Source organism: Carcharhinus amblyrhynchos, chromosome 12 (genome assembly GCF_965287045.1).
Source record: "Carcharhinus amblyrhynchos chromosome 12, sCarAmb.v2.hapA, whole genome shotgun sequence".
In the NCBI taxonomy this organism is placed as follows: Eukaryota; Metazoa; Chordata; class Chondrichthyes; order Carcharhiniformes; family Carcharhinidae; genus Carcharhinus; species Carcharhinus amblyrhynchos.
The window spans coordinates 9,464,687-9,536,775 of NC_137335.1; the positions used below are offsets into that span (position 1 = coordinate 9,464,687).

General features: G+C 46.2%; 1 long non-coding RNA gene across 1 annotated transcript; it reads left to right on the forward strand.

The window, feature by feature from the left end:
* The first annotated feature begins 14,066 nt into the window (after positions 1-14,066).
* Positions 14,067-28,135, forward strand: LOC145350530 (uncharacterized). The gene is made up of 3 exons (XR_013888219.1): positions 14,067-14,319; positions 21,139-21,223; positions 27,479-28,135. It is a non-coding gene; the product is annotated as an uncharacterized LOC145350530 (long non-coding RNA).
* Positions 28,136-72,089: the final 43,954 nt, after the last annotated feature.

A 72,089-nucleotide genomic window follows, 5' to 3' on the forward strand; every position in this document is an offset into this window, starting at 1 on the left:
GGAGGGAAAATCTGCCATTGCAGACTCAACACCGCTTTTCCTTCCCCCCCCGCTGCCAATTTTTGGGAAAACCTCTCCCAAACAGTTAATGGGGCGATGGCTATAGTGCGATCACGCAGCAGGGAAGCTTTTCATTGGCCGTCTACTGTCAGCTGACAATGCAGAGATACAAGAAGGCTGTAAAGAACTTCCTGGATCATCAGGGAGCCTCGTAAGAAGGCGACAAATTTCCTGATTAACCGCACTGCCTCAGTAATCTCTTCATTTTCTTGTTTCAACAGATCGTGACCCTCAGCCCCTCCCTAAACTGCTCCTCCCCTCCCCTCCATACCACAATGACTCTCTACTTTATTATTTACTGTCACTCACCCGCGATCCCACACCACCCAGCCCAGAGTGCTAAACCCTTCCCACTTCACTCCTCCAATCCCACTCTCCGTCCTCCCTTCCATCCCTCTTCCACTCCTCCATTAAATCATAGAATCCCAATGGTGCAGCAGGAGGCCATTTAGCCCATCGAGCCTGCGACACTCTTACATAGTGTCTTACCTAGGCCCTCTCCCCTACCCTATCTCCATAACCCCACACATTTACCATGGCCAATCCACCTAACCTGCACATCTTTGGACACTAAGGGGGCAACTTGCCATGGCCAATTTAGCCTGGCCAACCAACCTAACCCACACAAATTTGGACTATGGAAGGAAACAAGAGCACCCGGAGGAAACCCACGCAGACATGGGGAGAATGTGCACACTCCACACAGGCAGTGACCCAAGGCCGGAATTGAACCCTGGTCCCTGGCACTGTGAGGGACTGTGTCACTGTGTTAGAATGCGAGAGCACTAAGCTTCTGCTAAGCTTTTGTGTGAAAAGTGTTCAAGATTTTATCTCTGAATGTTTCAACTCTAGTCTAAAGATATTTATCCCTTGTCCTTGATTCCCTCACCAGAGGAAATAATTTTTCCCCATCTATCTTACTAATCCCCATTTAACATTTTACACGCCTCAATCAAATCTCACTTACAACCTTCTATATGTCTAGGGAATTCAAGCCAAGTGTCCACAACTAATCCAGCTAATTTGCACATCTTTGGACACTAAGGGGCAATTTAGCACGGCCAATCCACCTAACCTGTACACCTTTGGACACCAAGGGGCAATTTAGCATGGCCAATCCACCTAACCTGTACATCTTTGGACATAATGAGTACAATTTATCATGTCTATTCCACGTAGCCTGCACATTTTTGGACTGTGGAAAGAAATCAGAGTGCCCGGAGGAAACCCATGCAGACTTTGTGGGGAGAATGTGTGAACTCCACACAGGCAGTCACCCAAGGCTGGAATTGAACCCACGTCCTTGGCAGTGTGAGACAGCAGTGCTAACCATTGTGCTACCATGCCTCTCCGACACCACTCCCCATCCCAACCACCACGTGGCGCTGACTCGCCCAGTGGGCTTTGTGCAGTCAGCAGTTTGGTAGCACAAGGGAGGTATGCGGGAGAACGACAGCTTGCAGGAAGTCTCGGGATTGCTGAGGGTGCTTACACAACCTCTGTATCCCCACCAGCCATCGGGAAAGTAAACTTTTGCCTCTGGCCGCACTCCCTGATCTTATAGGTCCAATAAAATACTGCTTAAAGACAATGACCACCTGAGAAGAGAAATTTATTGATAAAAGTGTGGTTTCCCCTCCAATTCTGCTTACACTACCATCAGAGGGTGACACTCCTCATATCAGGAGGTGCCATTGACAGCAACACAATAAAATTAAACATATTGTTTCAGTTTATTTATTAGTGTCACAAGTGAGCTTGCATTAAAACTGCAGTGAAGTTACTGTGAAAATCCCCTCATCGTCACACTCCGGAGCCCGTTCAGGTTACACTGAGGGAGAATTTAGCGCCTAACCAGTAAGTCTTCCGGACACTGGGAGGAAACCGGAGCACCCAGAGGAAACCCACGCAGACATGGGGAGAACATGCAGACTCCGCACATACAGTGACACGAGGCTGGGAGTCGAAGCCAGATCCCTGGCTCTGTGAGACTGCAATGCTAATCACTGTGGCACCGTGCCAGCCTTCAGCTGATTGTTTTTAAAACAATTTTGCATTCAACCTGATTGGATCAATCATTTACATCAATTAGTGACTTTAATTCTTCAAGTAGCATCGATATTAAACTCGCATTTACATCGGAAGCATTTTTAAGAGGAAATTGTGCAAGATTCAATTTGATATTCAATTCTGTCACACATTGTCAAATAAAGGTTACGCTTTAGGAGAAAGAATCTAATCAATGGCATTTGCTGTAATGTTACACCAACTTGGCGAGAATGTCGATCCAGCATCGGGAGACAGTTGGGATGGAGTCTGGAATTTGTACGGATAGAACTGGTTGATGGAAATAGACAGCCAGAAGATCACAAGACCTGAACAAGGGGATGGGGAGATCAAAGTCAGGAGATAAAGCAGAGCAGAAGCATTGAGATCAAAGGGAGGATAATAAAAATGCGGTGGTGAGCACGGGAGCACATTTTAAGATCAGAGGCCAAAAAAAAGAACCAACATTTTTGTTATTTATTCAGAGGATATGGGTGTTGCTGGCTGGCCAGCATTTATTGCCCATCCCTAGCTACCCTTGGAGGGCAGTTGAGAGTCAACCGCATTGTTGTGACTCTGGGGTCACATGTAGGCCAGATCAGGTAAAGACGGCAGATTTCCTCCCCTGAAGGACATTAGTGAACCAGATGGGTTTTTCTGACAATGGCTTCATGGTCATCAGTAGATTCTTAATTCTGGATAATTTTTTATTGAATTCAAATTCTACCACCTACTGTGGCGGGATTCGAACCTGGGTTCCCAGAACAGTGTTTGAGTTTCTAGATTAATAGTCTGGTGATAATACCACCAGGCCATTGCCTCCCCCTAACATGTTGCAGAAAAAAAACCTTGGAAAAAGAGAAAGGGGGGCAAATAAATGGGATCCCGCATTTATTTCTGCTCATTTTCCCTTTGTGGAGCCGATAGGGTTTGGCTTCACAGACACCAGCAACACGCTGAGAGATCCCATATATGGTTAGGCTTGTTTGTTTCAGTCTATGCAAGGACTTCATTTTAAGATATCTCTGCCTATGCAACAAACTGTACTGGGCTTAAAAATGTGGCTGCTAACTTGACTACATTTTAAAACTCAGAAGGCATGCTGGGTTAGCTAAATATTGACTGCATTCCCGAAGGGTACACAATTCAGGCAAACAACCGCAGCTGGAAGACTTGTTTTTTGCAGAGAGAGGGAGAATGTGAAAAAACACTTCCAATAACGAGATAAGAATTGAAATATAGTTTGAAACAGCGTGTTCAGTTTTTGAGTTTGGTTTTCGAGGTCGAGTTCAGTGCGATCAGCGCAGGGACTGTCTTGCTTAGAAGCCAGTCTCCAAGTGAGCTTTGCTTTTTCTTTCTACTGTTTCAGTCATGATTTAACTTTCTTTAAGTTCTGTTCAATAAAAGAATTTAGTTTTAAAAATCATACCAAGTTTGATTGGCCATGATCATACTGAAAGGTGCAGCACACTTGACAGGTTGAATCTGTATGTTCGTTGCCAAAAACAATACTCATTTCATCCTGTACTGTTGTCCGCCAGACTGTCCATAATGTGTGGTAGCAGAGCGGCACGGTGGTTAGCACTGCTGCCTCACAGCGCCAAGGACTCGGGTTCAATTCCCGGCTTGGCTCACTGTCTGTGTGGAGTTTGCACATTCTCCCTGTGTCTGCGTGGGTTTCCTCCAGGTGCTCTGGTTTCCTCCCACAGTCCAAAGACGTGCTGGATAGGGTGCAGTGACCAAGCTAAATTCTCCCTCCATGTACCTGAACAGGCACCGGAATGTGGCGACTAGGGGATTTTCACAGTAACTTCATTTCAGTGTCAATGTAAGCCTATGTGTGGCAATAATAAATAAACTTTAATTTTATGTGACCCCGACGCACTACTTCCCTCTCCTTCTTAAAATCCACTTTTTTGACCGAGGCTCCTAACCAGTCCTATTTACATCTTGGCATTCACTTTAGAATCCCTACAGCGCAGAAGGAGACCATTCATAAGAACATAAGAACATAAGAAATAGGAGCAGGAGTAGGCCATCTAGCCCTTCGAGCCTGCCCCGCCATTCAATAAGGTCATGGCTGATCTGTCGTGGCTCAGTTCCACATTCCCACCCTCTCCCCATAACCCTTAATCCCCTCTCTTATCAAAAACCCATCAACCCGCGTCTTAAAAATATTTAGCGAGGCAGCCTCCACTACTTCAACGGGCAGAGAATTCCAGAGATTCACCACCCTTTCAGTGAAGAAGTTCCTCCTCAACTCCGATCTAAACCGCCCCCCCTTTATCTTGAGGCTGTGCCCCCTAGTCCTACTGTCCTTTCTGAGCGGGAAGAGCCTCTCCACCTCTATCCTATGCATCCCATTCATCATCTTATACGTCTCAATGAGATCTCCCCTCATTCTTCTAAACTCTAACGAGTACAAGCCTAGTTTATTCAGCCTCTCCTCATAGTTTAACCCCCTCAACTCCGGTATCAGCCTAGTAAACCTCCTCTGCACTCCCTCCAAGGCCAAAATAGAGTCTGTACTGACCACAATCCCACCCAGGCCCTATTCTCGTGACCCCACATATTTAACCTGCTAATCCCCCTGATACGATGGTCAATTTAGCATGGCCAATCAGCCAAACCTGCACATCTTTGGAATGTGTGAGGAAACCGAAGCACCCGGAGGAAGCCCATGCAGACATGGGGAGAACGTGCAAACTCCACACAGGCAGTGACCCGAGACCAGAATTGAACCCGAGTCCCTGGCACTGTGAGGCAGCAGTGCTAACCACTGTGCCACAGTACCACCCTCGTCTATCTTCTCCTTGGCCTTCTGAAGCACACTGGGGCATTTTTCTTCACGTAAAAGCAACGATAAAGCGCTGTTGTTGACTGTTAGAAAAGTGACGCGGAATTCTTTGACTCACTCCAGAAATTGTCACAATTTGCGAGGTGCTTCTGACTGATGGAAAGGTGGTGGCTACAACCGGTGGGAGCTGGGGGGTGGGGAGGTGGGGGGGGGTGGTGGTGGTGGGTGGGGGGGAGGGGCGGATGTGTGTGGGGAGGGGAGGGCAGTTTGGGTGAGTATCATTAGGGGGTTGAGCTACGAGTTGTCAATCCACCCACCTCCCCCTTATTCCTCTGAATAATCGATTGACATTTGACATTCCATCAACTCTAATTGAATATCATAGCTACTAACCTCGCAACATGAATGCCCGACACAGTGGCACAGCGGTTAGCACAGCAGCAAGGACCCAAGTTCAATCCTGGCCTCAGGTCACTGTCTGTGCGGAGTTTGCACATTCTCCCCACGTCTGCGTGGATTTCCTCCGGATGCCCCGGTCCTTCCACAGTCCTGTTAGGTGGGATGGCTGTGCTAAAATGGCGGTGCGGGCTTGTTGGGCCGAAGGGCCTGTTTCCTGTGCTGTGCTGTGTTGTTCTTTGTTCTTTAAATTCACCCAAATGTCAGGGGGATTAACTAGAGTAAACGAGAGTTACGGGAATAAGGCTTGAGTGGGATTGTGGTAGGTACAGACACGATGGGCCAAATGGCCTCCTTCTGCGCTGTAGGGATTCGATGCTGATGATCGCAGTTTAAGATTCTAAATACCACAGGGCCAGTGACTGTCTGCCAAGCTCCGCATACTTCACACGCTATGGAATGAATGGACTTGTGTCGATGGTTTGGCAACTTGTGTGATTGCCACAGTTGGTGTTACAAATATTGGTTTAGCACTTTTGGAAAATGGTTTTTGAAAATTTCAGTTCATTTGGTCTTATGGCACCTGTTGCGAATTCAAAACCAGAAGCAGATGTTTCACAGCTTTCACAGAATCACAGAGCATTGCAGCGCTGAAGAGGCCCTTCGGCCCATCGAGTCTACACCGATGCCTGAAAGGCCTTGACCTGCCCACTTAATCCCACTTGCCAACACTTGGCCCACAGCCTCGAATGTTATGGTGTGCTTTTTAAAGGATGTGAGGCATCCCGCCTCCCCCACCCTCCCAGGCAGCGCATTCCAGACCATCTCCACCCTCTGGGAAAAAAGGTTTTTCCTCAAATCCAACTTAACTACAAGGGGATACAATTAACTTGTGTCACCCTCGTAACTAATCCTTCAACTAAGGGGAACAGCTGCTCCCTGTTCACCCTGTCCATGCCCCGACCCTGTGTTTCAGCTGACAACTTGACCTAAATCTGAAATGAATTGAAAGCCATTCCTCATGTGTGAAGTTTGGTGGCCTCCTTCAGAGTTCACACACTGCATACATGCATGGCGGCACAGTGGTTAGCACTGCTGCCTCACAGTGACAGGGACCCGGCTTCAACTCTGACCTTGGGTGATATCTGTGTGGAGTCTGCACATTCTCCCCATGTCTCCCCAGGTGCCCAGGTTTCCTCCCACAGCCCAAAGACGTGTAGTTTGGGTGGATTGGCTATGCTAAATTGCCCCTTAGTGACCCAAGATGTGTAGGTTAGGTGGATTGGCCACACTAAATTGCCCCTTAGTGATCCAAGGTGTGCAGGTTAAGTGGAATGGCTGTGTTAAATTGCTCCTTCCTGTCCCAGGATGTGCAAGTTAGGTGAATTGGCCATGCTAAATTGCCCCTTAGTGTCCCAAGATATGTAGGGATTAGCAGGGTAAATATTTGAGGTTTCAGGAATGGGGTGATGGGGAGGGGAGGAAGGCTGGAGGTGGGGAGGGGGGAGGGTGGGGAGGCTGGGTAAGGTGTTCTGTCAGAGAGAGTGTGCAGACTCGATGGGCCGAATAGCCTCTTTCTGCATTGTAGGGGTTCTATGATTCAGACACACGCAGAAAGCTCCGAATTCTCTCCCTGCATCCCCACACCAACCTTGACCTATGTTAAAAGATCGCTGGTTCAAAAACACTTGTGCATCTTTATACAGTAGACAGCCTACTTTCGATAAATAGGCCAACAAAACAGACTATAACACCATACGACGTCAGGGCAGAAGTAAGCCATTCAGTTCATCCAGTCTGTTCGGCCATTCAATGGGATCATGATTGGTCTAATATAATCCTAAACTCCACTTTCCCGTCTTATCCCAATGAACCTCAATTCTGTCACAGAAGCAGAAAATGCTGGAAAATCTCAGCAGGTCTGACAGCATCTCTGGAGAGCGAATACAGCCAAAGGTGCGTCTATCTCCACAGACGGTGTCAGACCTGCTGAGATTTTCCAGCATTTTCTGTTTTTATTTCAGGTTCCAGTATCTGCAGTATTTTGCCATCACCCTTGATTCCCTTACCAACTACAGATCTGTCCATCTCAGCCTTGAACATGCTTAATAACCCCACCTCTACAACCCTCTGCGGTAAAGAATTCCACTGGTTCACTCCCCTCTGAGAGAAGAAATCCCTCCTCATTTCTGTCTTCAATGGACGACTCCTAACCCTGAGATGATGGCGAAAGGAATGAGAATTTGAGATCATGGATTCAACTTCCCATTTGGATTTGAGTTGTCCATTCCACTTCTCACCTTTGACCCATGGCATCAGCGCCGGTCTCTCCCATGACCATCGGCTTAACCCATCTCTGGCTCCTAGGGTTGGGTCAATGTCACATCATTGGCTCTCGTCTTGGTGTTGGGTTTCCTGGGCTTTTCCAACTCCGCTGACAAATGAATAACTTATTTCTGGAATTCAGTGAGAGGCTGAAGGAGTTATTAAATTGCCCAACATCCCTGTCACAGACAACAGAGATAAATGGTTCAGCTAACCACTTTTGTTTTTGTTCCAAAAGAAAATGGACTGCTTTTCCCACACTCCCAGTTGTATCACGATGAGTGCTGCAGTTACCTCGTAGAGGCTTGTACCTTGCTGCCCAAGTTTAAAGTTCATGTATTAGTGTCACAAGGGTGGCATGGTGACACAATGGTTAGCCTCACAGTACCAGGGACCTGGGTTCAATTCCCGCCTCGGGTCACTGTCTGTGTGGAGCTTGCATGTTCTCCCCATGTCTGCATGGGTTTTGTCTGGGTGCTCCGGATTCCTCCCACATTCCAAAGATGTGCAGGCTAGGTTAATTGGACGTGCTAAATTGATCATTAGTGTCCTGGGATGTGTACGTTAAAGGGATTAGCAGGATAAATATGTGGGGTTATGGGGATAGGGCCTGGGTAGGATTATTGTCAGTGCAGACTCGATGGGCCAAATGGCCTTCTTCCGCACTGTAAGGTTTCTATGATTCTAGGTAGGCATACGTTAACACTGCGATGAAGTTACTGTGAAAATCCCCGAGTTGCCAAACTTCGGTGCCTATTCAGGTACACCGAGGGAGAATTTAGCATGGCCAATGCACCTAACCAGCACGTCTTTCGGATTGTGGGACGAAACCGGAGCACCCGGAGGAAACACCCGCAAACACAGGGCAGAGCTTTAAGATGAGAGGGGAAAGATTTAAAAGGGACCTGAGGGGCAACTTTTTCACACAGAGGGTGATACGTGTTTGGGATGGACTACCAGAGGAGGTGGTAGAGGCGGGTACAATTACAACACTGAAAAGACATTTGAACAGATACACGGATGGGAAAGGTTTAGAGGGATATTGGCCCAAACACAGGCAAATGGGACTAGTTCAGTTTGGGAAGCTTGGTCTGCATGGACAAGTTGGGCTGAAGGGCCTGCTTCTGTGCTGTATATCTCCATGATTCTATGGGGGAAGTTTCTTCATCCACCACAGCAAGCGTAGCGGGCAAAGGGTGCAGGCCAGGCAAAGGTCCCTTAACCTCGGGCAGGATTTTCCGGTTTTGGGGCGAGTGTGGCCAGAAAATCCCGGCCGGTGACTCTAAGACAAAAAGGATGAGAAATTGAGAACATGATTTCGAAACTTCAAGGAAACCACAGCAATCACGATGATACATCTGGGAGTGTGGGAAAAAACAGCTCATTCTTATTTTGGAATAAAAATGAATAATAGTTAACTGAAACATTTATCTCCATTAGTCTGTGACAGAAACGTTGGCATTTCAATAACTTTTTTAGTCTATCACTGAATTTGTCTATTTGACAAAAAACAAATGAAAATCAGCTTTATAAGACATTTTGGGGAGATGACTTATGTGTAATTTGTATCACTGAGGAAAGAACAGATCAGAAATTTCCAAAACGTAAAGCAAAAAATTATTTTCTCTCTCCCAATTTCAAATTTTCTTCACATTTTTGTCTCCTCATCTCTTTTTCTCCTGAGTGGAATTATTTATTATGCATTACTTATTAGTGTCACAAGTAGGCTTAGATTAGCACTGCAATGAAGTTACTGTGAAAATTCCCTAATTACCATACTCCAGCATCTGTTCAGGTACATTGAGGGAGAATTTAGCATGGCCAATGCACCTAACCAACATTACCACCCTCTGTGTAAAAAATCTTCTCCCTCACATTTATTTTGGACTTTCCCCCCCTCTCACCTTAAGTGCATGACCCCTAGTTTGAGTCATTTCTGATGAAATGTGAGAGGAAACCGGAGCACCTGGAAGAAGCCCACACAGACACGGGGAGAGCATGTAGACTCCACAAAGACAGTGACCCAAGCCAGGAATCGAACTCAGTTCTCTATTGTTGTGAGGCAGCAGTGCTAACCACTGTGCCACCATGGGACATCTTCACACATTCTCCCAGCCAGTCATTTTCTTCTCAAAGTGTAGCCACTTGGGCAGAGTTGAGCCAGGGGTTATGGGTTGAACTAACTGCATGTTGGGATGTCTGGTTGAAGTTGTACAAGACATTGCAACTGTACAGCGTCCTTGCATCTGTATAAGGTACTGGTGAGGCCGCAGCTGGAGTACTGTGTGCAGTTTTGGTCGCCACACTTGCGGAAGGATACATTGGCCTTGAAGGGAGTGCAGAGAAGGTTCACCAGGCTGATACCGGAGATGAGGGGGCTAGCCTATGAAGAGAGATTGAATAGATTGGGTCTGTACTCGTCGGAGTTTAGAAGGCTGAGGGGGGATCTTATAGAGACGTATAAGATAATGATTGGGATGGATAGGGCAGAGGTAGAGAGATTCTTCCCGCTCAGAAAGGACAGCAGGACTAGAGGGCACAGCCTCAAGATAAGGGGGGGGGGGCAGTTTAGATTGGAGTTGAGGAGGAACTTCTTCACTCAAAGGGTGGTGAATCTCTGGAATTCTCTGCCCGTTGAAGTGGTGGAGGCTGCCTCGCTAAATATATTTAAGTCATGGGTAGATAGGTTTCTGATAGACAAGGGAATTAAGGGTTATGGGGAGAAAGCGGGAAAGTGGAACTGATCCACTTCAGATCAGCCATGATCTCATTGAATGGCGGGGCAGGCTCGAAGGGCTAGATGGCCTACTCCTGCTCCTATTTCTTATGTTCTTATTAGTAAGACCACATCTGGAATACTGTGCACAATTCTGGTCACTCTATTATAGAAAGGATGTTATTAAACTAGAAAGAGTGCAGAAAAGATTTACTAGGATGCTACCGGGACTTGTTGGCTTGAGTTATAAGGAGAGGCTGGATAGACTAGAACTTTTTTCTTTGAAGTGCAGGAGGCTTAGGAGTGACCTTACAGAGACCTATAAAATAATGAGGAACACAGATCAGCTAGATAGTCACATTTTCCTAAAGGTAGGGGAATCTTAAACTAGAGGGCACCGGTTTAAGATGAGAGGGGAGAGATACAAAAGGGTCCAGAGGGACGATTTTTTCACACAGAGGGTGGTGAGTGTCTGGAACAAGCTGCCAGAGATCGTAATAGATGCGGGTACAATTTTGTCTTTCAAGAAACATTTGGAAGGTTGCATGGGTAAGATGGGTATAGGGGGATATGGGCCAAATGCGGGTGATTGGGATTAGATTAGTGGTAAAAAATGGGTGGCATTGACTAGTTGGGCCAAAGGGCCTGTTTCTATTCTGTAAACCTCTCTGACCCTATGTGCTTGCAAAGCCACAATCTCACAATGGGAAACCTGCCTGGTCATTTTGCATTACATAAAATGCAGCGCATATTTTTCACTTTCCTTCATCGTCTAATGAGAAAAGGTGATCTTGCGACTCAACTCCACCTTTCTGCACAATTCCCAGGCATGTCCCTTCATTCTCATGACATTCAAAGTCTTTTCGATCTCTTTATGGGTGGGATATCCCCACCCCCCTCCGTGGTGCGTTTTGTGGAGGCTGAAGCGACTCACCACTGGCTCGCGATGAGATCTTCCAGTCCCGCCCCTGTCAACAGGTTTTCCCGTAGTCAGCACCCTTTGCCGTTGAGGGACCCGCGCTGGGGTGTCACCATCAGCAGTACCGCAAGACCCCTCCCCCCACCCCTCTCCCACTGCCGCTGGAGTTTCCTATTTTTGTTTCAAATTCCAGCATCTGCAATATTTTGTCTTTATCTGCACTTTTTTTGGGAGGAAACCGGAGCACCCGGAGGAAACCCACGCAGTCACAGGTAGAAGGTGCAACCTCCACACCTCCAGACAGTGACCCAAGGCCAGGAATTGAACCCGGATCCCTGGAGCTGGGAGGCAGCAGTGCTAACCCACTGCGTCACCCTGCCACCATGAATCACACCCACACAGCCACTCACTCTTCCACTCTGTTCCTTCATTCATCTCCACCATCACCCCCACCTCCATCCAGTTCCCAGCTCAGCTTAACCCCCTTCCCTGTGCCCACAGGCAGCCAATATCACCCAGTGACCTCTAAAAAAGGAGGGCGGAAAGAGCACCTGTTGACCTGGAAATATAGGGACGGGTGAGTTTGATTCCCAACTTGGGTGACAGTGCAGAATCTGCATGTTCTCCCCATGTCTGCATGGGTGTCCTCTGGGTGCTCCAGTTTCATCCCACAGTCTGAAAGACGTGCTGGTTAGATGCTAAATTCTCCCTCAGTGTACCCAAACAGGTATCAGAGTTTGTGGTGACTAGGAGATTTTCACAGTAACTTCATTGCAGTGTTAATCATGGAATAGAACCTTTACAGTACAGAGGGAGTTTATTTGGGTCTACATCTAACACAATCCCACCCAGGCCCTACTCCCGTAACCTCACATATTTATCCTGCTAATCCCCCTGCCACTTGGGTCAATTTAGCATGGCCAATCAACCTAGCCCACACATTTGGACTGTGGGAGGAAACCGGAGGAAACCCACACAGACACGGGGAGAACATACAAACTCCACACAGTCAGTGACCCGAGGCCGGAATTGAACCTGGGTCCCTGGCACTGTGAGGCAGCAGTGCTAACCACTGTGCTACCCGTGTAAGCCTACTTGTGACACTAATAAATAAAACTTTTAAAAACTTTATAGTCTATCTCACCGAGTCTTACTTACGTACAGTTGTGAAACAGAACGTACTAAATTCTCGCTGACAGGACGTGAAGTTTGGAGGGGAGACAAAATCCTGGTGTGTTGGGGCTTTTGATGAACATTGGTGAGATGTAAATGGGGTTCCCTAAATAGCATCACAGGACCTTCGAAATGTGTGTAAGCCACCAGGAGAACAACATTCCTAACTAAATTTCCCTCGTCAACTCCTGGGTTGTTCCACCCGTCATGATTCCCTGCTGCTCGCACGGGGCAGGGGGGGTGAAATCCCACCCTCCAAGTACCAAGTAACACATAGAACATGGAATATTACAGCGCAGTACAGTCCCTCGGTGTTGCACCGACCAGTGGAACCAATCTAATGACCCCCTAACCTAAACTATTCCAAAGTTATCCATATGCCTATCCACTGACCATTTGAACGCCCTTAAAGTTGGCGAGTCCACACCTGCTGCGGGCAGGACGTTCCACGTTTAAGCATCGTTCAGTTCAAGATAAAGCCAATGGTTTGGGCCCAATCTGAGATTTTCAAAGAAAATATCACTTTAAATCCTGGATCAGCCGCTCCTCCCAATTTGCATTTGTGTTTGCAGCCCTGTCATTGCTGCCAGCCAACAGTGAACCGTTCAAAGGCTCCCGCTCAGAAACATCCAGGCTGGGGTTACATTATTAACCTGGTGCTCAAAGTCGCGATCTGGCTGATTTCACCAGCCAGTGCACAGGTTTCCTGTGCGCCAGCAGCCTCAGATGAAGTCAGTCATAATGTTTTCGTGCAATTTTTTTATTAGATGATTAACAAGTGACATAGTTCCTCCACCCTTTTTTTACCCAAGTGTGTTCCTGCGCTGTGCCCAATCCACACGCTTTGATGTGCATCTGAACCGTGTGACAGCTTAAAACGCTCCCCTCCCATCACTCCAGTAAAAAGCATTTAAACTGACGTTACTGCCAAGCATCACAAACAGTAGAAACTCCCTCAACATATTGCAACCTGGTACATTACACATTAAAAAGTAAAGTAAAAGTGAAGTTGATTTATTAGTGTGGCACGTAGATTTATATTAACGCTGCAGTGAAGTTGCTGTGAAAATCCCTTAGTTGCCACACCCTGGCGCCTGTTCGGGTACAACTGAGGGAGAATTTAGCACGGCCCAATGCACCTAACCAGCATGACAATGCCCTGGGAGCATGGCACCAACAACAATCCCACCCTGACCCTACCCCCACATACTAGCCCTGCCAATCCCCCTGACGCCAAGGAGTAATTTGGCATTACACCTAACCAGCACGTCTTTGGGACTGTGGGAGGGAACCCCGCGCAGACGCGGGGGAGAACGTGCAGACTCTGCGCAGGCAGTGAGCCGAGCCGGGAATCGAGCCCGGCCCCCTGGCACTGTGAGGCAACAGCGCGAGCCACTGTGCCAGCACGGAGGCCGGCATAATCTCACGGCAACGGCGTTCCTGCAAACGAAACAAAATGTAATTCTGCTGCTCCTTCTTTAAACTTCACCCCCCGCCACCACCTCCCCCAGCCCCCCACCCACACCACCCTGCGGGATATTCTGGAACATTCTCGTTTGGCACAGGTGACTCAGTTGGCAGGCGTGGTATTTTTTTTTAAACGCAGAAAAGCTGCAGGTGTCGGGCATGTTCGTAAAAGCTGCTGGCATCATTTCCACCGTGGAAGCCAAAACAAAACAAGTTGTAAATTGATCAGCTGACGGTCTATTTAAAGGCATTTCCCCTTCACTCCGTGAGGGGTGCCGCTCCGTAATCCTTCGGCACACACTCCAGTTTGGCCTGATTCAAGCGAGACGTTGCTGGCAGGCAACCAGGTTCATCACTGCCAAGGTTTACCGGGCCGATCCCGGGGATGACGGGACTGATGTATGAGGAGAGCTGGACGAGGTTCGGACTGTTTTCGCTGGAATTCAGACGAATGGGGGGGGTGAAATCTCACAGAGGTTTATAAAATTCTAACAGGACTAGACAGGGTAGATGCAGGGAGGATGTTACCGATGGTGGGGGGAGTCCAGAACCAGGGGTCACAGTCTGAGGATTTGGGGTAGACCATTTAGGATGGAGGCGAGGAGAGATTTCTTCACCCAAAGAGTGGTGAGCCTGTGGAATTCATTACCACAGGAAGTAGTTGATGCCAAAACATTGAATGTATTCAAGAGCTTGAGGTGAATGGAATCAAAGGTTATGGGGAGGATTGAGTTGGCTGATTGGCCATGATCATAATGAATCGCAGAGCAGGCTCGAAGGGCCAAATGGCCTCCTCCTGTTCTTATCTTCTATGTTCCTATGTTTCTAAGCTTGATTCTGTCCCCATCCAACACTTGGGCAAGAGCATCTTGGTGTTTTATGGGGCTTGGGGGTGGGGCAGTGGGAGAGAGTTAGGTTCAAAGTCTAATTTATTAGTGTCACAAGTAGGCTCACATCAACACTGCAGTGAAGTTACTGTGAAAATCCGTTAGTCGGCACACTCTTGTTTGGGTACGCTGAGGGAGAATTTAGCACGGCCAATGCATCTAACCCACAGGTCTTTCGGACAGTGGGAGGAAACTGGAGAAAACCCACGCAGACACGGGGAGAACTTGCAAACTCCTCACAGACATTCGCCCAAAGTCGGAATTGAACCCTGGTCCCTGACGTTGTGAGGTATCAGTTCTAACCACTGATTTCTTTTGATTTGATTTATTATTGCCTCATACGTTTCCTTTAAACCTTGTCCCTGGCGTCTTAAATATATGTCCCTTAAGAATTAACTCTTCCACCCTGGGAAGAAGCTTCTGACTACCCACTCTGTCCACGCCTCTGATAATCTTGGAGATTTTTATCAGGTCACCATCATTCCAGTGAGAACAAGCACAGTATAAATTGTTGTGACAGTTTGAAAACATCGCAGTTGTCATGATGGGTGCTGGAGGAAAAGCTTCGGCGACACATCCCTCTTTGCAGCGATATTCAAGTCCTGTATGACCAAGTGAGCATTACTATTAAGTGATGTATAGTGACATTGAAGCTAGTATCCTTAATGGCTGGTCTAAGATGCAAAAAAAAAATGGTTGACTTGGTTAATTACAACTAGGATAATGATGGCCTTTTATAGATTTCCTCAACGTACGGTGGCTGGAGTACACAGTGCACACGTCCACATGAAGAGCAAATATTTGGGCAAGTTACCATCTGTGGGACCATGGTTCAGTGCAAACCAGTAGAAAGATATCTTTGACATTTACACTCCTGTTCTGTCTGTGAATAACTATATGGTTTAGTTGCCGGAGGCACTAACATATAGCATCCCAACATCATTATCTCCATTTGTGCCTTTGCCTATTTACGATGAAGCATAGTCCATATTTCATCTAATTTTAGCTTTTCCGGATCTCCAATCAAGTTTAAAATCTATTTAATAGCGTCACACAAGTAGGCTGACATTAACACTGCGATGAAGCTACGGTGAAAATCCCCTAGTCGCCACATTCTGACATCTGTTTGGGTACACAGAGGGACAATTTAGCATGGCCATTGCATCTAATCAGCACATATTTCATACTGTGGGAGGAAACCAGAGCACCCGGAGGAAACCCACGCAGACACGAGGGGAACATGCAGACTCCCTGCAGTGACCCAAGCCAGGAATCGAACCCTAACGCTGTGAGGCAGCAGTGTTAACCATTGTGCCATCGTGCCACCAAGTGGAGCAGTGACAGTAGTAGAATCATAGAATACCTACAGTGCATCAGAGGCCATTCAGCCCATCGAGTTTGCACCCACTCTCCAACAGAGAGAGGTCCTCTCCCTGTCTTTGGACTGATGTTCACCATGATGGCCAGGACCCGATTCTAGGATTCCCCCACCCAATCTGAGGGGTTTCCATTTTTCAGAAGTGTCTTTCAATGCTGATTCAGGCCAAAGACTTTTACCGTGTACTCCTGATCTGGCTAAAATCTATCGCAGGGATAGGCATACCCTAATCTGCCACCATTTTCACGAAGTCAGGATATCTTTTCAAAGAGTCATGTTTCATTGCCCTTCAGGGAATCATGAACCTTAGTCTGAATGAGGGAACTTTGATAGCTGAAATTCAAAAGATGCCTCTCCTATCCCTCCCTGCCAGTGAGAATTGATAGAGAGTCTAGGAATCCATTAGTCTATGGCAACTCCTGCACCCAAGGGAAAACATTGCTTGATTGACAGTGCTAGCTCTCTGATCTTTGCTCTGAGTTTCACAATGTATAGTTACACAGGTTTCAAGTGCTTTCAGTTTCAGCTATTCCAACTTTAAAGTGTAAATTATACCTTTATTATTCCATAGTGAAAAGGTACTCTTTCAATGTGATGGAAAGTCATGAATGTATGGCTATTTTGTTAAGCTTTGTTTATTGATTATTAACCCACAATATATTGTATAGAACTGCTGAGCCATCTTGTCACTACATGGCTCAATCGTTCTATACCGTATATCGTGGGTCCATCATCATAGGAATTTCACAGTGCAGTGCAGAAAGCGTCAGAGTTAATGGGGGCCATTGGCGGGGGTCATACCTAGGCAGGGGCCATGAAGGTTCAAGGGGGGCATATGGGAGTCATGAGGTGGAGTTTGTAGGTGATGAGAGGAGCGATGGAGTGCCTTTCTGTTTTTATTATAATTGCACTGACCTCCCGCGGCACCAAGCTGGGCATTTTGAAAAACCCGCCTGTGCCCCCAGCAGCCCATGGCTTTCCCTAAGAGAGTTGGCCCAACTGCCATCTACACCTGCATCTGTCCCCCACCCCGCAAATAACCCCACCTCCAGCTACTCCCTCTCTCACCTCCAACACTGAAAATCCCATTCTTGAGCCAATGCAGGAATTTTTCCAATGCCCACCACCCACCTTGAGGTGGGATATCTAGGTCTTTCCCACCCAATCCCACCTCCTCAACCCACCCTACCACAGACCTTCCCTTTTGTTCTCTTCTTCCCCCCTCGCCTTTCCCCCAAACTCACTTTATCCCTGGATCTGGTACCCACTTATGATACATAAAATCTCTGATTTCTCGGCAACACGGTGGCACAGTGGTTAGCACTGCTGCCTCACCGCGCCAGGGAGCCCGGTTCAATTCCAGCCTCGGGTCACTGTCTGCGCGGAGTTTGCATGTTCTCTTTGTAACTGCGTGGGTTTCCTCCGAGTGCTCCAGTTTCCTTCCACACTCCAAAAATGTGCAGGTTAGATGGATTAGCCATGCTAAATTAACCCTTAGCATCAGGGGGATTAACGGGGTAAGTATGTGGGGTTACCAGGATAGGGCCTGGGTGGGATTGTTGTTGGTGTAGATTCGATGGGCAGAAGAGCCTCCTTCTGCACTGTAGGGATTCTATGATTCTTCTGAATGGGAGAGCTGGCTTGAAGGGATGAATGGCCTATGCCTGCTCCTGATATGTATGTTGACAGATCTGACAGGGCAGCACTCCCTCAGTGCGGCATCGGAGATTAAGGCTGGAATTTTACAGCATTGTCTGCCCCAGCTTCGGGGTGAGAGAACGGCATTCTCCATTGGCCTCAAGCGGAAGAGGCGATAACATTTCGGCTTCTCAAAGTGGGCCTTGAACCCACAACTTTCTGACTCTTTGAAAAGTGATAGCAACAGAGCCAAGGCTAAGTGGGCTACCAGGAAAGAAGAGCTTGTAATCATTAATTAATGCAATGAAGGAAAAGTACAGTTAGCTGGCAGGGGTGAAACCAGGATTAAGTAGGGGATGAGGCTAGCCTATTGCACTGGGGCTGTGCTGAGGCCTGCGATGGTCGTTTACCAGCCTATGGTAGAGTAAAGGAACAGGGTAACCAATGATGTTAGACTGAGGCTTTACCCCATGCAGTTTTTCAAAGCCATCTCTTAGATGGTTAAGGTGAAACATTAGACCAAGCTCAGGAAGGGGTGCAATGCCTCATCTGGTTTGATCGAGCCCAAGATGGGATGTAACGCCTTGTCTTGTCAGGGAAAGTAGAAGCAGGAGTAGACCATAAGAACATAAGAAATAGGAGCAGGAGTAGGCCATCTAGCCCTTCGAGCCTGCCCCGCCATTCAATCAGATCATGGCTGATCTGTCGTGGCTCAGTTCCACATTCCCGCCCTCTCCCCATAACCCATTCGGCCCTTCAAGTCTGTTCCACCATTCATCTTGATCATGGCTGATCACTCACTTCAATATCCTGACCCCCCCTTCCTCCTATATCCCTCGACCCCTTTAGCCCCAAGAACTATGTCTAATTTCTTCTTGAAATGAGACTTTTTGTCCGCTTGGACCTTGTTTGTCCCTCATGTGGGGACCACGATTGAACTTACTTCAAATTGGCTTTTCTGATTAGAAAAAAGTACTAAAAGCAATCAGTAATAAAAAAAAAATTTTTAAATATTAAAAGCTAAAAAAAAAGTTCTGTAAAAAAAATTTGACACAATGAATTCGAGACTGTTGCATTATTTAACAATAATCTTCTGGACCATGTTAGATGCTGGACAAACTAGGGTTGTTTTCTCTGGAGTGGAGGGGAGACCTGGTCAAAGTCTATAAAATGATGAGAGGCATAGATAGGGATGACAGTCAGAATCTATTTCCCAGTGAAATGTCTAATGCTATAGGGGGCATGCGCCAAAGGTGATAGGGGAAAGGTCAATGGAGATGTGAGGGGCAAGTTTTTTATACAGAGAGTGGTAAGTGTCTAGAACGCGCTGCCAAGGGTGATGATGCAGGCAGATAAGAGAGGGACATTTAAGGGGCTTTTACATAAGCCCATGAATGTGCAAGGAATAGAGGGATATGGAGTAGGGCAGGCAGAAGGGGTTAGCTTAATTTGGCATCATGTTCGACACAACATTGTGGGCCAAAGGGCCTGTTCCTGTTCCTGTGCTGTATGTTCTGTTCATATTATTCTGCCCCCATAATTTGTTACACATGCCTTATATTTCAAAACATGGAACTGCTGACTTATTCCATCAGCTGTTACATATTTTGTGCATTGTCCTTCACACCCCTCCAAGCTTCTGTACAAAGCGAAAGCAAAAACGTCCAAAAGACGTGCTGGTTAGGTGCATTGGCCTTGCTAAATTCTCCCTCAGTGTACCCAAACAGGTGCCGGAGGGTGGCGACTAGGGGATTTTCACAGTAACTTCATTGCAATGTTAATGTAAGCCTACTTGTGACACTAATAAATAACTTAAACTCAAGCACAATGAAGCAGGCAGTGTCCCTACTTTCCTTACTCAGAGGGTAGTAAGGGCGTGGAATGCCCTACCTGTAGCAGTTGTGGACTCGCCAACTTTAAGGGCGTTCAAATGGTCAGTGAATAGGCATATGGATAACATTGGAATAGTTTAGGTTAGAGGATCATTAGATTGGTTCCACTGGTCGGCGCAACATCGAGGGCCGAAGGGCCTGTACTGCGCTGTAATGTTCTATTTTCTATGTTCTATGTACTTCTGAGCCAGAAGCTTTGGGTTCAGGTCCTACTCATGGGCAATTACAGAATTCATAATTAGGACATACCATCAATTGCTCCTGTTTATTTTCCTGAAAGGGAGATTATGCCATTCTTCAAGTGCGGCACAGGGCAGCGCGGTGGCACAATGGTTAGCACTGCTGTGTCACAGTGCAGGGGACCCAGGTTCAATTCCTGGCTCGGGTTACTGTCTGTGTGGAGTTTGCACATTCTCCCCGGGTCTATGTGGGTTTCCTCCGGGTGCTCCAGTTTCTTCCCACAGATGTGCGGGTTAGGTTGATTGGCCATGCTAAATGAATCCGAGTGTCAACAGGACCGGAAGGGTAAATATGAGGGGACATGGAATAGGATTTGGGTGGGATTGTGGTCAGGGCAGACTCAATGGGCCAAATGGCTTCCTCCTGTACTGTAGGCATTCTATTTCTTCCGGGTGCTCCAGTTTCCTCCCGCACTCCAAAGATGTGCGGGTTAGATGGGTTGGCCATGTTAAATTGTGTGGGGATGGGGCCTGTATGGCGTAGTGGCTGGTTCAGATTCGATGGGCCGAATGGTCTCCTTCTGCACTGTTCGATGCTATGCTATTATTTCCCTTTTTGCCTCCAGTTCTGCAAATATTTGTTGCCTTGTACTCTTAAAAAAAAAAGTGGGTTTTAAGCAAGCAGGAGCAATAAAAAAATAGGCACTGTGCCTTTAAATTTAGAAAAAGAAATCGGATGTTGTAAGATGGATACTGGACACATGTGGGGCTGCTGCTATTCATGTTTTCACAGGCCATAATTAAAGCCCCATAAACAGTCTGTTCCCTTTCACTCGACAGGGGGAAAGGAAAAGAATCCGCAGAAAGTTAAATTGTAGATTTTTACGAAATGATATAGTGTATGAAATGTCAACCATACCAAGTGAAGTGGTCTGTCTAACAACACGGTGACTAAGGAGATCATCTGTCAAGAATGTTTGGCTTAAGCTGATTAATTCTGCCCAATTCGCAACAAGATGCAAAGCATCTGCTCGCTCAGATCCCGATACCGTCTTGGAAAAGCTTCCAGAGGGACACAGGCTGGAATCAATGATCGTAAAACTGTTTTAACTGCAAGAACTATTTATTCTGGTTGTGCTTTGACCAACATGGTGCACTGCTGCTTATGAAACAACTTGCGTAAAAAAAAATCCGCAGCATAAACAACAGCTCGCCGCGTTGCTTTTATTTATAACATTGCATAATATTGGGAATTTTTTTATCAGCTCGCGTCTCTGAGGTCCACTGCCTCGATGTGGGATTGAGACATCGCTCCAAAGGAGACAGGACTTACTCACGTAAGGTTAGAAGGTAAAAATGGTACAGTTATATATAAAAAAAAGCAGATTAAACTTGTAAAATAGTTGCGTCGTAGAGTTCTGGAAACAAAGGGATTGTGGCTTGTTTGTCCACAGTGGTTAGCACTGCTGCCTCACAGTGCCAGGGACCTGGGTTCGATTCCAGCCTTGGGTCACTGTCAGTGTGGAGTCTGCACATTGTCCCCGTGTCTGCGTGGGTTTCCTCCAGGTGCTCCGGTTTCCTCCCACACTCCAAAGCTGTGCGGGTTAAGTGGATTGGCCATGTTAAATTAGTGTCAGGGGGACTAGCTGGGTAAATGCACGGGGTTCTGGCTTTGGAGCCTAGGTAGTCGGTGCAGACTTGACGGGCTGAATGGCCTCCTCTTTCACTGTAGGATTCTATGATTCCATGATCCCTGAAAGCAGAAGGGTGTGTTAGTAGGGTGGTGAAAAAGGCATATGGGGGCATTTCCCTTCATCGATCAAGGGGGCAGCACTGTGGCACAGTGGTTAGCGTTGTTGCCTCACAGCACCAGGGTCCCGGGCTTGATTCCAGCCTCGGGTCACTGCCTGTGTGAAGTTTGCACATTCTCCCCGTGTCTGCATGGGTTTCCTCCGGGTGGTCTGGTTTCCTCCACGCTCCAAAGATGTGCAAGTTAGGTTAGTTGGCCATGCTAAATTGACCCTAGTGAGAGGGAGATTAGAAGGTTACGGGCGTAGGGCCTGGGTGGGATTGTGGTTGGTGCAAATTTGATGGGCTGAATCGCCTCCTTCTGCATTGTAGGGTTCTATGAAAGCGGAGCACCTGGAGGAAACCCATGCAGACACAGGGAGAATGTGCAGACTCCGCACAGACCGTGGCCTGGGTCTCTAGCACTGTGAGGCAGCAGTGCTAACCACCATGCTGCCCTAGGCCTGGAATGGGGCCTGAGCCTGAGGCTTCTAGCTCGAAGGTAGGGACGCTTGTCTGCTCCATTGTGTGGTCAAGGTCAAGATGGGATTCAGCTTGTCCATTCTCCCAAAGTTTTTGGATCAGGCTGGTAGCTTCTTAACCATTACTCTTAATTTACAAAGGATATTTTACACATTTGGGCCTCAGGATGAGGCTGGAACTCCAGATAGCTCCCTCACTTTTCAGCCATGTGATCTGACATCATTATTAGATCAGCAGCAGCTATGCTTGTTATTTTAACCCTTTATATGACTCACTGAACCACAAGACTTCCCCTTTGATTTTGATTCATCATTGTCACATGCATTGGGATACAGTGAAAAGTATTGTTTCTGGTGCACTATACAGATAAAACATACTGTTCATAGAGAACATAGGGGAGAAGGAAAGGAGGGGGTGCAAAATATAATGTCACAGTCACAGCTAGGGTGTAGAAAAAGATCAGTGTAGGTTGGTTGAAAAGATTAAGGCTCATGGGATACAAGGCCAGGTATCTAGACGGGTTGAGAACTGGCTTGGTAAGAGGAGACAGACAGTAGTAGTGGAAGGGTCCTTTTCTAGCTGGAGGCCTGTCACTAGTGGTGTTAATGCAAGGTAGGTCCACTCAAAAGTCTGACAGCAGCAGGGAAGAAACTGTTCTTGAGTGTGTGTTGCCAGATTTTGTTTCTTTCTCCCAACGGAAGACGGTGGAAGAGAGAAGGTGGGTCCTTGATTATGGCGGCTGCTCTTCTGAGGCAGTGGGAAATATAGACAGAATCAATGGATAGGAGGCTGCTTTAGGTGATGGATTGGGCTACATTCACCACCTTTTGTAGTTCTTTAGTCTTGGGCAGAGTAGGAGCCCATACCAAGCTGTGATACAACCAGAAAGAATGCTTTCTATGGTGCATCTGTAAAAGTTGGTGAGAGTCAGAGCTAACATACCAGATTTCCTTAGTCTCCTAAGAAAGTACATAGAACATAGAACATAGAACATAACAGCGCAGAACAGGCCCTTCGGCCCACGATGTTGCGCCGACCAGTTAAAAAACAATGACCCACTGACGTAAACCAATCCCTTTTCGTCCATAAACCTATCCACGGATCTCTTAAACGCCCCCAAACTAGGCGCATTTACAACTGCAGCAGGCAGGGCATTCCAATCCCTCACCACCCTCTGGGTAAAGAACCCACCCCTGACATCCATCCTATAACTAACCCCCTTAATTTAAAGCCATGCCCCCTCATGCTAGCTTTCTCCATCCGAGGAAAAAGGCTATCATATCCACCCTATCTAAACCTCTAATCATCTTATATGTTTCAATAAGGTCCCCTCTTAGCCACATTCTTTCTCGCGAAAACAACCCCAAATCCCTCAGCCTCTCCTCATAGGACCTCCCCTCCATACCAAGCAACATCCTGGTAAACCTCCTCTGCACCCTCTCCAAAGCCTCCACATCCTTCCTGTAATGTGGGGACCAGAACTGCGCACACTACTCCAAGTGCGGCCGCACCAGAGTTGTGTACAGTTGCAACATGATGCTGCGACTCTTAAATTCAATCCCCCTACCAATAAACGCCAAGACACCGTATGCCTTCTTAACAACCTTATCTACTTGATTCCCAAGTAGAAGTGCTTTAACTATTTTAACTATCGTGTCAGCGTGGAGGGACCAGGACAGGTTGTTGGTGATCTTGACACCTAGAAACTTAAAGCTCTTGACCATTTCCACCTCATCACCATTGATGTAGACAGGGGCATATCCTCCACTACTTCTCCTGAAGTCGATGACAATCCCTTTCGTTTTGTTGACATTGAGGGAGAGATTGTTGTTGCCGCACCAGTTCACCACATTCTCTATCTCTCCTTTGGCGCCATTGTTTGAGATCCAACTCACCACGGTGGTGTCATCAGCAAACTTGAAAATGGAGTTGGCGGGGAATTTAGCCACACAGTCACAGGTGTATAAGGCGTGTAGTAAGGGGCTAAGTAGAGTAAGAGGCATTAAAACACAGTCCTCCGGTTCAAAGTTGGTACGCTGCTGATTGATGGGGTTCTGTGTCACAATTGGATATTCGATTACGAACAGAGCCCATGAGAGAACTAGCGAACCAGTACGCAATCTTCATTTCCTCCTTTTAATTTCCATTTATCTTCTCTTGGGGCACAGGTTAATCTTGTGACTGATCAGCGCTAATAGCCCTTGAGTATTGGACCTAATAGTCCTTTTGTCACATTTTCATCTATACAATGAGTGCCAGTAAATTACTCAATTGCAAACCTAAGCTTAATCTTAGTTCTCACCAATCTGCAGAATCATACATTTCCACGGACACTCAGAACATAGGAATCCTAATAAATTTATCTTCCTTGATGTGGCACAGTGGCTCAGTGGTTAGCACTGCTGCCTCACAGCACCAGAGATTCACGTTCTATCCTGGCCTCAGGTTACTGGCTGTGCTGAGTCTGCATGTTCTCCCCATGTCTGCGTGGGTTTCCTCCGGATGCTCCGCTTTCCTCCCATAGTCCAAAAATAAAGTTTTAATGTTTATTTACAAGTCACAAGTAGGGTTACATTAACACTGCAATGTAGTTACTGTGAAAATCCCCTCATCACCATACTCCAGCGCCTGTTCGGGTACACTGAAGGAGAATTTAGCGTGGCCAATATACCTAACCAGCACATCTTTCAGACTGTGGGAGGAAACTGGAGCATCCAGAGGAAACCCACGCAGACACGAGGGAGAATGCACAGACAATGACCCAAACCAGGAATCGAACCTGTGACCCTGGCACCGTGCGATAGCAATGCTAACCACAGCGTCACACAAAGATGTGTGGGTTGGGTGGATTGACATGCTAAATTGCTCCTTAGTATCGGGGGATTGGCTGGGTAAATGAATGGGGTAATGGGGGTAGCGTTGGGTGGGATTATTGACTGTATAGTCTCGATGGGCTGAATGGACTCCTTCTGTACTGTAGGGATTCTGTGATTATATCACCCACAACCAGTGGAATTATTTCAAACAGTCTCTTGGTAAAACAAATTTTGAACATAGCTGAAAAAAGACGTATTGAGGGAGGTGTTTGTCTTACATTCACACAGGACAAGCTCTCTGCAAGTGTAAGGAATATGTTCAAGCCTAATTGCAGATTTGTTGAATTATCCCGGTACTTGGGCATCCAATAGTTCCCCATTGCTTTCTCCAAGGCAACGCCTCAGCCAATCAGACAACAGTGGTTAGCACAGTGCTGGGGCCCAGATTCAATTCCGGCCTCGGATGACTGTCTGTGTCGAGCTTGCACATTCTCACCGTGTCTGTGTGGGTTTCCTCCAGCTGCTCCGATTTCCTTTTACAGACCAAAAGACATGCAGGTTAGGTGATCCACCATGCTAAATTATCCCTTGATGTCCCAAGCTGTGTAGTTGGATTAGCCATGGTAAAAGTGTAGGGTTACGAGGATAGGGTGGGGGGACAGGTACCCTGCCAGAATCAGTTGGTGGAACCTCGATGGGCCAAATGGCCCCCTTCTGCACTGTGGGGATTCTCTGTAAATTGTGGAGAGAATTTGAAATTTGGCACTCCTGCATTTGTCCAGGTGCAAGGCAAAACATTTCAGCTAGATTTTGAATTTGATTTGTTTTCACATGTACCAAGATACAGTATTGTTTTGTGTTCGACCCACACAAATCGTATCATGCATAAGTACATCAGAACAGAATGCAGAATGTAGTGTTACATCGACAGAGAAGATCAGTTCAGTCTCTGAGAGGCCCATTCAAAAGTTTGATAACAGCAGGGAAGGAGCTGTTCTTGAGTCGATTGGTGTGTGTTTTCAAACTTCTGTATCTTTTCACTGAAGGAAGAAGGTAGGAGTATGTTCGGGGTGTGTGGGGTCCCTAATTATGCTGGTTGCTTTTCCGAGGCAGTGGGAAGCATAGATAGAGTCAATGGATGGGAGGTTGGTTTGAGAGATGGATTGGGCTACATTCACGATCTTTTGTAGTTCATTGCAGTGTTGGGCAGAGCAGGAGCCATACCGAGCTGTGATACAACCAGAGAGAAAGCTTTCTAATGGTGCATCTGTAAAAGTTGGTGAGAGTCGTAGCTGACATGCCAAGTGTCCTTAGTCTTCTGAGGAAGTAAAAGCATTGGTGGGCTTTCTTAACTATCATGTCAATAAATAGGAATTAACCCACAAAGATAAGAACATCCACCTTTTGATTTCTGAGTCAGTGTTGGGTTTATTGCTGGCCAGAGAAATGAGGGTCGGGATTCTTTTCCACCTTCTACCATTGGCAAAAAGACACAGAAGTCAGAAGTCATGTACGAACTGACTCAAGAACAGCTTCTTCCCTGCTGCCATCAGGCTTTTGAATGGACCTATCTCGCACTAAATTGATCTTTGTCTACACTCTAGCTATAACTGCAACACTACATCCTGCACGCTCTCCCTTCCTTCTCTGTAAACGGTATGCTTTTTCTGTATACTGCACAAGAAACAATATTTTTCCACTGTACACTAATAGATGTGACAGTAATAAATAAAATCAAAATCAGAATCAAAATCAAAATCAAAATCAAATCATTCCATCAGACAAAGCCTGAAACCATTTACCATTGGCCATTAAGGAAACTCATTTTAATCCTGTGATTGAGGCTGGTTTACAACTAGTCATTTTCCCAGTTACTTCTTGTTAATTAAAAGTTAGTTCAGGCAAATTAGTTACCGCATAATCCTGGATATCCAATAATCTTTGTCCAGCTTCCAAAATTAATGCAGCGTAGGAAATAAGCAAGTGTCGCAAATGAAAGGTTTTATAAATTGACACATCGATCTCTGCAGCTCTATCCAGGCATTTTCAACAAGGAGAAAGCGCTGGTGGAAGAAGGTGGAAGAGAGAATGTCTGGGGTGCACGGGGTCCTTGATTATGCTGGCTGCTTTTCCGAGGCAGTGGGAAGTTAACGTTGCACCATTCAAAGCATGTCAGGAAGTCAAGTGCAATCTCAGCGAAGATGCTAAATACCTTTGGAGAATAATGGCAAAATTGTAACACTGTGCAATTACATAGAATTTCCCCAGTAGAACATAGGCAAAGAAGATGATGGCTAAGTATTACTACTCCTTAGAAGCTCTATATCCAGCCGTGAACTAGTATAATCACATACTATAACCTTTTGTCCACAGTTACAAATAAACCTAGTTCAGATTTAAGATTAAAGAGGCAATTCTGTTGGATCTCCAAATAATCTTAAATCTATACTTTGCTGGTATCGCTTAGTACAGGCATCATGGTCCTAATTTTATTGTACTTTTGATCTGATGATTGCAGATAGCTATTAAGCAGCACCCGCTCAGCAAAACCTGCTCAGTGACACTCAGTTTGGGTTTTGCCAGCGTCACTCAGCTCCATTACAGCCTTGGTTCAAACATGGATGGAAGAGCTGAATTCCAGAGGTGAGGCGAGAATGACAGCCCTTGACATCAAGGCTGCATTTGACCGAGTGTGGCATCAAGGAACCCTAGTGAAATTGGATTCAATGTATATCAGGGGGCAAACTCTCTGCTGGTTGGTGTCATACCTGGCACACAGGAAGATGGTTGTGGTTATGGGGAGTCAGTCATCTCAGCTCCAGGACATTTCTGCAGAAGTCTCTCAGGGTAATGTTCTAAGACCTACAATCTTCAGCTGCTTCATCAACGATCTTCCCTCCATCATAATTATGAATGTTTGTCGATGATTGCACAATGTTCAGCACCATTCGTGACTCCTCAGATACTGAAGCAGTCCATGTTCAAACGCAACAAGATATAGACAATATCCAGGCTTGGGATGACAAGTGACAAGTCACATGCACACCACACAAATGTCAAGCAATGACCATCACCAATAAAAGACACTCTAACCACCGTCTCTTGACATTCAATGCTTTTACCATCACTGAATCCCCCACTGCCTTGGGGTTACCATTGACCAGAAACTCAACTGGACTCACCACATAAACACAGCGGCTACAAGAGCAGGCCAGAGGCTGGGAATACTGTGGCGAGTAACTCATCTCCTGACTCCCCAAAGCCTATCCACCATCTACAAGACACAAGTCAGGAGTGTGAAGGAAAACTCCTCACTTGCCTGGATGGGTGCAGCTCCAACAGCACTCCAGAAGCTCAACACCATCCAGGACAAAGCAGCCCACTTGATTGGCACCACATCCACAAACATCCACCCCCTCCACCACCGACGCTCAGTAGCAGCAGTGCGTTCTATCTACAAGATGCACTGCAGCAATTGACCAAAGATCCTTAGACAGCACCTTCCAAACTTATGACCACTTCCATGTAGAAGGACAAAGGCATCACTAGAAGGGGAAATAGGTCATGTGACAGTCTTAGTTTCACTTTTGCTTTGAGCAGAGGACATACGCACAGCTCTGATTTCTCCAAGCTGTACAAATATGCCAGAGTGTTCTCGCATGTCTCAGTAAATGAACCCAGAAGTATGTTTACCCCATCCCTTATGAGTGACTTGTGCCTTGTGTCTTATACAGCAAATAAACTCACTGGTATCAATTTGACAGGTGGATTTGTAGTTGCTTCAAATTTAAGGGAGGTTGTTCTAATCACCACCTTCGCCACAATTAATTTGGTTTCCTGCTCTAGAATTCCTGGATTTGTACAAAATATCTTTGTCTCTCTTTTGGGGACCATGAATTGGACGCGGTTGGATTTTGAATTTGGTTTTTGGGGCAAGCAAGGAATGGATTCGGCTCTGACGGAAGGTCACCCAGACTCGAAACATTGATTCTATTCTCTCTCGCTGTGGAGGTGCCAGCATTGGACTGGGGTAAACACGGTAAGAAGTCTCACAATACCAATTAAAGTTTAACCTGGTGTTGTGAGACTTCTTACTCTATTCTCTCTCCACAGATGCTGCCAGACCTGCTGAGATTTTCCAGCATTTTTCTGTTTTTGTTTCAGATTCCAGCATCCGCAGTATTTTGTGTTTATCTATGGATTCCGGTTTGCCCGGTTCACTCTGAGCATCGGTTTTGTAACTTGAAGAATGAAGCAAAAAAAATTCTAAGAACATTTGAAGATTAACCTTTTTGGCTAAGATCAAGCACTAAGTTAAGTCCAAAATCGGGTGCCAAACCTTGCCTTGTCAGCTTGGATCTTGTGTGTCTTTTTGGGACCATGAAATAGTTTCAGTTTGAATTTGGCTTTTTGGAGAGATGGATTAAGGGCTTTCCCTGTCCACTCGGCACAATGGCTTTTTAACTTTAAGAAAAGAATATTATTTTTTAATTTGAAGGTTAATCAAGAAATCTTCCCCTAGCCCAAGAATCTCAGTTGGCACAATTCCAGGTTACGTCCTCAGATTGCTGGCCCATGAAGCTTTGGAACAAAGATATTTAGTGCTTGACGTTGAAGAAATTGTTAAGGTGATGCTGATAAAAATGGACTTCCAAGCTGGGAAGCAAGATTGATCCAATTTTGATCTTGTGGAATCACTGAAACCCTACAGTGCAAAGGAAGACTGTTTGACCCACCTAATCTGCACCGACTCTCAGAAAGAACATCTTCCCCAGGCCCACTCTCTTGCCCTATCTCCATACTCCCATGCAGGGACAATCACCAAGACGTTTCAATGCTCATAAGCTTCTCTTTAAAAATGTGGTCAAGTCCTTATGAACCGCAATTTCTTGACAAACCTCCACTTGTATTGAAGTTCCATAAGTAGTGTCACAACACCAGGTTAAAGTCCAGCAGGTTTATTTGGTAGCACGAGCTTTCGGAGCTCTGCCCCTCACCTGATGAATGGGCAACGCTCTGAAAGCTCGTGCTATCAAATAAACCTGTTAGACTCTAACCTGGTGTTGTGACACTACTTATTGTGCCTAACCCTGTCCAACGCCGGCAACTCCACATCATATACTTAAGTTGGCAAACTAACTGTTAATTCCATAAAATCCTACAGTGCAAACAGAGGCCATTCGGCCCATCGAGTCTGCACCGACCACAATCCCACCCAGGCTCTATCCCCATGCATTTACCCTAGCTGGTCACCCCCTGGCATGGCCAATCCACCTAAACCGCACATCTTTGGACTGTGGGAGGAAACTGGAATATCCGGAGGAAACCCACGCGTACACGGGGAGAATGTGCAAACTCCACATAGACAGTGACCCAAGCCGGGAATTGAACCCGGGTCCCTGGCTTATGAGGCAGCAATGCTCACCACTGTGCCACCATGCTGCCCAACTGTTAGCTGAGTACTTCAAGAAATTCTTGCCACCAGAAAGTGTTGTCTAAAGACCAACATTCAAATTTTTTTTTGTGTTGGATTTCCTAGCCTGTAAAATTTGGATATTTGACAAGGTTGATCCTTACCCCATTCAGTAGTAAACACATTCCCACATTCCCACAAGATAATCAAAAAATGCAGGTACAGATCTTCAGCAGCACCGCACTTTCCACCCCCCAATCCTGCCCCACTACCTCAAGTAGCACAGGAGAAACCCAGATGCATACTCCTGTCTCCACAGCAACCAGTTTGCCCTCACAGCCAGGATCAATCAAATACATCATCCTCCCAAGAATAATGAATGAGACTGGGGAGAGCAAATACATATTTCTTCCCCTTAGCAACCTGATCCAAACCTGACTCCAGGCTGCTCGTGGGCACAACATTTGTTTGTGTTTTTGTTAATTCATTCCTTGGGTGCTGGCATCACTGGCAAAATGATGTGGAGATGTGGGCGTTGGACTGGGATAAGCACAGTGTCTCACAACACCAGCTGTTGGACTTTAACTTAGCATTGTGAGGCTTCTTACTGTGATCACTGGCAAAGCTGGCACTTATTACCCATCCCCAGTTATCCTTGAAAAGACAATGGAGAGCCACCTTGTTGAGTCCGTGTGGTGAAAGTATACCCAAGGTGCTGATAGATAGCAAATTCTGACCCAAGCACAAAGAAGGAGTAATGAACATATTTCCAAGTGAGGACAGTCTGTAACTTGGAGCGGAACAGGTCAAGTATCAACGTGTAAACACTTCCAAACATGCCAATGGCAGGCGGCAAGAGCGGGAGAGTTTCCTAGTTGGCCCTGTGACGGAAAGAGTGTTGGAGCCTCTGCCATCACTGTTCCTAGCTCCAGACTACAACATAAATCTAAAAATGTCATGTTGCCACAGCAATCTGAGTTCCCTGATTGAAAGCAAACTGTAGCACAACACCACCACACTTTTTTGTTCATTTGTGGAACATGGGCTTCGCTGGCTGGCCAGCATTTATTGCCCATCCCTAATTGCCCTTGGAGGGCTGTTGAGAGTTAACAACATTGCTAGAGTCACATGTAGGCCAGACCGGGTAAAGATGACAGATTTCCTTCCCTCAAGGACCCAGATGGATTTTTCCCACAATCGACAATGGTTTCATGGTCATCTGTAGATCCTTAATTCCAGATTTTTAAAAAATGAATTCAAATTCCACCATTTGCCATGGCAGGATTCGAATCCAGGTCCCTAGAATTTCTGGATTAATAATCTAGCTATAATACCACAAGGCCATCGCCTCTCTATATTACGTGGAGGCATGATCTGACCACATCCAGAATGGCGTTCCATTGGTCTCAATGACCTGTGAATCATAGGATCCCTACAATGCAGAAGGAAGACATTTGGCCCATTGACTGTACACCGACAACAACCCTGCCCAGGCCCTGTCCCCATAACCCCACATATTTACCTGGCTAATCTCCTGATACTAAGGGGTAATTTAGCATGGCCAATCAACCTAACCCTTTGGAGTGAGGGGGGAAACCGAGCGTCCGGAGGGAACCCATGCAGACACGGGGAGAATGTGCAAACTCCACACAGACAGTGACCCAAAGTGGGAATCGAACCCGGGTCCCTGGCGCTGTGAGGCAGCAGTGCTAACCCTTGTGGCGCCATGCCACCCATTCAGTTTCCAGTACCAAACCTCAGGACAGATACAAAAGCAAAATATGAGAGGATGCTGAAGATCTGAACAAAGAAACAAAAATGCTGCCAATACTCAGCAGGTCTGGCTGCATCTGCGAGAAGGGGGACAGAATTGGCTCAGGATGTTGGAGGCAGCTCAGAGGAGGTTTGCTCGACTGATATCTGGAGCAAATGGGTTGCCTGATGAGAAAAGGTGAGACAGACTGGGCTTGTTTCCACTGGAGTTTAGAGAAGAGGAGTGACGTGATTGAAGTATGTAAGATCCTGAATGACATTGATAAGGTGGATGTAGAAAATATGGCCAGGATTTTCCTACTGCGGCCAGCAACCTTTCTGCTGGGTCGTAGATGGAGACCCATGTCTGTGGCCTCGAACAGGGATTTGTGCTGCACAGTCTCCAGTCAGACCATGCTGGAAACTGACGGGAAGGCAGGTAAGTGATTTAAATTGTTTCTGCATGAACTCCAAATATGTACTTGAGTTCATTATCAGGACCCGAATCTCCCAACCCACCAGGAGTATTTCATTCTGACAGGGTTCAGGCTAGCTCTCAACGTTCAGAGAACTAGGGGACACCCTGCCAGAATGAGGAGGAGGCAATCGGGACCCCAGGAAGGTCGGGCACTAGGGGGTGATGCCCCCTGGGCATGGACACCCTGGCAGCACCAGCTTGTGCCCCCCGGCACTGCCAAAGACGTAAGCAAAATGCAGACTGAGGATCTGGGGAGGGAGTATGAAAAGCTGGGAGTGGAATTAAAAAGTAGAACCGACAAGGTGGTTATCTCTGGGCTACTGCCTGAACCGTGTGCAGATGGGCGTAGGGTTGACAGGATTAAGGAAGTGAATGGGTGGCTCAGGGATTGGTGTGGGAGGAATGGGTTTGAATTTATGGGGCATTGGCACAGTGGAGGGAGTGCAGAGGAGGTTTACTAGGCTGATACCGGAGTTGAGGGGATTGAGCTATGAGGAGAGGCTAAATAAACTGGGCTTGTACTCGTTAGAGTTTAGAAGAATGAGGGGAGATCTCATTGAGACGTATAAGATGATGAATGGGATGGATAGGATAGAGGTGGAAAGACTCTTCCCGCTCAAAAAAGACAGTAGGACTAGGGGGCACAGCCTCAAGATAAAGGGGGGGCGGTTTAGAACGGAGTTGAGGAGGAACTTCTTCACTCAAAGGGTGGTGAATCTCTGGAATTCTCTGCCCGTTGAAGTGGTGGAGGCTGCCTCGCTAAATATTTTTAAGACGCGGGTTGATGGGTTTTTGATAGGAGAGGGGATTAAGGGTTATGGGGAGAGGGTGGGAAAGTGGAACTGAGCCACGACAGATCAGCCATGATCTTATTGAATGGCGGGGCAGGCTCGAAGGGCTGGATGGCTTACTCCTGCTCCTATTTCTTATGTTCTTATTTTTATGTTCAAAGGGACAAAGTGCCCACGCCCAAAGGGCACCTTGGCACTGCCCACCGGGCATTAGGCAGTACCAAGGGACCAGGCCCTACTCGGGGCAAGGCCTAGGGGCAATCAGTGGGATCTGGGGGGGGTCTTGCTGCCACTCAGCATGGGGATTGGTCTCGGATTGAGGGAGAGCAGTGATTGGAGCAGGCTGGGTGGTCTGCGGTGGGGGGGGGGTGGGCCTTCCTCCAGGGGTGTCTGACCCCGGGAAGGTGTCCGTGGGGGTGGGTCTGCCGAGATGAGGGGGTGGGGGAATCACATTGCTGGGTGTGGGGCCTGGACATCGGAGCGCTCCAGGTCTGTGGAAGGGGGCAATGGTCAGGCTGGCCTGGGGATTGTTGCGGGGGGGTACGATCAGGCTGTGGGGAGGGCTGGAGGGGCAGCAATGCGGGAATCCCGGGCTGGCCAGCGATCAAACTGGCCAACAAGCGGGAGGTAGACAGTTTGGGGCCACTGCGCATGCACAGAGTTCCAGAACTGCCAAACTCCGGCGCGACTAGGCCCTGCCCCCCTGGGTTTTTAATGAGATTCACAACTGGGACCTCTGCAGTGCGCAGAGTGCGGAGATTCAGGTGAGAAGCTGAACTGACAAAACAATCGGGATTTAAAACAGTTTTCCCACCAATTCAGCGCTTATGGGAGAATCACCCCCTTTGTTTCCTTTTGTGGGCAAGTCCAGAATTAGGGGGCACTGGTTTAAGATTAGGTGTTGCCCTTTTAGGAGCTTTAAAGTTTTAAAGTTTATTTATTAGCGTCACAAGTAGGCTAACATTAACACCGTAAATGAAGTCACTGTGAAAATCCCCTAGTCGCCACACTCGGTGCCTGTTCGGGTACACTGAGGGAGAATTTAGCACGGCCAATGCAGCCTAAACAGCACATCTTTCAGACTGTGAGAGGAAACTGGAGCGTCTGGAGGAAACCTACGCAGACACGGGGAGAACATGCAGACTCCGCATGGACAACGACCTGGGTCCCTGGAGCTGTGAGGCAGCAGTGCTACACACGGTGGCAGAGATGAGAAGAATTGTTTTCTCTCCGAGGTTTGTCTGATTTTGAAACTCTCTGCCTTAGAAGGCAGTGGGAGGCCGTGTCACTGAATATTTTAGATAGATTCTTGCTTGCCAAGGGAATCGAAGCTTATTGTGGGTATAGTTTGTCCAAAGATGTGTATGTTAGATGGCTTGGCCATGCTAAGTTGGTCCTTAGTGTCCTAAAAAGCGTGGATTAGGAGGTAAATATGTTGGGTTGGGGAGATGGGTTGGATTCTCCGTCAGAGAGTTGGTGCAGACTCAATGGGCCAAATGGTGTCCTTCTGCACTGTAGGAATTCTGATTCTAAATGGAGAACTCAACACAAACAGATGAGCCATGATCTTAATGAATGGCGGAGCAGTCTTGACGGGCCGAATGGCCTAATTCTGCTGTTGTTACATATACATGCATGTTACTGCTTCAGGCCAATGATGACCTCTTGTTTTATACTCGAGTTTCCTCATTCCCCTGCAGTTTCTCCAGTTTTCTCCTGGCCCCTGCTGGCTCAAGCATTGAGAAGGATATTTGACGCAGTTTACAAACAATTCTATCCTCTCTCCCTCACACACCTTTCTAGTATAGGCCAAAAGACCATAAGACATTGGAGCAGAATTAGGCCAGTCAGCCCATCAAATCTGCTACACCATTCAACCATGGCTGGAGCCATTGAAAAGCAACTAGGAACAGAGCCACTGGCTAACTTTCAACCTACAGCAGGTCAGTGCGACCAATGGAAACCAAAAAAGAAAATGCTGGAAAATCTCAGCAGGTCTGGCAGCATTTGTAAGGAGAGAAAAGAGCTGACGTTTCGAGTCCAGACGATACTTTGTCAAAGCTTGAAAGGCATAGAAAGTGGGAGATGTTTATACTGCAGGGGGAGGGAATGAAAGATGAGTCATGGGCACAGAAACCAGGAGAAAGGCTGCTAATGGCAGCCCATAGAGAGAATAGGAGGTGTGAATGTCCAAGTAGCAGAGAAGCTGAAATCAGAGGGTAAGCTGTGACAGATGAAGATGACGGGGGAGGGGGGGGGAGAGTACTGTGGAAGAGAGATAAAATTGAGAAAAAGGGGGAAAGGGAAGGAAAAGGGGAAAAAAGGTAAGGAAAGGGAGGATAAACTAGGGGGAAAGGGTGGGGAGGGGGGAAAGAAAAATAAAGAAAGGCAATAAAAATGAGATAAAATGAAAGCAAAGGGGACGCGGTGGGATAGAACTAATCATCCAAAATTGTTGAATTCGATGTTGAGACGGGAAGGCTGTAAAGTGCCTAGTCGGAAGGTGAGATGCTGTTCTTCCAGTTTGCGTTGAGCTTCACTGGAACACTGCAGCAGGCCAAGGACAGACATGTGGGCATGGGAGCAGGATCGTGTGTTAAAATGGCAAGCCACCGGAAGGTCAGGGGCCTGATTGCGTACAGACCCGAAATGCTGAGCAAAGCGATCACCCGGTCTACTGTGTCAAATTGAGGCATCCCACTGACTACCTCAGCCAAGATCGACTAAAGTTACAGATTATTTATTAATCACAAGTAAGGCTTACATTAACACTGCAATGAAGCTACTGTGAAATTCCCCTACTCCGGTACCTATTCGGGTCAATGCACCTAATCAGCACATCTTTCAGAATGTGGGAGGAAACCAGAGTACTCAGGAGAAACCCACACAGTTACGGGGAGAACGTGCAGACTCTGCACAGACAATGACCCAAGCCAGGAATCGAACCCAGGTCCCTAGCGCTGTGAGGCAGCAGTGCTAACCACTGTGCCGCCCATAACGTAAAGGATTCAACAGGGGATCATTTGTGGCCTGTACATTTTCGTTCTTGTGTCTTTTTTTTCGAAAGAGCAAAAAAACTGGGTGGTCTCTCGACAATTTCTGTTGCAGTAGCCTCTATTTCCTGTGTAGTCGAATCCATATAAAAACAGACATTCTGTAGAGTGAAACCTGATTGCTTTTATGCACTTGCACCATCATAATCTGCTCATTATCACATAATGAACCTATCTAACCATTTCCGATTTGTCTCCCTATAATTGATCTCATTTTATTCCAGAATGGAATCCATTTAAGTGGCACATCTAGTTGTGAGATTAAACGTCTCATTTGCCACAGCTAAACTGAATTCGATCTGAAAAGCACCTCAACATTTAATGTTTTGCCTAGGTGTCAATTATCCTATCAGTGACTCAATTAGTGCATTAGCATGTGAATGATCTAGACTATTAAATTGCTCCTTTAAACCCCTCACACCTGTTTCCTGAACTAGCAGTACATCACCTGGCCTTTATTACACTGCGTTTTCATTCTCACAGAATCCCAACGGTGCAGAAGGAGGCCATTTGGCCCATCGAGTCTGCACCGACCACAATCCCACCCAGGCCCTATCTCCATAACCTCACATATTTATCCTGTTAGTCCCCCTGACACTGAGGGGCAATTTAGCATGGCCACAGAAGACTGTGTACTTATGTGTTCATTTAATGCCACAGCCTTGTTTAAAATCATTTTTTTAAGTTTATTTATTAGTGTCACATTAACACTGCGGTGAAGTTACGGTGAAAATCCCTTCGTCGCTACACCCCGCTTGGGTAAACTGAGGGAAAATTTAACACGGCCTATGCACCTAACCAGCAGGTCCTTTGAACCATGGGAGGAAACTGATACATGTGTGTGAGTGGACATTACAAGAATAGGATCATAAAATCTTATAGTGGCCATTCGGCCCAAACAGCCTGCACCAACTACAATCCCACCCAGGCCCTATCCCCATGCATTTACCCTAGCTAGTTCCTCTGACACTAAGGGTCAATTTAGCATGGCCAACCCACCTAAACCACACATCTTTGGACTGTGGAACAAACTGGACACCTGGAGGAAAAGCACACAGACACGGAAGGGAGAGGACGTACAAACTCCGCACAGACAGTGACCCGAGTCGGGAATCGAACCCGGGTCCCTGGCGTAGTGAGGCAGTAATGCTAACCACTTTGCCACCGTGCCACGCCGCCCCACCCCACCATAAGCACTTCTATGGCCATGAGCCGAGAAGAACACACATCTTTCAGATCTGCAGCGAGTTTAAAGAAAATAGAATCGTGAACTCGGATTTGAAGCAACAGCTCAGCAGTACCTGGGTTCAATGAGTTGGCCAGCAGGTCCCTGAAGTGCCCTGTGTTGCTTTAAACTTACAGTAAAGGTGCTATGTTGTCATACTGGCTGCCATTAAATCCGCACACATCAGTAACGCTCCTGACTGCTTGCCTGAGTGTGAGAGGAGCAGGTAAAACATTTCTCCCCCTGTGATTAAACCAAGGCTTGCTGCTGGAGCTAAGTACAAGCAGCTGTTTAAGATCCGACAGCAAGGCTTAAATCTAAACACAGTGTGTTTATGTAACTCAAGCTTCTAATCAGGCAAGCGTGTAATCCTTTGACATAAAGTAGCCCTAAGAGTTCGAATTAAAGGCAATTTCCTTTGAGTGCAAACGCTCCCCCCCCATCTCCCGTGATTCATATGTGAAATCATCAAACGTCTACAAATAAAAGGTCAGTTTTCAACAACTTTCAACAGATTTATTATGAGCTAACGCTTGCTTGCTTCGCCCAGATGGTTTTACTTAGGGGACTTTACTCTCCTGTGAAGTATTTTCCCGAGCAGTTGACATTTTCTAGGAAGGACTTCCCTTCTTTTTTCCCCTCCATTTGAAATCAAAAGTGCGGGTTATGAAAATATACCCAGCGCTAAAATAATCGCGCGCTTTGTCAGTTTACCGTCAGCTGGACTTTTTTCTTCTTAGCAAATGGTTATCCATTCTAACAATCAGCGTGTGGAGGGTTTCCTTCCCCCAGAAAGCACTGGAGGTCGGGTCTGTCGAATCTATTGACCCCATGGAATCTCTGCAATGCGGAAGGAGGCCATTTGGCCCATCGAGTCTGCACCGACCTTGGCACTGCGGCCTCACAGTGCCAGAGGGGCAGCAGGCACGGGGAGAACCCGTAAACTCCGCAAAGTGACCCAAGCCTGGAATTGAACCCTAGGTTGGTTTTTTTTTGGGTTTTTTTCTCGTTTGTTCCCTTTCTATCCCAATCTTTCTGATCGGTGATGCAGTGGTTAGCACTGCTGCCTCCCAGCTGCAGTGGACTGGGTTCAATTCCAGGCTTGGGTCACCGTCTGTCTGGAGTTTGCACATTCTCCCTGTGTCTGCGTAGGTTTCCTCCCACAGTCCAAAAGACATACTGGCTATTTGCATTGGCCATGCTAAATTCTCCCTCAGTGTACCCAAACACGCCGAAATGTGGCGAGTCAGGGATTTTCACAATAACTTCATTGCAGTGTTAATGTAAGCCTACTTATGACTAATAAATAAACTTTCTGAAAAAACATTCTACCGAGATCTGCCTCCTCCCCCCTCGCCTCCCCCACCCCCCCTGAGCCCCGCACATTTACACTGGCCAATCCACCTAACCTACACATCTTTGGATTTATTTGGATTGAATTTAGTCTAGGCATGAAGAAGCATGGTAACACAGTGGTTAGCATTGCTGCCTCACAGCCCCAGGGACCGGATTTGATTCCCGGCTCGGGTCACTGTCTGTGCGGAGTCTACACATTCTCCCCATTTCTGCCAGGGTTTGCTCTGGTTCCCTCCCACAGTCCAAAGATGTATGGGTTAGGTAGGTTGCCCATGTTTAATTGCCCCTTAGTGTCAGGGGGACTAGCTAGGGTAAATGCATGACGGTCTTGGGGCAAGCACAATTGGGTAATCCCACCCGGTGGCACAGTGGTTAGCACTGCTTAGGTCACTATCAGTGTGGAGTTTGCACGTTCTCCCCGTGTCAGCGTGGGTTTCCTCCAGGTGCTCCGGTTTCCTCCCACAATCCGAAAGATGGGCTAGTTAGGTGGATTGGCCGTGCTAAATTACCCCTTAGCATCAGGGGGATTAGCAGGGTAAATATATGGGGTTAGAGCCTGGGTGGAATTGTGGTTGGTGCAGACTCGATGGGCCGAATGGCCTCCTTCTGCACTGTAAGGATTCTATGATTCTATGATAGGTGTGAAGCAGTTTCACTTTGCAATGTGTCCGACAAGCTGAGTCAGAGCCCAATCGGATACGGAATTGAAAATCCCAGTGGAAAACACCAAGTTTAGCAAGGCATGAAATGTGAACTGCTTCACACTCCCGATTAAAATGCAGAGTAAATGCATCCTTAAGCTTTAAATCAGTGGTGTTTTTGCTCTGGTTGCTACATGCCTGCTCCATATCAAAATGATTACAAGCGAAAATAAAAATTGCCTTGACACAGTTGACTTTTAACACTGTTTCGGTGACCAGCCTTGAGCACGGTGGCACAGTGGGTTAGCACTACTGCCTCAAAGCGCCAGGGACCCGGGTTCAATTCCTGGCTTGGGTCATTATCTGTGCAGAGCGTAATTCTCCCCCGTTTCTGCATGGGTTTCCTCCGGGTACTCAGGTTTCCTCCCGCAATCCGGAGATGTGTGGGTTAGGTTGATTGGCCATGTGAAATTACCCCTTTGAGTCAGAGGGACTAGCTAAGGTAAATGTACAGGGTTATGGGGATAGGGCTTGGGTGGGACTGTGGTCAGTGCAGACTTAGTGGGCCAAAAGACATACTGGTTGGGTGCATTGGTCATGCTCAATTTTCCCTCAGTGTACCCGAACGAGCGCAGGAGTGTGGTGACTTTCACAGTAACTTCACTGCGGTGTTATTGTAAGCCTACTTGTGACACTAATAAGTACATTTAAACTTAAGCTCGGGAGCAATATAGTGATAAGATGGGAGGATTAGTTCGGCCTAGCCGTTAACGCTTGGACTCAAAGGAAAAGAAATCTTTCTGCTGTACCTGGACTCTCTGCATGCAAACTTTTAGTCCCAGTTGTTCAAATTCCACCTTAAATTGAAGGAAGTTACGACGTCACGTGAATACACGAGGTTGCCCATTCACTTTGGTGTATATCCATCAGTAGTTGCCATCTACACCCGTATGCCTGACACAATATCATTATTGCAATGCCAGAGGACAGAAAGGAACAAAGCAGTGTCCTTATCCTCCCTTAACAATGGAGGCTTATTTTCTTTCACTGCACCTGAGATAGAAGGTCTCTCAACCAATGAACTTTTCATTGTTTTGGTACCAGATACTCTGTGGTTTGTCTCGTAGTTCGCTCTTGGCTATAACCACATTATTTTCTCTCAGGAAGGCCCTTCCCCTCACCGCATCCCTTCACCACTGTATCTGAGCTAAATAAATGATGTCATCACACCGAGCCTCGCCATATGTGCAGTTTTTTTCTTCTCCGTTCCCTCATTGTACCTGAAAAGAGTCTCTCTTGCGACCAGGAATCGACGAGGAGGGACAAAAGTCCCATTTGTGAAAGACAGAGATTAGACATAGCTGCAGGGCTTTAGTGAAACACCTGTCTCCTCTGAAGGGTTGGTATAAGAGAGAAAGCCTTGCCAGGGAAGAGAATGCTTTTTTAATTCCAATCGGGAGAAAAGGTTACTAGAGTTGCAAATTAGAAAATCAGATTAAGAATTTAAAAAAGAATTTAGACTAAGGAAATTAGGCATGCCGGCTATGACTCTCACCAACTTTTACAGATGCACCATAGAAAGCGTTCTTTCTGGTTGTATCGCAGCTTGGTATGGCTCCTGCTCTGCCCAAGACCGTAATAAAAATGTGAGCCATCACACAAGCCAACCTCCCATCCACTGATAGGTTGAGGGAGATAGGTGATAGGTTGAGGGAGCTAGGTCTCTTCTCCCTGGAGAGACGAAGGTTGAGAGGTGACCTGATAGAGGTTTATAAGACGTTGAGAGGTATAGATACGGTGGATTCTTGGAGGCTGAAATGGTTGCTACGAGAGGACACAGGTTTAAGGTGCTGGGGAGCAGGTACAGAGGAGATGTCAGGGGTAAGTTTTTCACTCAGAGGGTGGTGAGTGAGTGGAATTGGCTGCCATCGGTGGTGGTAGAGGTGAACTCGCTGGAGTCTTTTAAGAGACTTCTGGATGAGTACATGGGATTTAACGTGATTGAGAGTTGTAGATAGGCCTGATAAGTATGGATATGATCAGCACAACTTGTAGGCCAAAGGGCCTGTTTGTGCTGTAGTGTTCTATGTTCTATGTTCTATCCATTGTCTCTGTCCACACTTCCCGCTGCCTCGGCAAAGCAGCCAGCAAAATTAAGGACCTCATGCACCAACTTCCACCATCTTCCGTCAGGAAAAAGATATAAAAGTCTGAGGTCACATACTAACCGTCTCAAGAACAGCTTCTTCCCTGCTGCCGTCAGACTTTTGAATGGACCTGCATCACATAAAGTTGGTCTTTCTCTACACCCTAGCTATGACTGTAACACTACATTCTGCACCCTGTCCTTTCTTCTCTATGAATGGTATGCTCTGTCTGCATAGTGCACAGAAAACAATATTTTTCACTGTATACTAATGCATGTGACAACAATAAATCAAGTCAAATCAAAATCAAAAGCCTTTCCTTGGGCCGCTTTGTACTATATCTCAGTTTCAAATGAAAAATACTGCATTTCAGCAGCATAAATTGACTTGCTTAAACTTAATTTCCAAGCAACTTTTGAATATGAGTGTAAGTACAGGAGCAGGGATGTGTTGTTGCAATTATACAGGGCCTTGGTGAGGCCACACCTAGAATATTGTGTGTAGTTTTGGTCCCCTCTTCTGAGGAAGGATGTCCTTGCTCTGGAGGGAGTGCAGTGAATAATTTACCAGGCTGATTCCGGGGTTGGCAGGACTGATGCATGAGGAGAGATTGACTTGGTTAGGATTGTTTTCGCTGGAGTTCAGATAAATGAGGCGGGGGATCTCATAGAGGCTTATGAAATTCCAACAGGACTAGACAGGGTAGATGCAGGGAGGATGTTTCCAATGGTGAGGAAGTCCAGAACCAGGGGTCACAGTCTGAGGATTTGGGGTAGACCATTTAGGACAGAGATGAGGAGACATTTCTTCACCCAAAGAGTGGTGAGCCTGTGGAATTCATTACCACAAGAAGTAGTTGATGCCAAAACATTGGATGTATTCAAGAGGTGGCCAAGTTTATTTATTTATTGGTCACAAGTAAGGTTTACATCAACACTGCAATGAAGTTACTGTGAAATTCCCCGAGTTGTGACGCTCCGGCCAATGCACCTAACCAGCATGTCTTTCAGACTGTGGGAGAACATAAGAACTAGGAGCAGGAGTAGGCCATCTGGCCCCTCGAGCCTGCTCCGCCATTCAGTAAGATCACGGCTGATCTTTTCATGGACTCAGCTCCACTTACCCGCCCCCTCACCATAACCCTTAATTCCTTTCCTGTTCAAACATTTATCTTTCCTTGCCCTTAAAAACATTCAAGCCTCAACTGCTTCACTGGGCAGTGAATTCACGGATTCACAATCCTTTGTGTGAAGAAGTTCCTCCTCAACTCAGTCCTAAATCTGCTTCCCCTTATTTTGAGGGGAAACTAGCCCTCTAGTTCTAGTTTCACCGGCCAGTGGAAACAACTTTCCTGCTTCTATCTTATCTATTCCCTTTATAATCTTGTATGTTTCTATAAGATCTCCCCTCATTCTTTCTGAATTCCAAAGAATGTAGTCCCAATCTGTCCTCATAAGTCAACCCTCTCAACTCCAGAATCAGCCTAGTGAATCTCCTCTGCACCCCCTCCAGTGCCAGTATATCCTTTCTCAAGTAAGGAGACCAAAACTGTACACAGTACTCCAGGTGTGGCCTCACCAGCACCTTGTACAACTTCAATATAACCTTGCTGTTTTTAAACTCCATCCCTCTAGCAATGAAGGACAAAATTCCATTTGCCTTCTTAATTACCTGCTGCACCAATTGTAATTCTCAACGGTGCACAAATCCACCACCTACACGGCACACATTAGGAGTGTGATGGAATACTCTGCACTTGCCTGGAAGAGTGTGGCTCCAATAACACTCAAGAAACACCCAAGGAAACCTACACAGTCACAGGGAGAAGATGCAGACTCCACACAAACAGTGACCCAAGCCAGGAATCGAACCCAAATCCCTGACGCTGTGAGTCAGCTCTGCTAACCACCATGCCGCTGGTTTGTGGTTGTGGTGCCAATCGAGCGGGCCACTCTGTTCTGGATGATGTCGAGCTTCTTGAGTGTTGTTGGAGCCGCACCCATCCAGGCAAGCGGAGAGTATTCCATCGCACTCCTGAATTGTGCCTTGTAGACGGCAGATTTGTGTACAATAAGTTAATCGGAACCAAGGTGGTAATCGCGTTAGAAACCTGGCCTCAGGATCCCATGCGTGAAAAGAATTGGGGTTCGATCATTATGCCATTGGTAATTGAGTCGAATGCTGGCACTCACTAACCAGACTCACGCAGGGTGAAGTGTCACTTTTGTAAGTTGTTGAATAGTTGGCACTACCCAAGCAATCATCAGCAACGTGAGAGAGAGAAAACAGGCTGAGGCATAATGTGAACTGATTTGATTTGATTTGATTTGTTATTGTCATGTGTATTGTAGGATACAGTGAGAAGTATTGTTTCTTGCACGCCATACAGACAAAGCATACCGCTCATAGAGAAGGAAAGGAGAGAATGCAGAATGTAGTGTTACAGTCATGGCTAGGGTATAAAGAAAGATCAACTTAATGCGAGGCAGGTCCATTCAAAAGTCTGACGGCAACAGGGGAGAGGCTGTTCTTGAGCTGGTACGTGACCTTAGACTTTTGTTTCGTTTTCCCGATGGAAGAAGTTGGAAGAGAGAATGTCTGGAGTTCGTGGAGATGTTGATTATGCTGGCTGCTTTGCTGAGACAGCAAGAAGCGCAGACAGAGTCAATGGAGGCTGTTACTGCAAGTGTTGCCTCATTTGCTGACTCGCCTCTATACCAATATGTTGCTTGGCAAAAGATGCTTGCGGCAGGTGTCAGCATTGAACTGTGACAGAACGTAAACCAGAAAATGTGGCCAAGCGACACGCGATCGCTCACCTATCTTCATGACTCGTGGCATGAGTTTAATAATCGTAACAATCTGGGCGACCTGGCTGGAATCTTATCACCGCTCCCGCCAGTGGGATTTTCCCATCCCGCCGCAGTGAACGGAGACTTAGCTGGGTGCCAAATTCTCCAGCCTCGCTGCAGCGGGAGTGAACGGGCGGTCAGATCGCGCCCAGAGTCTGGATTCTGCAGTGGTATCAATATTGAACAAAAGCAATAAGTGAATGGGCTCCCAATTGAAAGGAAAGATGTACAGAGAATAAAGAACAAAGCTGTTTAGCAGCTTATGGCGACTGTCTGGTGTTTGTCGAAGGTGTACTTTGAGGCTAATGCTGGTGGTTTTGTATCACTTGGATTCTGTTCCCACTGGATGAGTGAAGAGCAGAGGATGCATGTCGATGTCATAGAATCCTACAGTGCAGAAGGAGGCCATTCAGCCCATCGAGTCTGCACCAAAAACAATCCCATCCAGTCCCTATCCCCAAAACCCCACGTATTTACCCCAGCCAGTCCCCCTCTCACTTGGATCAATTTAGCATGGCCAATCCACTTAACCTGCAGATCTTTGGACCGTGGGAGGAAACCAGAGCACCCGGAGGAAATCCAAGCAGAAACGGGGAGAACGTGCAAATTCTAAACAGACAGTCACCCAAGCCGGGAATCGAATCCAGTTCTCGGGCACTGTGAGGCAGCAGCGCTAACCATTGTGCCACCATGTAGGACATTCATGTTGCGAGGTTAGTAGCTACGATACTCAACGATAGTTGATGGAATGTCAATTGTCAATCGATTATTCAGAGAAATGAAGGCACAGTAAGAAGTCTCACAACCTTAGGTTAAATTCCAACAGGTTTATTTGGAATCATGAGCTTTTGGAGCACTGCTCCTTCACCAGGTGAGGCTTCTTACTGTGTCCATCCCAGTCCAATGCCAGCATCTCCACATCAGAGAAATGAGGGGCAGGGGGAATGGATTGACAACCTGTAGTTGTGAGTATCAGCGTGATAGTTGTACGGGACCTGGTGCAAGCTAGGGTGGATGTTTTGTCGCATGTTTGGACTCCAGACAGGTCTCTTTGGGGTTTTGGTATTTTCACAATGTAAGCTATTCAAGAATGTCGTTTGTTGCAGCTACTATTTCCATTTTTGGAGTTTTGCATGAGATTGGAACTTCTGCTCCCTCCATGTCTCTGTTACTCAACCTTAGCAAAGTCCTCGAAGAATAGCAAGCCAAACTCGGTATGACTATTCTCTCTTTGAAAACTGGTAAATTATCAATGATAGTGGGGTGCTTGTATTGTTTAAAGTATTGGCACAATACCAGATCACTGGGGGGTCTGGCCATCCTTCCAGGCAATATCCTCTTAGCTGGAGACATTCGCCATCTTGCAGCTGTGTGCCTGCTTTATTTTCTGCAAACATTTTTTGCAGTAGCTGGTATGTCTTGAGTAGGTAGAGGTACACATACTACCACCTCCTCAATGAGGTAGTTAGAGATGTACATACTTCCACCTCGTCAATGAAGTGTAAATTCTCTTGTTTGGTTCTTTCTGGTGATATTCTCAACGGTGACATTTGAAACTTCGCTCGAACATACTCAGTTACAGTGTCATATCTCATCTAGCTGAATCTGGAATGTTGGATTCTGAGCGGCACCTTCACAATTTCTTTCATGTTTGGAGGAGTGACTTACGGCATGTGGTCAGTTTCAATTTTGAACTGCAATCCCATCATGAGGCCTGATTTTTTTTTTGCACACTCACGCCACTGCCAACCCTTCTTTCTCGATTGTGGCACATCTTTCAGACGATGGCCTTGAGGCACAATAAACCGGTCTATGTTTACTATCTCCCTATACTTGAAATAATTCTACCCTAGGCCTGTTGATGATGCATCTCCTGCTGTAGTGGTCGCTAAATCTGGATTGCAATGAGTCAAAATTCCATAGGTGATTAAAATCTTTTCAAAAGCATTTTGCTGATCCATTTCCAAGCACCACTGTTGACCCCGTCTCGACAGGCTCACTGACCAAGATAGAAACTTGTCCACTCGCTTGACCATCCTGAGGAATCACTTATGTTCCTGGGTTCTCTGATCACTTTCGTTTCTTTGTGGATCGACCGTGGTTCCAGTGGCTTGTATTATGTGACCGAGAAACTTCGCTGTACGTTTGACAAACTCACATTTAGAATTTGGACATAGGGACATAGGAATTCAGCCCCACTGTGGCTGATCTTGTCTCAGCCTCAGCTCTGCTTCCCCGCCCATTCTCCGCCACCCTTAATCCCATTACTAATTAAAAATCCGTCTAGCTCCTCCTTAAATTTACTCAATCTCCCGGCATCTCCCACATTCTGGGGCAATAAGTTCCACAGGTTCACCACCCTTTGAGAGAAGTCATTACTCCTCCTCTCTGTTATATTTTGATTTTGTTTATTATTGTCACATGTATTGGGATGCAGTGAAAAGTATTGCTTCTTGCACGCCATTCAGACAAAATATACCGTTCATAGAGTACAAAGGGGAGAAGAAATAGACAGGTGCAGAATGTAATGTCATAGCCAGGGTGTAGAGAAAGATCAGCTTAATATATGGTAGGTCCATTCAAAAGTGTCATAATCTGTCTCCTCTTATCCTAAAACTATGACCATTTTCTTTTTATTCATTTGTGGGACATGGGCATCGCTGGCTGGCCAGCACTTATTGCCAGTCCCTAGTTGCCCTTGAGAAGGTGGTGGTGAGCTGCCTTCTTGAATCGCTGCAGTCCACGTTACTGTGGGTTGACCCACAATGCTGTTAGGGAGGAAGTTCAGGATCTTGACCCAGCGACTGCGAAGGAACGGCCGATATATTTCCAAGTCAGGATGGTGAGTGGCTTGGAGGGGAACTTGTCTGCTGCCCTTGTTCTTCTAGATGGAAGTGGTTGTGGGTTTGGAAGGTGCTGTCTAAAGATCTTTGGTGAATTGCTGCAGTGTATCTTGTAGATGGTACACACTGCTGCTACTGAGCATCGGTGGTGGAGGGAGTGGACGTTTGTAGGTGTGGTGCCAAACTCGTCCCACAGGAGGAAACATCCTGTCTATTTTCTCCTTTGTCAATCCCCCTTATCATCTTGTACACCTCAATTAGATCCCCTCTCATTCTTCTAAACTCCCGAGATTGTAAGTTTTCATTCAGTGTTAGGTCTGCATACTGTAAGACTCTCAGCATCGCCTTAACTCTGTGATCATGCTTTTCTCTTGTGGAGCTATGTATAAATATATCATCCAAATGGCATATTACTATTTCCATGCATTCTAAGGTTGGAGACATGGTTCTTTAGAAAATTGCAGGGTTGGACTGAATTCCAAAGGGCAACTGATTGAAACAATAATGGCCAAATAGGCTTACAAATGTGGCAAGAAACTACAAACAGTTGTGAACGTATCCCAATCCATCAGCCTCCCATCCATTGACTCTGTCTACACTTCCTGCTGCCTCAGGAAAGCAGCCAAACATAATCAAAGACCCCCCCCCCTACACACCCCAGACATTCTCTCTTCCATCTTCTTCCTTCAGGAAAAAGATACGAAAGTCTGAGATCACGTACCAACCAACTCAAGGATAATGAGTGGCACAATGGTTAGCATTGCTGCCTCACAGCACCAGGGGCCCAGGTTCATTTCCTGCCTTGGGTTGCTGTCTGTGTGGAATTTGAACTTTTTCTTCATGTTTGTGTGTTTTTCATTCAGGTGTTCCAGTTTCCTCCCACAGTCTCAAGATGGGCGGGCTAGGTTGGTTGGCCGTGCTAAATTGACCCGAGTGTCAGGGGTATTAGCAGGGTAAATGTGTGGGATTATGGGAAATGGGGCTCGGTGGGATTGTGGTCAGTGCAGACTCGATGGGCCAAATGGCCTCTTTCTGTCCTGTAGGGATTCTATGATTGCATGATTCTTCCGTGCTGCCATCAGACTTTTGAATGGACCTGCCAAATACTAAGCTGATCTTTCTTTACACCCTGGCTGTGACTGTAACACTACATTCTGCACTCTCTCCTTTCCTTCTCCCCTACATATTCTCTGAATGGTATGAATTGACTGTATAGAGTGCAAAAAAACAATACTTTTCATTGTATCCCAAGACATGTGACAATAATACATCAAATTAAAGCAAAAAAAGTCAGCAATCTGGATTTTGCGACCAGAGGCAATTGCCAAAATCAACTGTGTGCATCCAGTTTGATGAATAGAGTATACTTGGCTAGTTTGACAAGGTTCCCACCATAGAGGCTATGGAGTGGATCTCACACTCCACTCGTTTGTTTAGTCCAGTTAAGTCCTTGCAGATTCTTGGGGTTCTTGAGATTTTTGAGATGTCTGACTGCGGAACTGTGACCATTCCAGAACACAACTTTGTTGGCATGGTTACTGGTGGTATAACTCCTTTCTGTAGCACCTTCCCAGTTTCATCCTTGATTGGCATTGCTGCCTCATGGCATGGAGGACCCCAGGTTCGATTTCCAGCTTGGGTCACTGTCTGAGTGGAGTTTGCACGTTCTCCCTGTGTCTGCGTGGGTTTCCTCCGGGTGTTTCAGTTTCCTCCCACAGTCCAAAAGATGTGTTGGTTAGGTGTATTGGCCATGCTAAATTCTCCCTCAGTGCACCTGAGCAGGCACCAGAGTGTGGCAACTTGGGGTTTTTCACAGAAACTTCATTGCAGTATTAACGTAAGCCTATTTGTGTCACTAATAAATAAACCTTAAACTAACATTAGTGGGGGCAAGTACAAGTCTTCACTACAGATGTTGAAATGGTATAAGTGTGCCATTTTGAAGAGACAGTTAAAAATGTTTTATTCCAATGCCATGCAAAACCATAGAATCTCTACAGTGCAGAAGGAGGTCATTTGGCCCATCGAGTCTGTACTGACCACAATCCCACTCAGCCCCATTTCCCATAATCCCACACATTTACCCTGCTAATACCCCTGACACTAAGGGACAATTTAGCATGGCCAATCAACTTAACCCGTACATCATTGGATTGTAGGAGGAAACTGGAGTATCTGGAGGAAACCTATGCAGACATGGGGAGAACGTGCAGACTCTGCACAGACAGTGACCCAAGCAGGGAATTGAACCAGGGTCCCTGGAGCTGTGAGGCAGCAGCACTAACCACTGCACCACTGTGCCACCCCATTTTCTTTTTAATTAAAATTTCACCAGCTGCCGTGGTGGGATTCGAACCCAGATCCCCAGAACCTTCGCTGAGTTTCTGGATTAATCGCCTAGCAATAGCACCACTAGGCCTGAATGTGATCCAAATTCAGAACTAGCCCAAATAAACAATACAAGTGATAATGGTTCCCCTAGCTTAAGCTAAGTCCTGGCACACCCAGTAACATGAAACCTGAAAGGACAGGTTTAATAGAGGCAACAGGTGAGAGAAAACAGAATAACTTGACTCCAGCGCTATTGTTTTCAGAATTATTTATCCAGAATAGACCTAAACTGAGCTGTGACAATCACATTGATCTGTTTATTGTAGGTGAACCAATTTGGCTTCCAGAAAAAGAGGGTTTGGAGCTTAAGTATATAATGTGAGATGAATTTTTGGCAAAATACCGAGAGTTCATTGTTTCATAGAATCCCTGCAGTACAAAAGGAGGCCATTTGGCCCATTGAGTCTGCACCTATCACAATCCCATCCAGGCCCTATTCCCCTAATCCCACACATTTACCCTGCTAATTCCCCCGACTCTCAGGTCAATTTAGCACGGCCAATCAACCTAACCCGCACATCTCTGGACTGTAGGAAGAAACCGGAGCACCCGGAGGAAACCCACACAGACACTGGGGGGAATGTGCAAACTCCACACAGACAGTGATCCGAGGCCGGAATTGAACCTGGGCCCCTGGGTGAGCGTCAGATTCTTTGTTTTCGCTGGAAGTGGCAACGGGGTGTGCACGGTCAGAGGATTCCGGTTGAGGTATTTAATAAGAGCCCTCGCAGTCCATTCAGAGAAAGATGTAAAACAAACATGGAAAAATGAACCCAATGTTCTAATCAACATGTATCCCTCAACTAACAAAATCAAAATGGACTGATCGTTCATCTCACTGCTGTTAATGGAATCTTTCTGTGCCTACATTGGCTCTGAGATGACAGCAGTGACTACACCTCAAGATTAAGCTGCCACTATCCCAGATGATCATAGGTTGAGAATCACCATATCGCCGGCAAGGTTGAGGAGATGGGGCCCTCATGATTAACCTCAGGCTGGAATCGAACCCACATTGTTGCCATTGTCTCTGCATTGCAAACCAGCCATCCAGCCAAATGAGCTAAACTAACCCCCTCAATTCAATGTAATTCTATACTATACTATAGTTAAGAAAGCCCACCAACACCTCCACTTTCTCAGGACTAAGACTAAGGGAATTTGGCATGTCCACTACGATTCTCACCAACTTTTACAGATGCACCATAGAAAGCATTCCTTCTGGTTGTATCACAACTTGGTATGGCTTCTGCTCTTTAAAAGACTGCAAGAAACTACAGAGGGTTGTGACCAAATCTCAGTCCATGATGCGAACCAGCCTCCCATCCATTGACCCTGTCTACTCTTCCTGCTACCTCAGCAAAGCAGCCAGCATAATCAAGGACCCCCTTGCACCCTGGACATTCTCTCATCCACCTTCTTCCATCAGGAAAAAGATACAAAAGAGTGAGGTCACGTACCAACCGACTCAAGAACAGCTTCTTCCCTGCTGCCATCAGACTTTTGAATGGATCAACATTGCTCTAAGTTGATCTTTCTCTACATCCTAGATATGACTGCAACACTACATTCTGCACTCTCTCCTTTCCTTCTCCAGGAACGGTATGCTTTGTCTGTGTAGCATGGAAGAAACAATAGTTTTCACTGTATCCCAATACATGTGACAATAACAAATCAAATCAAATCAAATCAAAATGTAAGAAAATCATGAAAAAATGAATTCAACGTTCTGACCAACATGTATCCCTCAACTAACAAAATTAAAATAGACTGATTGTTCATCTCACTACTGTTTATGGAACCCTTCTGTGCCCAAACTAGCTCTGAGATTACAGCAGTGACTACATCTCAAGATTAACCTGCCATAGTCCCAGATGATCATAGGCTGAGGGTCACCACACCACAGACAAGGTTGAGAAGATGGAGCCTTCATGAATAACCTCAGCTGGTACTGGAATTAAACCCACATTGTTGTCAGTGCTCTGCATTGACTGATAGCCAAGTTCCGCACACATGAGGACGGCCTCACCCAGAACCTTGGGTTCATGTCACACTATCTGTAACCCCCGCAGCTTGCCTGGATTTGCAAAATCTCACTAACTATCCTGTCTGGAGACAATACACATCTTTTTAAACTGTGCTTAACACTCTCTCCATTCACATTGTCTGTACCTTTAAGAGTTGATTAGCTGTAAAGACTCACATTCCAATCATTATTTGTAAATTGAGTTTGTGTCTTTATATGCCCTGTTTGTGAATTGAACTCCCACTCACCTGATGAAAGGGCAGCAAGCGCCCTAAAAGCTAGTGGCTTTTGCTACCAAATAAACCTGTTGGACTTTAACCTGATGTTGTGAGACTTCTTACTCTACATTGTCCAGCCAGCTGAACCAAAACAATCCTCACATCTCAAGGTAATTCATTAGTTGTAACGTTGATGTGGACTATCCACTTTTCTAGAACCTTCCGGGAGAGCAAAGATAAACCTCTGGCTTAATTTTTCACACCAGCTACATCATTATATCTCTCTCTCTTTTTGACATTGGGACATCCTGCCACGCTCGCCCCAAAACCGGAAAATCCCGTCGGTGATCAACAGACCTTTGCGTGGTGGCACTAATAACTAAACTAAACTATTTGATATGATTTGACTTACTATTATTACATGTGTTGGGATTCAGTAAAAAGTATTGTTTCTTGCGCGCTGTACAGATAAAATATACTGTTCATTAAGTACATAGGGGAGAACGAAAGGAGAGAGTGCAGAATGTAGTGCCACAGTCATAGCTAGAGTATAGAGAAAGATCAGCTTAGTGTGAGGTAGGTCCATTCAAAAGCTGTTCTGGAGTCAGTTGATATGTGATTGCAGAGTTTTGTATCTTTTCCCCGATGGAAGAAGGTGGAAAAGAGAATATCCAAGGCGCGCGGGGTCCTTGATTATGCTGACTGCTTTTCTGAGGCAGTAAGAAGTGCAGACGGAGTTAATGGATGGGTGGCTGGTTGTGTGATGGACTGGGCTACGTTCACAACTCTTTGCAGCTTCTTATGGTTTTGGTCAGAGCAGGAGCCATACTAAGCTGTGATACATCCAGAAGGGATGTATGGCGCATCTGTACATATCCGTCCCCTTCTTAAGAAGGTGTGGCCTCATCAAGATCGTCCGTAGAGAGAAGCAGGGTTATGCATTCGCACGTGTGTGTGTGTGTGTGTGTGTGTGTGTGTGTATATGTGTGTGTGTATTTGTGTATGTATGTGTGTCTGTGTGTGTTTGTGCATGTGTGTGTATGTGTGTATATGTGTTTGTGTTTGTCTGGGCATGTGTGTGTATATGTGTGTTTGTGTATGTGTGTGTACATATGTGTTTGTGTGTATGTGTGTTTGTGTATGTGTGTTTGTGTGTGTGTGTTTGTGTATATGTGTGTGTATTTGTGTATGTGTGTGTATTTGTGTATATGTGTGTGTGTATGTGTGTGTGTATATGTGTGTGCGTATGTGTGTGTGTGTGTATATGCGTGTGTGTGTGTTGAGGATTGCAATGGTGGTTGGTGGGGAGAAGAAGGGGACAATGTGTTGGAAAGGAGAGTGGAGGATTAAATTGATACAGTTTCTCAAATTGGATTTTTGTAATCACGAGAGCAGAACAGTCGCTGAGAGTTCCACACAGACAGGACCGTGTTTCTGATCAATACTGCGTTGCCATAATTGTAATGATAATACAGCTTTCTGTCTATTACTTTGTTTATTCCTGACTTCTGGATTTACAAGATTAATGTTGACAGTTTTGCAGTATTTGCAATTCCCAGCTGTTGAATGCTGGAAGCATGATGCTCTGGTATACATCTCAAATATTTAAAAGTCTGGTCACACATCCATTACACAACAGGAATTGTTCCAAGTCATTTACTCTCTCAATCCCATTGTTCAAGTTTCAGGATGATAACAGCTCCAACTACTGTATATATAAACTTTTTCCTGATATTCCTACTCAGAACAGTTTACATTTGAATTGCCCATCATTTTGTTCTGATACTGTACAATCTTTTTTATTGGCATTGTGATTCAGTGGTTTGTCATGTTTATCATATTCTCCCTTGGGTTAATTTTCAACGGAAAGAGACAATGTTAATATTTATTAGATTTTATGCAGAAATACATTTTGCTGGTGTAACAGTGCATTCAAGTAGGAGCACTTTTCCCTGAATTCCTTGGTGGTCCATGAGGATATCAGTCCAATTCCCTGGGGGTCCTTAGGGGAATATGTCTACTCCCGCATGACCCTTGAGGATTTCAGTCCAATTTCCTGGTATTGTTTGGGAAAATTTCATTAACTAGTAGCAATACTCTTCTGTTCATCATTTGCCCCAAGTTTCTAGGTGTCCAGATCAACTATCCTGGTCCTCCCATGCCAACACTATAGTTAAGAAAGCCCACCGACACCTCTACTTCCTCAGAAGACAAAGAAATTTGGCATGTCCGCTCCAACCGTCACCGACTTTTACAGGTACACCATAGAAAATATTTTTTCTGGTTGTATCCCAGCTTGGTATGGATCCTGCTTTGCCCAAGATGACAAGAAACTACAAAGAGTCGTGAATGAAGCCCAGTCCATCACGCAAACCAGCCTCCCATCCATTGACTCTGTCTACACTGCCCACTACCTTAGAAAAACAACCAGCATAATTAAGGACCCGATGCACTCTTGGCATTCTGTCTTCCACCTTCTTCCACTGGCAAAAAGATACTCAAGTCTGAGGACATGTACCAACCAACTCAAGGACAGCTTGGTCCCTGCTGCCATCAAACATTTGAAAGGACCCATCTTATATTTAGCTGATCTTTCTTTACACCTGAGCTATGACTGGAACATTATATTCTGCACTCTTTCCTTTCCTTCTTTATGAAAGGTATGCTTTGTCTGTATGGCGTGCAAGAAATAATACTTTTCTTTGCATACTAACACATGTGACAATAATAAATCCAATCAAATCAAATCTTTTGAAAAGATACAAAAGTCTGAGGTTACCTACCAGCCTACTCAAGAACAATGTCTTTCCTAATGCCATCAGATTTTTGAATGGACCTACCTTGCATTAAGTTGATCTTTCTCTACACCCAGGCTATGACTGTAACACTACATTCTGCACTCTCTCCTTTCCTTTTCTATGCTTTGTCTGTATAGTGCAAACGAAATTATACTTTTCACTGTATACCAATACATGTGACAATAATAAATCAAATCAAAATTCTTCCCTGCTACCATTAGACTCTTATGTGGACGTACCATATTTTAAGTTGATCTTTCTCTACACCCTAGCTATGGCTGTAACGCTACATCCTGCACTCTCTTTTTTCCTTCTCCCCTCTGTACTTCTCTGTGTGTGTGTGTGTGTGTGTGTGTGTGTGTGTGCATGTGTGTGTGTGCGTGTGTGTGTGGTGTGTGGTGTGTGTATGCATGTGTGTGTGTGTGCATGTGTGTGCGCGTGTGTGTGTGTGTGCGTGCGTGTGTATGTGTGTGTGTGTGTGTGTGTGTGTGCATGTGTGTGTGTGCGCATGTGTGTGTGGTGTGTGTATGCATGTGTGTGTGTGCGTGTGTGTGCATGTGTATGTATGTATGTGTGTGCGTGCGTGTGTGTGTAGTAAAGTCGGAGAATTGGGCTCGCAGCCCAGTCTCCATTCCATGTGGCGGGATGGGGAAATCCCGCCTACGTGAACTGTGGTAAGATTCTGGTCAACGAGAGGCATAGATAGGGTGGATACTCAGAGGCTTTTCGCCAGGTCAACTACAAGAGGGCTCGATTTTGTAAACCTTCTCCAAATCAGCTAGCGCTACTTAAAACCAAAATACTGCGGATGCTGGAATCTGAAACAAAGTCAGGAAAATGCTGGAAAATCTCAGCAGGTCTGACAGCATCTGTGGAGAGAGAATAGAACCCAACGTTTCAAGTCAGGATAACCCTTCATCAAATGCTGCTTCTTACTTCTAATTCCCTCCCACAATGAATCAAATATTGCCAAAATAGATCATAACAAAACCAGTTCTAAAAGTTTCATGTTACTCATTGTGCAAAAGTGGCCATAGAATCCCTACAGTGCAGAAGGAGGCCATTCGGCCCATTGAGACTTCACCGACCACAATCCCACCCAGGCCCTATCCCCATAACTCTATGTATTTACCCTGCTAATCCCCCTGGCACTAAGTGGCAATTTAACATGGCCAATCCACAACTAACCCGCACATTTTTGGATTGTGGGAGGAAACCGGAGCGAGGAAACCCACGCAGACACGGGGACAACGTGCAAACTCCACACAGACAGTGACCCAAGTCGGGAATCGAACCCGGGACCCTGACGCTGTGAAGCAGTAGTGCTGTGCCACCGTGTCGCCCACCGCGAGGGGAATGATGAATGGAATAGTGAGACATGGCAATGCAAACTCCAGAGTGACATGTTGCACCTCCTTCACAATTTGGACAAATGCCTCTCTGTGGTTTGTGTTTACCCCAGGTTGAGATGCCTATCTCTGTACATATCTCCTGTGACCTACATTTGAACCTACAATACAGGTCTTTCACAATTTCTTGAACATAATTCTCTGCGAGTGAAATCCAAGCCAAAAATTATCTATTATTTTGCGCCAGTTCATATAATGCTTAATATGCATGAAGCCATTTGGCCCTATAATGACTTCAATCTGGCCATTGAGGTTGGCCTATTGGAAGATGAACTCTCTGATTAAGGGGCCAATTGATGGGCCAATTATGGAGACTTTTTCTTGTATTTAAGTGGAACTGTCAGTTCCGCCCAAAGGTAGACTGCTGACTGATAGCACTCTGTGTACTGCTGTAGGAATTGTAACTAAAGAGATTTTGGTGAAGTGATGTCTGCCTCTGCAGACTTATTACAGGCCCATCAAACTGCACTGACAACAATCCCATCCAAGTCCCAACCCCTAACCCTATGTATTTACCCTCCTCATCCCTGACATGACCAATCAACCTAACCCACACATCTTCTGACTGTGGGAGGAAACCGGAGCACCCGGAGGAAACCCATGCAGACACGAGGAGAACATGCAAACTCCACACATTTACTCTAGCTGGTCCCCCTGACACCAAGGGGCAATTTAGGCCCTTGTTGGCCAATTGTTTATCTAGAGATACGTTTGGGACTTAAGGAGGATTGCAGAAGGAGCAAATGCAACTTTGACTCTTTAGAATCACCCAAGCCGGGAATCGAATCTGGGACTCCAGCATTGTGAGGCAGCAGTGCTAACCACTGTGCCAACCTGCTGCCCAATTGTGCAGCCTCACCTGCTGTGGGGATCAGTTCTTGCCTCAGAACTAGCAATGGGAATATGAGTGGGGAGGAAAGATATATTATCCCAGGCGGAATGACATTTACGAGTGGATCCTAGTCCTGGTCAGGAGAATGTTCACATGTAACATTAGCCTCCATTTGCAACCTATATTCCAGGCAGCCATTGTCCTAAACTACCTTCCTGTTTAAAAACCACAGTCTAGTCAACGGTCTCAGGGTGCGGCTGAACTGAAAATCAGTCTTCTTCCACATATCCTTTCTCCTGACAACATAGCAGCCTCTCCCCAACTTTGACTAAAACATCCACTAGCTGATGGCCAAAACATCCCTGCTCTCTTTCTCTCCCACACACGTATCCAGTATTCATAGAATCATACAGTGCAGAAGGAGGCCATTTGGCCCATCCTGTCCGCACCTACCACAATCCCATATCTCCATAATCCCATGCAGTTACACTAGCAAGATCCCCCGACACTAAGGGGCAGTTTAGCCCCTTGTTGATCAATTGTTCACCAAGAGGAATGTTTGGGACATTAGGGGGATTGCAGGAAGAGCAAATGCAACAGCAATTCACAGAGCTAACATCCTGACTCAAAACATTGGCACTATTCTCTCTCCACAGATGCAGTCAGACCTGAAATTTTCCAGCATCTTCTGCTTTTGTTTCAGATTCTGGCATCCGCAGTATTTGCTTTTATTTAATTCACAGAGCTTTTTGAATTTTTGAGTCCAAAACAGAATTCGAAACATAGCCAAAACAGTACAAGCATTGAGCCTGCATCAACAACAATCCCACCCAGGGCCCTTTTCCCCATAACCCCTCCTAATCTGCATGACAATAAGGGGCAGTTTAGCATGATCAATCCACATCTTTGGAGTGTGGAGGAAACCCACACGGATACGGGGAGAATGTGCAAACTTCACACAGACAGTGACCCAGTCTGGAATTGAATTCGGGTCCCTAACGCTGTGAGGCAGCAGTGCTAACCACTGTGCCACCCAATGATTATCAATGATTATCCCACTAATCTCTGGATGGAATCTCGAGGATATGAGCTCCTGCCCCACTATCTGTTACTTTGGCCATGACATTCCTTTACTCCAACTGTGGAAAAAGAACATTTTTTTTTATTACTCGTTCCTTTACCATCTCGCTTGATTGGCACCGTCATCACTTTTTTGTCTCTCAAACTTGACAGTCTTTCAGCTTACAATAGCGAAAGTGCTAGTCTCACCTTCAGCTGGTACAAACAAATCCAACCGGCCTCTACACTGAGAAACACAATCGCCGAGAAACTGCTGCCTCCAGAATCGGGGTGGGCAAGATTCCCAGCTTGGAAATCCCCATTGGCAGTGGATGGGATTTTATGAGCTCACCCTACCTAGGCCATGAAATCCCACCCAATGTGTCAAAGGGTTGTTGTTGGTGTCGGCTCGATGGCCAAATGGCCTCTTTCTGCACAGTAGGGGACCTCTGATTCTATCGCCGACCCTTTTCTGTTCTATCCCTCCCCACTCCCACCCAGTTCTGCCTTAAACTTGCTGTTAAAATCTCCAACTTTTTCCAGTTCTGGTGAAAGGTCATTGACTTGAAACATTAACTCTGTTTCTCTCTCCGCAGATGCTGCCTGACCTGCCGAGTGTTTCCAACACTTCCCGTCGGGAAAAAGATACAGTCATGTACCAACCGACTCAAGAACAGCTTCTTCCCTGCTGCCATCAGACTTTGGAATGGACCTGCCTTATATTAAACTGATCTTTCTCTACACCCTATCTATGACTGTGACACTACATTCTGCACTCTCTCCTTTCTTCACCCGTATGTACTCTATGAATGGCATGCTTTGTCCGTATAACACACAAGAAACAATACTTTTCATTGTATCCCAATACTTGTGACAATAATAAACCAAATAATAAACCAACCTCCCATCCATTGACTCTGTCTACACTTCCCGCTGCCTCGACAAAGCAGCCAGTATAATTAAGGATCCCATGCACGCCGGACATTTGCTCTTCAACTTTCTTCCCTGCTGCTGTCAGACTTTTGAATGGGCCTACCTCACACTAAGTTGACCTTTCTCCACACCCCAGTGATGACTGTAACACTACAGTCTGCACTCTCTCCTTCTCTATGAACAGTATCATTGGTCTGTATAGTGCACAAGAAATAATACTTTCCGCTGTATGTTAATACATGTGGCAATAATAAATCAAATCACATCAAATCAAAATCAAATTAAATCAAAAAATTAATCTGATTAGGAGATCCATAATAAAATGGGACCTGCACTGCCATTCAATGCATATTCTGAAGCGACATTGTGGCACAATGGTTAGCACTGCTGCCTCACAGCGCCAGGGACCCGGGTTCAATTCCGGCCTTGGGTCACTGTCTGTGTGAAGTTTGCACATTCTCCCCGTACCTGCGTGGGTTTCCTCCAGATGCTCCGGTTTCCTCCCACAGTCCAAAGATGTGCGGGTTAGGTGGATTGGCCATGCTAAATTGACTCTAGTGTCGGGGGATTAGCAGGGTAAATATGTGGAGTTACGGGGATAGGGCCCGGATGGGATTGTGGTCAGGGCAGAATCGATGGACTGAATGGCCTCCTTCTGCACTGTAGGGATTCTATGATAAATGAGTACGCTTTGCTCAAGAACTCAGGTCTATGTTCAACACTCAGAAGACGTGAAAATATCTGGGAAGTACCCACCCCGAAGGTCTAAGATTCTCAGTTGGCCACTCTTGCTGAGTCTCCACAGTGGAAAGGGCTGCAATGGGAAATTGGAGCAATATGTTCAGAGGTGTGACATTTCTTGAAGCAGAATGTCACTCAACACCTCTGCTGCCTTATAAAGAGAATGTTGCAGAGGTGAGAACCCCATGCAAATTAAAGTGTGACACTAGCCAAAGCCATGTAACCCGTTACGAGGTATTTCCTGTGTATGAGTGGGGATTAATTACCAACAATGTCCCAAAGGTGTATAAAAGCAAAGTGTTAACAATGTTGGATCTGCCCTTCCAATGTGTTCCACTTGAGAGGCAATTGTTTAGATGCAAGTGAAATTTGTACGTCAGAATGCAAAGAATTGTGATTCATTTAGCTGAAATTGAGGAGAATGTAGGGTGATAGCACTGTTTAAATTTGTGAAAGGTTAGTGAAAAGATAACAAGAGCCTCTTCCCTGTGACTGAAGTGAGAAGTCTCACAACACCAGGTTAAAATCCAACAGGTTTATTTGGTAACACGAGCTTTCAGAGCACTGCTCCTTCATCAGGCGAGTGAGAGTTGGGCCCACAAACAGGGCAGATAAAGACACAGACTCAGTTGCAAGGCAATGGTTGGAATGTGAGTCTTTACAGGTAACCAAGTCTTTACAGGTTACAGACAGTGTGAGTGGAGAGATCGAAGAGCTTAGAATGAGGGATCAGGGATACAGGCTGGGATTTTACCCTTCTGATCGCAGCAGGTATGAATGGGACGGGAGTGCAAAACGTCACAAGTAGCCCAAATCACGTTCTATTTCAGCGGGAGGTCCCATTGCGATTGTCCCTGAAATTGCCTGGACACTGCCAGGTTCCGTGCTGGGAACAGCACCCAGGCAATGCCAGGGGGCAGTGCCAAGGGATGGCATGGCTGGAGGGGGGGGGTGGATGCTGTGTGGGGGCGTTCTACTTTTACTCTTGTGTACTAGGATGGCCTCTAAAATTGGCACCCTGATCATTAAGGAAATGGTAGGGTGGGCTTAATCAGAGCCCACTGCACTGGCATCACGTTATGGAACCCACCACTTGGCATTTCTTTCTGTATGTTGAGAGAAAAATGGCAGAGAGAGCCAACATTGGTGCCGATGGCTTTAACAGCACTTCTCCTGCCCACTGCGATACGGCGAAAATGGAAAAATTCCACCTCGAGGTTAAGCGTAAGAGATATTGCACAGGGAGTAGGAGAATCTTTTGTGCAGAGTGAATTGTAAAGGTTGTGACTGAATTATATTAGACCAACATTCAAGAATGGGTTAGGTTCAGGGTTTGGTGGTTGTGTAAAAAAAAAACAAAGGGATGTGGGAATTGGGACAACAGAGGATAAATACTGGCACAAAGTGGTTAGACCGAACAGTCCTTCACCATGTTGCAAGTTCACTGTGTATCTATAAAAAGTTTTATTTGACTTATAATTAATATCAGAAAGGGTAAGGATTTGCATGTGACGAAAAACCTTAGGTACTGTGGATAGGTATGTTGAAAATTAATATGATTAGTACCAAGGATGACAAGGTGGCACCACTGGTTAACACCTGCTGCCTCACAGCGCCAGGCACCTGGGTTCAATTCCCGGCTTGGGTCACTGTCTGTGTGGAGTTTGCACATTCTCCCCATGTCCACGTGGGTTTCCTCTGGATGCTCCAATTCCCCAAAATTCCGAAATACTTTCTGGTTAGGTGCATTGACCGTGCTAAATTCTCCCTTGGAGTACCCAAACAGGCACCAGAGTGCAGCGACTAAGGGATTATTCACAGTAACTTCATTGCACTGTTAATGTAAGCCTACTTGTGACACTAATAAATAAACTTCAACTTATAAAAGGCTTTAATTTAGGGTGGCACAGTGACACAGTAGTCGGCACTGCTGCCTCACAGCGCCGGGGATCCAGTTTCGATTCCCGGCTTGGGTCACTGTCTGTGTGGGGTTTGCACGTTCTCCCCGTGTCTGCGTGGGTTCCCCGCGAGTGCTCCGGTTTCCTCCCACAGTCCAAAGATGTGCAGGTTAGGTGGATTGGCCATGTTAAATTACCTGCTAATGTCAGGGGGATTATCTAGGGTAAATGCATGGGGTTATGGGGATAGGGCCTGAGTGAGGTTGCAGTTGGTGCAGATTTGATGGGTTGAATGGCCTCCTCTGCACTGTAGGCATTCTATGATTCTATGAATCTAGAACTTACATGCAGATTAGGGGCACAAATACTTGTTGAATGGGTACAGGTAAACTGCATGGAGTGGCCCAGAGTTTATGAGAGATTTTAAGAAAACAAACTGTGCGAGTTGTGCATCAGTTGTGACTCAACTTGCCCAGTTGACTTTGACAGTCAAAAGCAATCTTGCCTGTGCATCAGAATGTTGTGAGTTCAGGTTCCAGTCTAAAGATTTGGGTACAAAAATCTAAAACAACACTTCTGAAGGAGTGCTGGATTATTGAAGATGCCATTCTCCAAGTGCAATATTAAATTAAGACCCCCTTCAAGTGGGTATAAAGGACCCTATTGCACCAATGTGAAGAGGAGCAGGGCCAATTCTACCTGATGTCCTGGCCAATATTTATTCCCTAATCAAAGGCATCCAGTTGGCTTCAACTAGTACAGTTTCCAGTTGAAAGAATCATTGATTTTGACTTGATTTGATTTATTATTGTCACATGTGCTGGGATACAGTGAAAAGTATTCTTTCTTGCACGCTATACAGACAAAGCATACCATCCATAGAATACATAGGGGTGAAGGAAAAGGAGAGGGTGCAGGATATAGTGTTACAGTAGGGTGTAGAGAAAGGTCATCTTAATATATGATGTGGAGATGCTGGCGTTGGACTGGGGTGGGCAGAGTAAGAAGTCTCACAACACCAGGTTAAAGCCATCACTCATCTGATGAAGGAGCAGCGCTCCAAAAGCTCGTGATACCAAAAAAACCTGTTGGACTTTAACTTGGTGTTGTGAAACTTCTTGCTGTATCTTAATATATTGGTAGGTCCATTCAAAAGCCTGATGGCAGCAGGGAATTAACCGTTCTTGAGTCAGTTGGTCTGTGTTTTTAGACTTTTGTATCTTTTTCCCCATGGAAGAAGGTGGGAGAAAGTATCTCCTAGGTACATGGGGTCCTTCATTATGCCGGCTAGTTTTCCAAGGCAGCGGGAAGTGCAGACAGAGTCAATCAATGGGAGGTTGGTTTGCGTGATGGATGGGCTATGGTCACAATCCTTTGTAGTTTTGTGGGGTCTTGGTCAGACCAGGAGCCGTACCAAGTTGTGGTACATCCGGAAAGGATGCTTTCTATGGTGCATTTATAAAAACTGGTGAGAGTTGTAGTGGACATGCAAATTTCCTGACCCTCCTGAGAGAGTAGAGGCATTGGTGGTCTTTCTTAACTGTAGCTTCAGAATGGAGGGCATCTAGCCCCGCATCAATCCAACTGTTTCCTGTGTGCCTGGCAGCTTATTCCAGCATAAGTCAACTGCATGCAGTCAGATACCACTTGGTACAGTCAAAGTCTCACTGGCCAAGAGGAATCATAACTGGTTTCCCACTAAGTGCCAACCATTCCAGTTGTATCCAGTTGAGCCAGTAAATCAGCTAACTGGTTCCAGTAAGAGTCTGACACCTCAGTTAAAAATTGACTAGACAACAGGTGAAGGTTACCAACTGATCTCCAGTTCTTCCAGTTAAAACCAGTTACCACCAGTTGACATTCCCCACTTGACTCCAGCTGGTTTTTTTTTTGTTTGAGGACATCATTGAGAGAAATCCGGACTATCCAGTCATCATCACTTTGCCAATTGTGGGAGATGGCTGTGTGTAAATTTGTTGCTGCATTATCCTCAATCACAACAGTAAAAAGTCTCACAACAGCAGGTTAAAGTCCAACAGAGAAAATGCTGGGAAATCACAGCAGGTCTGGCAACATCTGTAAGGAGAGAAAAGAGTTGATGTTCTGAGCCCAGATGACCCTTTGTCAAGGCTTTGTTCCTGTAAAGCAAAATCGGACGATTTTACAATGTAATTGGTACGTGTTTTTAAGTTTATTTATTGGTATCACAAGTCGACTTACATTAACACCGCAATGAAGTTACTGTGAAAATCCCCGAGTCGCCATACTCCAGTGCCTGTTTGGGTACACTGAGGGAGAATTTAGCAATGGCCAATGCACCCTAACCAGCACATCTTTTGGACTGTGGGAGGAAACCGGAGCACCCAGAGGAAACCCACGCAGACACGGGGAGAATGTGCAAACTCTACACAGGCAGTGACTCAAGCCAGGAATCAAACCCGGCTCCCTGGCATTGTGAGGCAGCAGTGCCAACCACTGTGCCACTGTGCCGCCCCGAGAGTAAGTCCACATGGGAGAAAGATGGCGTAGGGAGTTTTGGAGATGGGGAGCAGGTGGATTGAGACAACTTGTTGTTTAAGAAGGGTGGCAGGCAAAAGGCAGGGAATTATAGGCCGGTTAGTTTAACGTCTGTTGTAGGTAAAATGTTAGAATCTGTCATTAAGGAGGAAATAGCGAGGCATCTTGAGGGGAATTGCTTGATAGAGCAGATGCAGCACGGTTTCGTTAAGGGGAAGTCGTGTCTGACGAATTTACTGGAGTTCTATGAGGATGTGTCTAGGGCGGTGGATAGAGGAGAGCCGGTGGATGTGGTCTTTCTTGATTTTCAGAAGGCGTTTGACAAGATGCCTCAAGAGGTTATTGCAGAAGGTCAGGGGACATGGAGTTGGGGGTAGGGTGTTAGCGTGGATAGAGGATTGGTTGTCAAATAGGAGGCAGAGAGTGGGGGTCAATGGGTGCTATTTGGATTGGAGGTTGGTGACTAGTGGAGTGTCCCAGGGGTCGGTGCTGGGGCCTCAGCTATTTACCATTTATATAGATGATCTGGAGGAGGGAACTGAGTGTATGGTGTCGAAATTTGCTGATGACACCAAGATTGGTGGAACGGCAAATTGTGCGGAGGGTGTGGAGGGTCTGCAGAAGGATCTAGATAGGCTGGGCGAATGGGCCAGGAACTGGCAAATGGAATTTAATGTTGGCAAGTGTGAGGTGGTCCACTTTGGTAGGAATAATGGTAGGAAGGATTATTACTTACGTGGCGAAAAACTGCAGCAGGCAACTGTGCAGAGGGACCTCGGGGTCCTTGTGCATGAGCCACAAAAACCCAGCTTGCAGGTGCAGCAGGTGGTCAGGAAGGCGAATGGGATGCTGGCCTTCATAGCGAGGGGGATTGAATATAAAAGTAGGGAGGTCTTGCTGCGGCTGTATAGGGCATTGGTGAGGCCGCAGCTGGAGTACTATGTGCAGTTTTGGTCGCCGTACTTACGCAAGGATATTTTGGCCTTGGAGGGAGTGCAGAGGAGGTTTACAAAGAACAAAGAACAAAGAACAACCCAGCACGGGAAACAGGCCCTTCGGCCCAACGAGCCCGCGCCGCCGCATCACCCTACACCTATTCTACCCTGCGTGTTTACGAATGGAACCCCTAACTTAGCCAGATTCAGGGGAGAATAGTGTCAATTTGATAAACCGATCAGCCTAAGAGCACATCTTTGGGGTGTGGGAGGAAACCGGAGCGCCCGGAGGAAACCCACGCAACCACAGGGAGAATGCACAAACTCCCACAGACACAGGCCCAAATCCATGTATCTGCACAGCCAGCAGTGCTAGTCACCGAGCTGTTGCGGCGCCCGTCTACCAGTCCAGGATCAAGCACACACACCGACACGAAGTACTAGGCCACTCCCGGAACTTCCAAGAGCAGCCCGCGCACGACCCACCGTGTGCATGCCCCTCGTTTGACAACGAGGTGGACCTCCACCTGCGGAATAAAAAGACAAAAACGTTAACATACAAGTCTGCATTTCCGGTGTCTCCCGAGGCTCTGACCTTATTTAATACCCCCTACTATAACCCTCCATCCTCGTTTCGCTCATGTGTCTGTCTAAGTGAACCTTAAACGAGTCCAACGTTCCTGCCTCCACCACCCTACTCGGTAGCGCGTTTCATACCCCCACAACCCTCTGTGTGAAGAACCTTCCTCTCACATCCAAATTATACCTCTCCCCCCTCACCCTTAGATCATGACCTCTCATAATTGTACTCAGTCTAGGGAGCAGTCTCTCACTATTGACTCTATCTATTCCCTTCAGTATCTTATATACCTCTATCATGTCCCCCCTCAATCTCCGTCTTTCCAAGGAGAAAAGTCCCAGTTTCTCCAACCTTTCCTCGTAACCCAGTCCCTCCATGCCAGGCAACATCCTGGTAAACCTCCTCTGCACCCTTTCCAGAGTCTCCGCATCCTTCCGGTAGTAAGGTGACCAGAACTGGACGCAGTACTCCAAATGCAGTCTAACCAATGTTCTGTACAACTGAAGCATTAGACGGCATTTACTAGGCTGATGCCGGAGTTGAGGGGGTTGAGCTATGAGGAGAGGCTGAATAAACTGGGCTTGTACTCGTTAGCGTTTAGAAGAATGAGGGGAGATCTCATTGAGACGTATAAGATGATGAATGGGATGGATAGGATAGAGGTGGAGAGACTCTTCCCGCTCAGAAAGGACAGTAGGACTAGGGGGCACAGCCTCAAGATAAAAGGGGGGCGGTTTAGAACGGAGTTGAGGAGGAACTTCTTCACTCAAAGGGTGGTGAATCTCTGGAATTCTCTGCCCGTTGAAGTGGTGGAGGCTACCTCGCTAAATATTTTTAAGACGCGGGTTGATGTGTTTTTGATAAGAGAGGGGATTAAGGGTTATAGGGAGAGGGCAGAAATGTGGAACTGAGCCACGACAGATCAGCCATGATCTTATTGAATGGCGGGGCAGGCTCGAAGGGCTAGATGGCCTACTCCTGCTCCTATTTCTTATGTTCTTATGTTCTTGGTAGCCAAAAAGGACAACAGGTGAAAGGGAAGAAAGAAAATAGGTTCTTCTGCAAGCTCTGGTGACTCAGTTTATTTCAGTTGAATCCAGCACCTTCTAAAATTACCTGTTCCACTTTGACACTGGCATGGCTTCAACTTGGAACCAGAAGGAGCTGGTTTCCGTACCTAGCTGCCAGCTTTTGCATTGCTCAGTCCAGCTCCTTTACTCTTCCTGATTCACAGACCTGAGTCCAAACTCCACCACTTGGCCTCTGCGGGAGGGAGGGAGCCAGATGTAGGTGTTTAAAGGCCCAATGAACTGGAATTGCATTAATCTAGCACCTTTCACAGCCGCAGGACATAAAGGGCTTTACAGCCAATGAGGTACATTTGAAGACTAGCCATGATTGCAATGCCGGAAATGCCAATTTGCAACACAACAAGCTGTGGGCAGCACGTTGGCACAGCGGTTCGCACTGCTGCCTCACAGCACCGGGGATCTGGGTTCAATTCCAGTCTCGGGTCACTGTGGATGTGGAGTTTGCACATTCTCCCCGTGTCTGCGTGGGTTTCCTTCTAGTTTCCCCCCACAGTCCAAATGTGTGCGGGTTAGGTTGATTGGCTGTGCTAGATTGCCCTTTAGTGTCAGGGGATTGGCAGAGTAAGTATGTTGGGTTACGGGAATAGGGCCTGGGTGAGATTGTGGTCGGTGCTCACGCAATGGGCCGAATGGCCTTCTGCACTGTAGGGATTCAATGATTTTTCTATGAAGCTCCTACAAACAGTATTGTGATAACAACCAGTCAATCTGTGTTTGTGAGGTTGCATCAGTAAAGATCACAACTTCGCTGAGATTGAAGATTGCGGATTTGATTTATTATTGTCACATATATTGGGATACAGTGAAAAGTATTGTTTCTGTGTACTATGCAGACAAAGCATACTGTTCATAGAGAAGGAAAGGAGTGCAGAATGTAGCGTTATAGTCATAGTTAGGACATAGAGAAAAATCAACTCAAAGGTCTGATGGCAGCAGGGAAGATGTTTGTGACTCCATTGTTCCGTGATCTCAGACTTTTGGATGCTGGAATATGAAACAAAAACAGAAAATGCTGGAGAAGCTCAGTAAGAACAGAAGAACATAAGAAGTAGGAGCAGGAGTAGGCCATCTAGCCCTTTGAGCCTGCCCCGCCATTCAATAAGATCATGGCTGATCTGACGTGGATCAGTTCCACTTTCCCGCTTTCTCCCCATAACCCTTAATTCCCTTGCCTACCAAAAACCTATCTACCCGTGACTTAAATATATTTAGCGAGGTAGCCTCCACCACTTCAACGGGCAGAGAATCCCAGAGATTCACCACCCTAAACTGCCCCCCCTTATCTTGAGTAGATCTGATAGCATTTGCGGAGAGAGAATAATCACTGGAATTTTCCTGTCCCACCCACGACAGGGATCATAGCAGGCGGGACACAGACCATGCAAAGCTCTGTTGACCTCGGATTAGATTTTCCGGATTTGGGGCGAGTTGGTAAACGTTTCAAGTCAGGATGACCCTTTGTCACACCGTGACTCAAAACATTGGCTCACAGCTCCTCTGTTTGTCTCGGGAATCGGGTCGCGGGGTCTCTTGCGTCCACCTGAGAGGGCAGATAGAAAGCCGCGGTTTAATCCTTTGTCCAAAAGACAGCGCTCCTGACAGTGCCGCACTCCCTCAGCACTGCACTGGAGTGTCAGCACTTATCTTAGTGCTCAAACCCTGCTTTCAAAAAGCATTTCAACAGTTACATGGGTAAGATGGGTATAAAGGGATATGGGCCAAATGTGGGCAATTGGGATTAGCTTAGTGGTAAAAACTGGATAGCATGGACAAGTTGGACTAAAAGGCCATTTTGTACCCCTCTATGACTCTATGTGACAATAGTAAATCAACTCAAATCAAAATCAAACAAAACAAAAATGTTCTACCACATAACTCAATACAAATTGGAACTTAAAGCCAAGGAAATCAGGCATAAAATATAGAATCCATACAGTACAGAAGGAGGCCATTCAGCCCATCGAGTCTGCACCGACCACAATCCCACATAGGCCCTACCTCCATATCTATCCACTAATCCCTCTAACCTACACATCTCAGGACACTAAGGGGCAATTTTAGCATGGCCAATCAACATAACCCGCACATCTTGGACTGTCTGTAGCATGTCTGCTACCACTGTCCCCAACTTTTACAGATGCACCATAGAAAGCATTCTTTCTGGTCACAGCTTGGTATGGGCTCCTGCTCTGCCCAAGACTACAAGGAATTACAAAAGGTTGTGAATGCAGCCCAATCCATCATGCAAACCAGCTTCCCATCCATTGTATCTGTCTACACTTCCTGCTGCCTCGGCAAAGCAGCCAGCATAATCAAGGACCCCACGCACACCGGACATTCTCTCTTCCACCTTCTTCCATTGGGAAAAAGATACAAAAGTCTGAGGTCATGTACCAACCGACTCAAGAACAGCTTCTTCCCTGCTGCTGTCAGACTTTTGAATGGACCTACCTCGCATTGAGTTGATCTTTCTCTACACCCTAGCTGTGACTGTAACACTACATTCTGCACTCTCTCCTTTCCTTCTCTATGAACGGTATGTTTTGTCTGTAGAGCGCGCAAGAAACAATACTTTTCACTGTGTGTTAATACCTGTGACAATAATAAATCAAATGAAATCAAAAACATCTGTTTCTGAGAATTGTTTCTAAGTGAATTTTTAGGAATGTTAAATTTCTCACTGAAATGTTAGATTTTGTCATGCTTTCTTCTGGATGGTTCAGTGTAAAATTCTACGACACATGCCAGTCTTCAAGTGAATGAATAACTTGAGGTAAAACTGAACAGAAATGTAAACTTTAATCGAGCTTGCACCAAAAAGAGTAATCATTTGATATTAGTTAAAAATACAATCCTTGGGATGCCATCGATTAATTTAAGCGTAAATGCCTTGATCTAAATGGACTACTGTCAGTTCTTTCTGGGTCTCATTGTGAACTGGACACTTAGAGTACCACCTACTGGTATTGCTGGGTAACTACAAATCTGAAAACTGAGAGCGAGATCGGACAAAGTAAAGCTGGAGAGAAATTAATGGGTGGAATTTCTTGTCCACCCGAGGCTCGTACGATTCCGCCCAAGGCTAACAGAGAATGCCGTTCTCTGAGCCTCACCCACTCTCGGAATCGGGGCGCGCGTGCCTGTAAAATTCCGGCCAATGGTTCACTGATTTTAAAATATGATGATCCAATCTGCATGGATCGTAACAGCTACGTCTTTCAGAGCACTGCTGTCTTGCCCCTATGAAATCAAAGCGGATATGGACTTCACAGTGGCACAGTGGTTATCACGGCTGCCTCATAGCTCCAGGGAGCTGGGGGTTCGATTCCCGGGTCGGGTCACTGTCTGTGCAGAGCCTGCATGTTCTCCCCGTGTCTGTGTGGGTTTCCTACGGATGCTCTGGTTTCCTCTCACAGTCCGAAAGACGTGCCGGTTAGGTGGATTGGTCAGTGACTAAATTGCCTCTTTGAGTCCATTGACTCTGTCCACACTTCCCATTGCCTCGGAAAAGCAGCCAGCATAATCAAGGACCCCTCCGACCCCGGACATTCTCTCTTCCACCTTCTTCTGTCAGGAAAAAGATACAAAAGTCTGAGGTCACGTACCAACCGGCTCAAGAACAGCTTCTTTCCTGCTGCCATCAGACTTTTGAATGGACCTACCTCGCATTAAGTTGATCTTTACACCCTAGCTATGACTGTAACACCACATTCTGCACTCGGTACTTTCCTTCTCTATGAATGGTATGTTTTGTCAGTATAGCGTGCAAGAAACAATACTTTTCACTGTATTCCAATACGTGACAATAATAAATCAAATTAAATCAACATTAAACCTATACTAATGACGGAATATGCAGATGAAATGTTGAATAGCAGAGGCTTTCTGGAGTAGACAAGGATGGGCTAGCTGTCACTGAAGATGAGCCTATCATCCATGGCACTCATTAGCCCTCCTCAAGTGACTCACATTACTCACAGGATCTCAGAGAAACTTATAAAATTCAAACATTGTTAGACAGGGTGGATTCAGAAAGAATGTTTCAGAACTAGGGGGCATAGTTTGAGGGTGAACCTTTTAGGACTGAGGTGAGGAGAAATTTCTTCACCCAGAGGGTGGTGAATGTGTGGAATTCTCCCCCACAGAAAGTTGTTGCGGCCAAAACGTTGTGCGATTTTGAGAAGGAATTAGAAATAGCTCTTGGGGCTAAAGGGATCAAGGGGGGAAGCGGGGGGGATCAGGATATTGAACTTGATGATCAGCCATGATCATGATGAATGGTGGAGCAGGTTCAAAGGGTCAGATGGCCTAATCCTGTTTCTAGTTTCTATGTTTCTATGTACAAGGGGCCAGAATGTCCATTCTTAGGGACCTCTTGCCCCATCTGTATCATAACTTTTCTAAGATACCGTCGAGCAGCAAACAGTTATAATGAGGAAGCCAAAATTTGCTTCTGTATCCCAGCATTTCCCTGAACAAATGGAGAATATCATAGAATCCCTACAGTACAGAAGGAGGCCATTCAGCCCATCAAGTCTACACTGACCACAATCCCATCCAGGCCTTATTCCCTGGTAATTAAGTTCCCTCATTTACCCTGCTAATCTTTCTGGCACTAAGGGGCAATTTAGTATGGCCAATCCACCTAACCCACACATCTTTGGACACTAAGAGGCAATTTAGCATGGCCAATCCACCTAATCCATACACCTTTGGAGTGTAGCAGGAAACCGGAGCACCCAGAGGAAACCCACGCAGGTACAGGGAGAACGTGCAAGCTCCACACAGACAGTGACCTGAGACTGGAATTGAACCTGGGCCCTGGCGCTGTGAGGCAGCAGTGCTAACCACTGCGCCATCTGCCGCTCTTCATCTATTTCTCAACACATAGATTGTAAATCTGATTGTGTTTCCATAGAGACAAGCCGCTGAATATTACCTCTGCTGTAGCTCTGGTGTCATTAGCCAGAACTTGGGAGGATAACCCTGGTGGCCAAGGTTCACAGGATCACAGAATTGTTATGGTGCAGAAAGAGGCCATTTGGCCCATCATGTGTGCATCAGCTCTCCAGATGAGCATTACGACTAAGTGCCATTCCTCTGACTTTTCACCGTATCCATGCGTTTTGCTTCTATTCAAGTAATCGTCT